This window comes from Leiobunum rupestre, chromosome 3 (assembly GCF_980474605.1).
Source record: "Leiobunum rupestre chromosome 3, qqLeiRupe1.1.hap1, whole genome shotgun sequence".
Classification (NCBI taxonomy): Eukaryota; Metazoa; Arthropoda; class Arachnida; order Opiliones; family Sclerosomatidae; genus Leiobunum; species Leiobunum rupestre.
In genome coordinates, this window is record NC_143386.1 from 23,472,388 (window position 1) to 23,544,476 (window position 72,089).

The 72,089-nt window shown below is 36.6% G+C and overlaps 3 protein-coding genes across 3 annotated transcripts; all 3 read left to right on the forward strand.

Moving 5' to 3' along the window:
* Positions 1-34,881: 34,881 nt before the first annotated feature.
* LOC149949842 (uncharacterized) lies at positions 34,882-35,373 on the forward strand. Its single transcript, XM_090169522.1, has one exon. It carries the CDS (start codon positions 34,882-34,884, stop codon positions 35,371-35,373), a length of 492 nt encoding a protein of 163 aa, XP_090025648.1.
* Positions 35,374-36,108: 735 nt separating this feature from the next.
* LOC149949843 (uncharacterized) lies at positions 36,109-37,104 on the forward strand. Its single transcript, XM_090169523.1, has one exon. It carries the CDS (start codon positions 36,109-36,111, stop codon positions 37,102-37,104), a length of 996 nt encoding a protein of 331 aa, XP_090025649.1.
* A 2,277-nt stretch (positions 37,105-39,381) lies between these two features.
* On the forward strand, positions 39,382-42,484 carry LOC149949844 (uncharacterized). Its single transcript, XM_090169524.1, has 5 exons — positions 39,382-40,106; positions 40,351-40,816; positions 40,889-41,297; positions 41,355-42,068; positions 42,147-42,484. The coding sequence occupies exons 1-5, from the start codon at positions 39,382-39,384 to the stop codon at positions 42,482-42,484; spliced, it is 2,652 nt and encodes an 883-aa protein (XP_090025650.1).
* Positions 42,485-72,089: the final 29,605 nt, after the last annotated feature.

Genomic DNA, 72,089 nt, shown 5'->3' on the forward strand with positions numbered 1-72,089 from the left:
CAAGTCATCTTGCGACTGTTTAAAGCCGTTCTGTACTAATTTGCATAAGACTAGTTTATGTCCACATTAATATTAAATACCAATTGTAAATATATCTTATGTCGTTTTTTAGAAAAGTTCCAAATCTTTGAGGTTAATCTTGATATATCGTTTATTGCTTAACTAAGAGCGAAGCTGCAATTGTTAATTTTTATTGAGATAAGATATATTTACCATAATTAACTTTTTAAATTTCTTAATTGAAGGTCGCATAGTACACCAATAAATTTATCAGGTCGGAGGGAGACTTCAATTTACGGATACAAATAATTGTTTTAAGAGATAATTTCTAACGTAGCTTAAGCATGATTTCTAACAAGGTCTACGCAATTTAATTAATAGGCTTAAGTACAAAATCTCTAAAATAATCACTCAAATAATCTAATGGGAGAGGGAAAATGATCGTTAATAATCAGTTTTTGTACTTAAAAAAACTCGTATATTCTTTTTAATTTTTAAGAAATTCGCCTTATTAAATGTCTAAAATTTGTGGGACTTTCGAAAACAACCAACTGTATTTAACGTTTTTGAGGGTAGGTTTTCATTAAAAAATTGCAGGAAGACCGGAATTTGAATTAAATTACAATGAAAAAGGCAAAACCGGGTTCAAAGTAGAGCTCGGTGTTCGGATAAAAATTAACCACTTATTTTATTTTTATCCATAACCTACAATTATTCGAAAATATAAATTATTTTTGAAGTTAAATCTTTGTTTAAACAATTAACTCCAATATTTACGATTAATCGAAATTTTGTCCGTTAATTTATCTGTTACGCAGAGCTCTAGTCCAAAGTGGTCTAGACACGGAAACTACCCGTGTTTGCATCACTGATGGACACAATCGCTGTCAAAGGCGTATCTTTCGTGTGGCATACAATATTTACACATCTTTTATTTACACATCATATATTTAGGTTTTGCTACCTTTCTAAGATTAACATTAATGCTAAAAAAGGTAAAAATTCAATTAATCATTCTGCTCCAAGGTCCAAGGGGTTTGATATTTAAGTTTTCAAATTCATTTCGGGACTTGTGATTTTCTTTAAGTTTCACACGAATAATTGTTTGTTTTTAATTCTAAATTACCTTTCTTCATAAATGTTTCAATTTTAGTATTTATGGGACACAGCGAAAAACTATCCTGAATGGGCGAGACACACTTGCATTTTAATGGAAAAATGCAACAGAACGTAAGAAAATTTTGAAATGAATCATGTAAATATCTATTATTTAAATATCTGAAATCTTTCTTATTCTTCGGATCATTTATGCCTATCTACCGAAGTGCCGCGTTTTTTTAAGATCCTTCAGGTATCACTTGTATATACATCTTTACACAAAAACTTAAACAGAGATTTATAGAGAAGTCTGACACAAATTTGCGTTGAATAACACGGAGTGTAAATACCTTCTAAAAAACGTTTTCCTAACTGAACCATATCGGTATATATAGGTATGATATCGTTACGATTTAAAATAAGCCGCATTCACACTACGCACTTTGGAAAAGTTTTGAAACGGTTTCGAAAGATCAAATTCAACATTTCCGTAGTCAACTGTATTAATAGGCATAAGATAAATACATTCGACACCCAAATTTTACAATTTGATATTTCGAAACCGTTTTAAACCGTTTCCAAAGTGTCTAGTGTGAACGCGGCTATAGTGAAAAGGTGATTTAAGCTACTAAGAGACACAGTAAAAAATTAATATCTCTGTTTGATGATATGTACTGGTACCTAACGGCATTGCATTGATCATTGTACTCACAAAAAATTATCGAAATGTCTCCCATTGTCGTGTGGGCCATTTCTGATGTGTCTTCGAAAGATTCACGAGCACGACGTATAATTCCTGGCGTGTTTCGGATTGTGTTGTACATTTCAATTATGCGTTGACGTAGGTCTTCAACGTCTCGAACTTCAGTCTTGTAAACCAAGTACTCGATATGGCCCCAAAAGATAGAAATCAGAGAGGTTAAAATCAGCATTTCTGGCTAGCCATGCAACAGTTCCACCTCGACCTATCCACCTCTGAGGGAACACGGCGTAAAGATGAGCTCTAACTCGAAGGCTAAAATGAGGGCTTGCTCAGTTGTGCATAAACCACATTCGTTGTCTTACTGCTAGCGTTTCATTTTAAAGTAGCTCTGGTAAAGTGTCTTGTAGAAAGGTTAAGTAGAAAATACGGTTCAATTAAATAGTCGCCAACAATTGCGCACCAGCCGTTGAAACTTTACTGCACTTCAGGTAACCTAATGGTAGTAGCGTGTGTATTTTCTTGCTGGCACTCATGACAATTATGTGAATTAAAGATTCCGTTACGGGAAATAGAAGCCTCGTCAGAAATTACGAGCGTAGTTAAACAATTGACTTCGTTAGTTTCCTCCTGAAACAATTGACAAAATTTTACTCATCTGGGATAAACGGCCTCATTTAAAGATTGATCCTTTTGTTAATGAAATGGGTGGTACTGGTGTCCTCGAAGGATTCGTCAGACAAGTACATGGTAGACTCACAATTAGTACCTGTTCTTCAACGTCGTCTGAACGTCTCGTTGTGCAGTATTAGGTCCCCTGGGTTGTATTTTCCCGTATTTTTTTAGCGTCGGTCAACCGCCGTGAACGTTTTTCGATTTGAAAGTTGGATTTGGTCGAGTCTTTACCTAAGATGCATATCGGCATATTCTTTATTTTTTAAATAGGCCATAGCATAGCAGGTTTAAGATAGGAAATGTTAATTTAATTATCGAGGCCCCTCAATTTATTGCAAATTCGAGCCTCGTACCCAAAAATCTATAAGCACATGTATTGTAAACTAAACATGTAGACTTAAAACATTTTTTTGTGAGTGACTATTTAATAAAACCATTATCCCAGCAAACACAAACACGTCCTATGGACATCCGATAGACGTCACACTCGGATCTTGCCTTCGTCCGTAGGACATCCCAAAATCCGGGGTTGACGTCGGTTGGACGTTAAAGGACGTCCAAATGTCCGGTTTGTCTATAGCCGTAGTACGTCCCGGGGACGAGTTTTCGGACGTCCAACGGCTATTACGGCGGTCGTCCCCTGGATGTCTTTCTATAAAACCTAGAGATGTCTTTAGGCCTTTAATTTGGTTCAATCATGGCTCAATAGGGATGAAAATAGGACGTTCATTGGATACCGTATTCTGAACAAATAATTTAAAAAGCCAAACTTGATATTAAAATTTTATTCAAAACATTAAAATACAAGATAATGGAAAAATCCAGCAACAAGTGTACAATTTGATTGTAATAACAAGAACTCTGAAAGTATTAGCAGTTAACATATAAATTACAAAACTTATATAGTTATTTAATTTTTATATAACAAAATAAATTTCGAACTAAACTATTAAAAAATTAAATAACCTTCCTTATACAAATGTAAAAATACAATAAAATTAATTTTTAAATCAGAAGCAAAATAAAACTAAGCCATTTAATACTATTCCTTAAAAAAATTAAGACTATAGAATGAAAAATGTACTCTAGAAATTACTGTTTCTCGAAGCTTAATTTTAATATCTATCCAAATCTTACTTTTGGAATTACAATTTAACTATATAAATTATCACAGTTTAAAATAAAGTTTTAGGCGAACCACTCAGTGAGAGTAATGAATAATAAACTTAAAAAGTTAAATTGAAACATGTACAGGTCCAAAATGAACTTTAAAAACAGCGAACCTTCCCTAACATTCGGAGACTTCAACGCAAATCTTACTTTTGGAATTCCAAATTCAATATATCAAATATAACAGTATGAAATAAAGCTTTAGGCGAACCGTTCAGTGAGAGTAATGAATAATAAACTTAAAAAGTTAAATTTAAACATGTACAGGTCCAAAATGAACTTTAAAAACAGCTAACCTTCCTTAACGTTTGGAGAATTCAACGCAAATCTTACTTTTGGAATTACAATTTAACTATATAAATTATCACAGTATAAAATAAAGCTTTAGGCGAACCACTCAGTGAGAGTAATGAATAATAAACTTAAAAAGTTAAATTGAAACATGTACAGGTCCAAAATGAACTTTAAAAACAGCGAACGTTCCCTAACATTCGGAGAATTCAATGCAAATCTTACTTTTGGAATTCCAAATCCAATATATAGAATATAACAAAATGAAATAAAGCCTTAGGCGAACCACTCAGTGAGAGTAATGAATAATAAACTTAAAAAGTTAAATTGAAACATGTACAGGTCCAAAATGAACTTTAAAAATAGCGAACCTTCCTTAACTTTCGGAGAGTTCAACGCAAATCTTACTTTTGGAATGAATAATAAACTTAAAAAGTTAAATTTAAACATGTACAGGTCCAAAATGAACTTTAAAAACAGCTAACCTTCCTTAACGTTTGGAGAATTCAACGCAAATCTTGCTTTTGGAATTACAATTTAACTATATAAATTATCACAGTATAAAATAAAGCTTTAGGCAAACCACTCAGTGAGAGTAATAAATAATAAACTTAAAAAGTTAAATTTAAACATGTACAGGTCCAAAATGAACTTTAAAAACAGCTAACCTTCCTTAACGTTTGGAGAATTCAACGCAAATCTTGCTTTTGGAATTACAATTTAACTATATAAATTATCACAGTATAAAATAAAGCTTTAGGCAAACCACTCAGTGAGAGTAATAAATAATAAACTTAAAAAGTTAAATTGAAACATGTACAGGTCCAAAATGAACTTTAAAAATAGCGAACCCTCCTTAACTTTCGGAGAATTCAACGCAAATCTTACATTTGGAATTCCAAATCCAATATATAAAATATAACAAAATTAAATAAAGCTTTAGGCGAACCGTTCAGTGAGAGTAATGAATAATAAACTTAAAAAGTTAAATTGAAACATGTACAGGTCCAAAATGAATAGACTTTGATCAAACATATTTTCTTCCTACCTCTGTAAAAGACACATTAAAAAAATCGAGTTAAAGTCATTAAAAAAAATCAAACAGTTTTTTAATAAAATACTTACTCGTATGATTTATTATCAGCAATACTAGAGATTACTATGTTATAATCTTTAACGTTTGTGTAGAACGTATTATGGACTTTATGGTGACCGATTCCAAACTATCGACTAATGGCGTCGTACAAACAGTGTTTCCACACGGGTGACTTTATTTTTCCCTTTTTTTTGAGCGGATAAATTAATTTTTCCCGTTTTCGAAAACCGTTTTCCCCGCAATTTTTCCCGCTAAATTTTAACCGACGGCACTTATGTTAAAATCGCGTGCTCCACAGAAATTATGATTTTTTCCCCAAATGTGGACTAAATGATGACGATTTTCATTCCATATTAAATTTAAGTTTAAGGAGGCGACAAATGGTATAATTCCCTTATCGGTTCCTTTTTTCAGTTTTAATAGATTTTAAACTACTATACAGCCGCTCTGTTACTACATTAGAATAAGGCAAGCACAAAAAGAATCTCACTAGATTTGGAAGCTGAGTGAACATTGGTTCATTGTATGAAAGTAGCCCAATTGGGCTGGAAAACCGACCAACTGGCAACCCTGCTTCGAAATGAATAAATGATATGGCCCGTAAGTTCGTAACGGCCAGGATACGGGTAACCAAGGAAGCAAGGATAGGATCTTTGGGGTAACCAAGGACAGTAGATACAGGGACGAGAAAGTGTATTGGCGGCCTCTGTTGGAATATATCAGCTTATACGACCAAACGCAAGGAGAGTTAGTTGTAAACAAAAAAAATGGCGGTCACCTAATTTTAGCGGTTCTTGACGAGGCTTAAGTGTTCAAAACAAATGGGCATTTTTTTATTTACGCTCGTAGTTTTTATTTTTAATTTAACATCAAAATGGTAAAAACTAACTATAATAATACTGTCCATGGTGAACCACGTCTTAACAATGGCCGCGGTTTGTTTACATCTAACTCCCTGTGAATATGAAGTCGTTTAAAAACGAATTTTTTTCCTGCTTTCTCGTCCCTGTATCTACTGTCCTTGGGGTAACGACCCAGCCGGGCCGTAGCAGACAATTCTAATGAGAACAAGAGCTGATTCGAGCATAGACGAAGAACGGGTAAATTGGAGTACGCAGTGAACAACCTTGCGCAGTGAATCTAGCGAGTTCAGAAAAGGTCTAGAAATAAGTACTATAAACAAAAAGGTCTAGAAATAAGTACGATAAACAAAAAGGCCTAGAAATAAGCATGCACTATATAGTTTTCACTATCGTTAACTTTTCCCGCAAAATTTCCCGTTCTGAGTGATTTTCCCCGCTTTATTCCCTTTTTCCCGATTTCGAATATTTTGCAGCGCTCTTAGTCAGTTTTCCCCGAAAACGGGATTTATTCCCGCAATGTGGAAACACTGCGTGCAAAAGAAACTACAAACTGGGCTACCAGATATTTTAAAAGGACTTTAGCTCGGCCAACTTAGATCAGCTTTTTCGCAGTAATTGGCTGTGATTGTAGAAATAATTCATCAAATGAAAATAATGAAAATAAAAATTAAGAAAATAATAATATAAAAAATATAAAAATTAAGAACAGATAAAATTAATTAAATAATTAAGTAGTTTTGATTTAACACGTAATTTCATTAATTGACGTTAAATAAACTCGTAAATTTAAATAATAATATTCTTAATAAAATTAATATTTTGTGGTTCATTAATCATTATCAGCTCAAATACAAATACAGGTGAAAAAAATTAAAATTAATTGCTGATAAACGCACCTCTAGATAGCATTGATGGACGAAACATTTCGGACGAATAGTGGAGATCCATGCGACGTCGATTGGGCTGAATATCGGATGTCGCGAAATTGGTTCTACGAGGACTAAAATGGGACGTCCGTTATTCGTCCCGTAGGATGAATTTTGGACGGGACCAAGCTGGGCTCTATGGACCATGCTGGGACGTCCCAGGGACGATTTGTGTTTGCTGGGTAATTACACCAGCCAACTACATTCAGTGTACTAGCATTCGGAAAACAAAACAGGGAGGTGAGCTAGATACGGTTCGAAACGCCTCACAAGGTATTTAATTTGTACTTAATTATGGCCTTAGAAGAATAAAAAAACGAAATTCAATAATTTCCTTGTTTTAATAGGCGAAGTCACATTTTTTATCGAAAAAGATAAGAAACTAATGCTATGTGAAAAGAAACAATTTGGTCCCAGGAATAATAGAAACTGCACATTTGCGCGTTTTTAGATGTTTTAGAGGCCAATTACTTGGATACGGTTGAATTTAGAAAAACGTTTCTCGGGACCTTTTTACACTCCTTTTTATCGAAACAATATGCCATTTTTTGTGACCGTTTTCTTTGAGACACCATGTATAAATTGAGAATTGTATAGAGAAGAAAAACTTCATTACAATAATAATAGTTAATAAATAGTTATAATAAGTTTTGAATTTAAAAAATAATGGATGTGATTTTTTGAAATGAAATACTAAAATAACGATTTTAAAATTATCAAACAGTCATATCAAAAATCAAGCCAGACATTCCAACAGAAAACTGATTTCGCCCCACATATGTTAAATTGACAAACATGATTATAATTAACATCGAGGGTGCTATACATGTAAGCAGTCCCTTGCAATTTAAGGTAAAATAATTCACAAATTATTGCGTGGTGGTCGCCATACAGCATACATCTTTGACGTTTGGGCTTCCGTTGAAATCCAACGATAGGATATTTAAAGCACAAGTCAAATTTCAGATTTCCGAGGAAAGTCAGAGCTCCTACCCGGTACTGATGAGCACGAAAATGGAGCAACCGCTTCTTTGTTGGAATCTATGGCTGATACTTTGTCTAGAGATAAATTGATTATTAATAAAATTTCCTATCCTTACTTCAAAAAGAATTGTTTATATTTTAACCATTTATTTTATTTTATCATTTTCAATTCCCAAAAATATTTTAACGCTTAGCCCAGTCACTTTTATAATTTCACAACATTTTGGTTTATATGATTTGTTAGGTACATGCAGCTTGCGCCAAAACAGAGGTTAGAGAAAAGATAGGTTCAGACGCGATCCAGCAAAATTCCCATTTATTTATGCTAAGTAAGTTTATAGGGTGTTGCTTAAAACTTATCAGGTTTGATTTATGGGTTTTGTTGTATAACAGGTGCCTCGAAGTAGCAATTGAATTCCTACAACTTGATCTTTAGTTTGGAATATCAAGTGTGCATTTATTAACTACAGCTTTTAATATCGTGCAGCTGATTTAATTTTACTTTGTTATCCCTACCATTGGCGGGTAGACTAAAATATAAAACAAATTTCGTTTCCAAATAAAAATTAAACTCTGATTTAAAAAATAATGTTTCAACGCAAATCGTAGTCTCATGCTTTTTCCACCAGAAAGCGCAAGGAGGACAGTTTTCCATTAAAAAAGTTTAAAAGGAGGATTCTAGATAAAATAAGTGATAATAAACGCAATTTCAAAAACATTTTAATATTAGAGCTGGTTTTAGATTGACGCCATACTAGGATGTGATACGATGTTTTTCTCAATTTTGTGTTATTGAAAGGCTGGAAAACTACCTTTGCTACAGAGTGATTTTTCTTTCCAAGATTCGACACAATACCTCATGAGTTTGTCGAAGGAATATTGGAAACGATATATATTTTTGCTGTTAAAACATTAGCTACACAGACCGAATTTCAAAAATTTATTTAGAAACATTTTGTTAAGGTTGATTTGAGGAGAAAGGTAGTTCGTAAAGTTCTCTCCCAAAAGCAAACTTGACGTATGATACATAGGAAACCTGCAATTGGTCGCAAAATTCGAAAACATAAGGTAGTTAAAATACAACGAAAACAGGTTGTGGTCTCATTAACGTTGTAAGACTGAGTATAAATATCGTGTCCTTAGACCATCACTAAATAAATATTTTCTTAAAACTGTCTTCAACATAAGGTAGGCTAAAGAAATGTCTATAACCTTTCTAGAAATCGGACAATTTGTGGATGTCTTTATACTTCTCCATGAAGGTTTTATAGTGTAAGACGGCAGTTCCGTAGATGCTCTTTCACAAGGGTCTTAGGCAAACAATTGGTTTATGACACCAATAGAGCCCTGTAAGGGAATAGAATTCGGACATGGACTTTCAACGCAAATGTCTTGCTGACATATTTTTTCAGTTAGGATCCCTTTACTTTTTGGCTCGTAACCTTAAATTTTAAAGAAAATAACTTCCAGAGCTTCAATTTGTTTGGGTTTGACGAGCAAATAGGACTTGAACTGGATAGAAGAACTGGAATTTCAAATGGGAAAGGGCCCAAACTAAAATTTACATTGAACTTTTGAAATTACGCTATAATATGATATCTAAATTAAAGGATTCGGCTTTGCACTCCACAGTTCGTACGGTGTCGTCCCTTTGATGAGAGTTGAACTGGACGATTTAGAATATACGTCATCGTGTTGACAGCTTAAACCCACAGCTTTGGATGTAGATTGAGTTTCGAATACAGCATCGGTTGAACAGACTCCATGATTGTTCGATTCTCACGTTCAGCTACTCCATTTTGCTCAGGAGTGTATGACATTGAGGTTCGATGCTTCAGGCAAATTCTTTGCGTTGCTTTTCGGGGAAATTCATTATTGACGTACTCAGTGCCGTTATCCGTGATAAGTTCGCGTACGGTTTGCTCATAGTTCTTCGCCAAGAAATATGTTATACGAATGCCGGAGTAATCATCCTTGAATAGAACATAGTAAAGCTTTCCCTTCATTGATGGTTTCAGGGATGGCCCCCAGAGTCCTGAATGAATTCGTTCTTCTGGCGTCTTGGTCTTATCCAACCGAGTGCCAAAGCTGTGACGAGTCAGTCTCTTGATTGATAATCTCGTAACCGAGTTTCTTCAGAGTAGCCGTTACATGTCCTTTATCTTGATGACCCAATCTTTCGTATTAGACTTGGAGGTCCACTTTTTTCTCATTCCTTGGATCAGTAGCAACTTGGAGCAACAAACACCACACCCCACACAAGTGGAACGCTACTCATCAAAATTCGCGGATTTTCTAGTGTACATTTTTCATTGGCTAGACGCTTTAGCGCCTGCTGCCGTCGGAATTGGAAAATTCGGAAATTGTCTTCCCCCCGCCCGTAAAACGTTCAGCGTAAAGGCTCGTGACGCTCGTCCCATGAAATTCGTACACAACCCTCCGTTAGCGTGTTTAAAGGCTAACTGCGTTCTCCTTGTGTTTGTTGCTCCTAGGTGGCAAGAGATGTGGAACACGATGGCTGCTTCAGCTCCACAGTCATATCCCCCCGGAACATTGACTCAACTTTCCCAGTAAGACGTAAATACTTTTTTCCCTTGATTTTCTCATATAGGCCTCAGTCACAATTTCCAGGTTGGTATTTCGTTTCAAGGCCCTTTTTAGAGAAAACACATTGCATACAAAACCGCTGATGTGCCAAACGTTGTGGATTATCTCGGGACGAACGAACTTTCCGACGTTAAAACTTACCCGAAAGACATCCTCGCCGTCGGCTGTCATCAATCTTTGAAGAGTGGCTGGGCTGTCATACCTCCTAAACTAAATGAACTACGTAGCGTCATTGTTGATGTGCTGCCTATCTCTAAAGTCGAAATACCAGACAGTGTCTGGCGTAGTTTGAGCAAACAGGCCATTTGCGGCAAAAATACCATCGGCGTTGTCGGAGCAAAGTGTTGCTTCGGTTTTCTCCAGTTTTTAGATTTCCGGATGGTTTTTCCCTCCTGTGGAGTCCGTCCAGAGATGATAAAACTTCTTGCATTTGAATTACCTCGGACGATTTCCACTTCAGTTATTGCCAGTGCTATTGACATTTCTTAACCATATCGTCGAGCTAGAAGACCAGATGACTCTTCATTACGTATTGAACGGCCAATCAGTAGATGCTCCAACTCAGCGACAGTCTGTTTTTCCTCGGGCAATGTGTGCCAGAGCATCCCAAACTCTCGGTATTCGTCTTGAGGTAATGTCTCAAAAATGCAGTTGATCAGGAAACGGTCATGGAAAGAAACTGTCGACAGAATGTCTGACCATAGGGAACGCAAGAGTTCATCCCACATTTTCCTTGGTGTTTCATGTTCTGGACTTTCAGGGATAACGCTGACCAGATGACAGTACCGGCTGTACTGAACGAAACTTGGTATTTCTCTAGGGCTGCAGGACAGGACGTCACGGTCTCATCGGTTCGTACTGGTACCGTGAGAATGCTGTAAACGCTTCGTATCGTCAAGACGTCACAGACTTGCCGTTGCCAGCTTCGCCAATTCTCTGGATCAGATAGCTTCTCAATTTCAGGGCGTGGAAGACTATCCATAGTTAAAGGAATCAGAATGCTTAGTAAGTTAGTATAGTTGACAATCATATATAGTAGCGTGGCGCAGTGGAAGCGTGCTTGGCCCAAAACCTGTTCAAGTTTCATAGCAGCAGCGCTTCGCAGAGATGAATAAGAACTAGTGTAAACGATAAACTGGTTTAATTTATTAAAATAAAAAGAGCAAGTTACATGTTGGAAAGCTTATTAATTAGTGACACTCTGATACGCAGTTTAAAGGGTTTTTACATTTAAACCCGAGCGGGATAAATTAAAAATCAAATAAAAAAATATAGCGGAGGGATTAAAGTAAAACCTTTCTGTGGTTTTTTTCTCTCCGAGCAAACTATGTCACCTAGGAGGGGCTTTACAATTACCGTGTTTGTAGGTCTGTGGGTCTGTCTGTAAGCGCAAGCAAAGGGTAATCATTGCGTACGCAGTTTCTTGAAATCACCGCGTTCGCAGTTTCTTGGAATACGGGAAAAGGTTTTTCCAAAATCCCCTCTTTTCGTCATCGGGCGTAGTATAACGATTCGCTAGTGTCTTTGTTTTCTTTTGCGATTTGTGATTGTACGTGAAGAATCTTCGACGTTTGGGACGGACCGAGTGCTGAGGGTTACGGTAAACGTCTCAACGTCCAAATGGTGAGGTTTCCACCAAATGGCGGGGTTTCCACCAAATGTTCACGATATGCGTCATAGTATCATTTGGCGCATCGGGCGGGTTTCAAACCCGAGCCCTTCTGCATGACAGGCGAATGTTCTACTACATGTTACGGTTCCTTGAAAATTATAAGCTCAGCTTAAGTGGAAGAGTATAAAAATAGTTTTTAAAGTCTTACATTTTTTTGCGTATGAAATTTTAAAGGTCAAATCTTGTTTTAGCGCAGTCAGCAGATATAAGAAAGCTAAAGGGTAGAACCCGTGGGTGGTCCACTTATTTATATTTTTGTCTATCGGTACTTTTGAACCGTTAAGGGTAATTTATGAATACAATTTCAAGTGGTATACAACACGCTTTTTTGTTTTGCTTACTTTACTCATAAGTTCGTAATTTATTATACGTGTTTTCTTATCGGCTTTAAATGTGTGTACATTTTCATTAATGTGGTTACATTGGTTTTATATTTTTATATGCGCTGTTGTTTAGCCTTCACTATTCAGTTAAGGTTATTTTTGTGTGCGTTATAAGCCGGGAATTGTTAACGGTTCGGTGTTTTTGGTTTCTTCTATTACAATTTTCATTACCGTGGGTATATGGATTGATATTTTCTGGATTTCTAAGTATTTTAATTACCTTTTTGTTTGATTGGGTTATTATTATATCTTTTTTACTGCATATTTTTGTTAATACTATGTTTATTACTGTGGGTATTTAGATTGACGTTGTCTTGATTATTAAGTATTTTAATTAACTTGCTTCTTAGTTGGGTTATTATTATATACTTTTCTACACTGCAAATTTGAGGTACATTTGGAGAACTTATCGAGAACACTTATGTGCTCCCATGTGATCTTGTAATGTGTCTATGTGAACTCACAATGTTCTTAAAAATAATTATGTGTTCGTCTTGTAAACCATGGTGTTAATTAAGTGTTCAAGTGTTCTAAAATTGTAGAATTAAAATTTTCAGAACATTTTACATTTCAAGAACGTTTGGTTCGCATATCAAGAACACTATTCTTTCAAAGTGATCTTGAGATGTCTCTAGTTTTTCAAATTACACAGGCAAAACGTGTTAGGGTTTTGAACACATTTTAATGTTCAATCAGATAATATTTCACAGTAATTTACACTTGGCTAAAATTCAACTTAATATCAAAAGATAACTTTGTGAATACATATTTAACTCAGCTACTTTTAAGGGTTTTTAGTAGGAATTAGGTACCACCAAAAATTGAGGTATAGGCGAGTGAAAATTCTTTTCCCAGGGTTATATCTTTGCAGCTACATGTTTTTAGTATAAATTAGGTCGCACTCAGAATTCTGAGGTACACACTCTAAAAAAAAGTGAGGTCATATATTTGATCCAAAATCTAGGTCCTTATTGTTCCAGTCCAACAATTTGGGAAAAAAAGAGGAAAGATTACCCAATTTGTTTCAAATAACAACCCCCCCCCCCAGGGTCAAACAGAAGTTACCCAAGGCACAGCAAATTAACCCAAAAAGACCCACCAAAATAATCTAATACAGCTGCCAGAGGATTACATAAAAGTATAGAAAGTCTGGTTTGTAGTGATCTGGTACTGCAACGAGCTGTATGAGATTATTTTGGTGTTTCGCACTTTGAATAGTTGAGAAATAACACCTGGTGGCAGTACTTGCCCATTTCAAACCAAATTGGTTTTTTTCCTATACTTTTTGTTATCCACTGGCAGCAGTATTAGATTATTTTGGTCGCTCACAGCCTCACACTGAGTAGTTGAGAAATAGCACCTGGAGGAAGTATTTGACCATTACAAGCCAGAATTGTTCTTTGTTCTAAACTTTTTGTTACCCACTGGCAGCAGTATTAGAATATTTTGGTCACTGGCACTTTGAATAGTTGAGAAATAACACCTGGTGGCAGTACTTGACCATTACAAACCAGAATTGTTTTTTTCCTATACTTTTTGATATCCACTGGCAGCTGTATTAGATTATTTTGGTCACTGGCACTTTGAATAGTTGAGAAATAGTACCTGGTGGCAGTACTTGACCATTACAAACCAGAATTGGTTTTTTCCTATACTATTTGTTATCCACTGGCAGCTGATGTATTAGATTATTTTGGTCACTGGCACTTTGAATAGTTAAGAAATAACACCTGGTAGCAGTACTTGACCATTACCAACCAGAATTGTTTTTTCCTATACTTTTTGTTTTCCAGCTGTATTAGATTATTTTGATGTTTCGCACTTTGATTAGTTGAGAAATAACACCTGGTGGCAGTACTTGACCATTACAATCCAAATTGTTTTTTCATATACTATTTGTTATCCATTTGCAACTGTATTAGATTATTTTGGTCACTGGCACTTTGAATAGTTGAGAGATAGTACTCGGTGGCAGTACTTGACCATTACAAACCAGACTTGTGTTTTTTCTCATACTTTTTGTTATAAACTGGCAGCAGTATTAGATTATTTTGGTGTTTCGCACTTTAATTAGTTGAGAAATAATACCTGGTGGCACTACTGGACCATTATAAAACCAAATTGTTTTTTCCTATACTTTTTGTTATCCACTGGCAGCAGTATTAGATTATATTGGTGTTTCGCACTTTGAATAGTTGAGAAATAGTACCTGGTGGTAGTACTTGACCATTACAAACCAGATTGGTGTTTGTCTCATACTTTTTGTTAGCCACTGGCAGCAGTATTAGATTATATTGGTGTTTCACACTTTGAATAGTTGAGAAATAGTACCTGGTGGTAGTACTTGACCATTACAAACCAGATTTGTGTTTTTTCTCATACTTTTTGTTAGCCACTGGCAGCAGTACTAGATTATTTTGGTATTTCTTACTTTGAATAGTTGAGAAATAATACCTGGTGGTAGTACTTGACCATTACAAACCAGATTTGGGTTTTTTCTCATACTTTTGTTATCCACTGGCAGCAGTATTAGATTATTTTGGTATTTCATACTTTGAATAGTTGAGAAATAATACCTGGTGGTAGTACTTGACCATTACAAACCAGAGTTGGGTTTTTTCTCATACTTTTGTTATCAACTGGCAGCAGTATTAGATTATTTTGGTATTTCGCACTTTGAATAGTTGAGAAATAGTACCTGGTGGCAGTACTTACCTTTATTTATATTTCAAATTAAAATAGGTTTTTATTTAAACGAATGAAATTAACATTTTCTTAAATTTATCTCTATTTCAAATTAAAATAGGTTTTTTTTATTTAAACAAATAAAATTAAAATTTCATTAATTTAATTTTTATTTTTATTTGTAATTAAATGTAAATAAAATTCCTTTAAATTGATTTTTATTTTATTTGTAATTAAATGTAAATACAATTCCATTAAATTGATTTTTATTTTATTTGTTATTAAATGTAAATGCAATTCCATTAAATTGATTTATTTTATTTGTAATTAAATGTAAATAAAATTCCATTAAATTGATTTTTATATTTCCTTGTGCATTTTAAGTACACTTCCAAAAACAACATCTGTAGAACATTTTAAATGCTCTTAAATTGGCGAATTTAAGAGCACTATACACTTTAAGAACATATTAAGTTCACTTTAATAGCACACTTTTAGATCATAAGAACATTTTTAGTTCATATAATGTGAACGTTGTAAGAACGTTGAAAAGTGCTAAGAACATGATTAGAGCACTTGTAGGACACTATGTATGTGTTCTCCAAACATTCCTGAAGTGTATGTGATCTTAAATCGACACCGTTCTAGGTGATCTTAATGTGTTTTTATTGTGTTCTTTAAATGTACCTCAAATTTGCAGGGTATTGGTCATTTTTCTTGTTTGTTTATAATGTGGGGGATAATTCATATCTATGATTTTTTATTTGAATTGATTTTTATCGGCTTCGTTGGGTTGTCGTCATGAGCCCACGCAGTTCTTTTATTGGTGCTTTCACTTATAGTTTTGGTTTTCGCTTTAACTTTTGTTTTCCATATAAATTTGATTGTTTAAGACCTATAATACAATGGGTTGGTTTTTCCCTATAAAATAATGATCTCGGTTTTATCTCTCAATGCTCAGGGTATCGGGACCCCATCTCGAACACGGCTGCCCGCCTTTTGGCTCGCGACTTGGCTCCCCATATCCTCTGTCTGCAAGAAACCAATATCCATGATAAGTTTCTACAGTCTCCTCTTTGGTTTGATTGGTCCTTAAAATTTATTCACCTAACATGCCCGACCCCTTCCGGATCGGGTGCCTCGATTGTTTTTTCTCCCTTTTTATTTTCGCGTATCGTTCTCAGAGACACGCACGCTTCTAACGGCATTTATGTGAAATTGGCCCTCCCTTCTCAATGCTTCGTACACATTTTTAACATCTACGTTCCCGCTCGCCATGACCCAGACGGCCTAGCGTTATTTTCTTGGGTTTCGACCCATTTAGCGACCATTCCCGGCTCAGACCAGATTGTCTTAGCCGGCGATTTTAATTGCACTCTCGACCCCTCTATTGATCGTACCGGTTGCGTAGAACGCCGTATAGCGTTAGCTCACTCCCTTCAAAACAACGTCTCGTCCTTTAACCTTCGTGACGGTTTCCGTATTTTTGCACCCTTCACCCGCGAATTTACCTGGAATTCTAAAGATGCCTCGTCTCGGTATCACGGCCGTCTTGACCGTATATATTTCGATACCCTTACCACCCCTCGGTCCGTCCGTCACGTCCCGTGTGGATTTTCGGACCACGACGCGGTTTTTCCTCAATTCCATACCATCGCTCAAGTTGGCAAACCTCGCCCCGCATATTGGAAACTAAATGTTTCATCTCTCGAAGACGAGGCTTTTATCGCAGACACGCGTTCTTTCATTGTTGAGCTCATCCATTTGCTCAAGGCCAGTCCCGAACCACACGCTTACTGCGCTTGGTGGTTCTCCACTTTTAAACCCAAATTCTGCGTCTTTGCCAAAGAATATTGGACTGCCCGTATTGCAACAGAGCGAAGTCGTTTTCGCTCTCTCGAAAATGAACTCGCTCTTTTAGCCGACTCAAATCCCACGCGTACGGCCGTTTTACGTCGTGAGCTCGCTGATCTTGTCGATCGCCGCGCGCGCTCAGCACTTCTTAACTCAAGGGTTAAATTTATCCGTCACGTCGATACGCCATCGAAATATTTCTTCAGCTGGTGTTCCCGTTCCACGCAATCCACTACGATCGACTCCCTCTACGACGCTAACGGTGTAGTCGTGACTTCCCCACCGGCCTTACGCGACACAATTGTCTCTTTTTACACGAACCTATACAGTTCCAATGATCAGGCATTCAACAACGCACCTCCCGACCTAATCCACGAATTTTTAGATGATTTACCACACCTATCTGAAACTTCGTTCGACTCTCTCGGCCAAAATCTATCTATGGGCGAAATTACCCATTCCCTGAGTGTCTTGTCACATGGTCACGCTCCTGGCATGGATGGAATCCCGACGGAATTTTATTCCAAATTTTGGAACCTTATCGGCCCCGTTATATTTCAAGTTTATCGTGAACTTCTCAGTAATCCAGCCGCTCGTCGCTACGCGCCCCAATTTACATCCTCGGTCTTGTGTTTAATTCCGAAAACGGGAGACCCACACTCCTTGTCTAATAAACGCCCTATATCGTTGCCTAATTCCGATTATAAAATTATCTCAAAGTGTTTTTCCATCCGCCTGGGTCAGATCCTTCCCGACGTCATTTCTCCTTCACAGTCATGTTCGATTCCCCGTCGCCGCATCTCCGACAACATCCACGTCATTCGTGACGTTATCGATTTAGCCATCGCCAACGGCGAACCGCTGGCTTTGGTCAACATCGATCAAGAAAAGGCATTCGATCGTGTCGACCACGCCTATCTTAGTCACGTCCTTTCTTATTATATTTGGATCCCCGAGTCCACATTAGAGTTAATGACTGCCTCACTACCGCTGTACCTTTCGGACGTGGCATACGTCAGGGATGCCCCCTGTCGAGTCTTTTATACGTTATCGCTCTAGAACCACTTCTCCGTCTTTTGGATAAACGCCTTTCTCGCCCGCTTTCTCCCAAACCCTATCATGTCTTGACTAATTCCACATTTGCCGACGACCTGACCGCCATCATCAGGTCAAATCCCGAATTTATCATTCTCCGTGAATGTCTCGATGTTTATTCCCGAATTTCAGGCGCGCACCAAGTCCGTTGGCTTGTGGTGCGGCTCGTGGATCGGGCGGAACGATTCCCCGCTAGCTCTAAATTTCAACTCGGACGGCTGTCGTTTTCTCGGCGTTTTTCTAGGTAATAATGCCGCTTTCTCGAACCGTAATTGGTCTGATCTTGAGGAAAGGCTCGCGCGCGTTCTAGCGCGATGGCGCCCATTAAAATATCACTGTTCTCTTTTCGGTCGCGTTCTTATTGCCAATAGCCTCGCCGCGTCCATACTTTGGCACCGTCTTCAGGTCCTCGAGCCGCCCAATTCTTTCATTCGACGTTGCCAGCGCCTCTTAAACGATTTCCTCTCTCTCTCTCTTTCTCTCTCTTTCTCTCTCTTTCTCTCTCTCTTTCTCTCTCTCTCTCTCTCTCTCTCTTTCTCTCTCTCTCTCTCTCTCTCTCTTTCTTTCTCTTTCTCTTTCTCTCTTTCTCTCTTTCTCTCTTTCTCTCTTTCTCTCTTTCTCTCTTTCTCTCTTTCTCTCTTTCTCTCTTTCTCTCTTTCTCTCTTTCTCTCTTTCTCTCTTTCTCTCTCTCTCTCTCTCTATTTCTGCTTAATAAAAAATCAGTGCATATATTTCTACAGATTTTAAGTTTAAATAAAATAAATGGCTATTAATAGTACAAATTAAGTGAAGAAATATTTTATCATCAATTATCGTCAAGGGATTTGTTGTTCTATCTTACACACGTTTTAAATTTCAACTAGTACGTTCTTCAATTTATATTACAAAAAAAACCATTTAATTTGATGAAGAAGGCGAAAAAATCTACAAATGGAGTACTACGCCTTAAAAAGGTCCTCTATACATTACCAAAAACCTTAGTCAAGAAAGTCTTTTAATATAATATACATAATACAAGAAGTGTTTGAAAGCTGGCTTACTCTATAGGTTTATTTATTGACGGCTTCAGTTGAGCCTCGTTTTCTTTGGTTTTACTTGAAGAGGATACCGATAAAATTAAGTGAAGGATGCTTTTAGTTTGCAATCACCATGTGACGCTGACTTAGGCTTAAAGAGGTGCCAAGTTTATTAATAATATTACTACTGTTGAAATTTTTCCAAAGCATTTATCCAGAGATTTGGTTGTTTCTTTACTTTTATTACATTGTAACTCATATTATTTTTTTGTATAGTCAATTTAACATGGTCATTTATTTTCCGCTTAGGTTACGATTATCGTCTAAACGTTCAAATTACAGGGTTTCTCCATATAAAGCTGCGGAATATGTAACTTTCAACTGTCTTAAGGTCAAAGCAAAGGCCCGGTATTTTCCAAGCATGCTAAATAAAATTTTAATTTTTTTATTTCTAAGATTCAGAAAAGCTGGTTAAAATTTCTTAGTTTTTAAAATTTATGTTTTCACCGAAAGGCGTAAGACAGAAGGATTTAATTAGCAGTATGTAGAGCCTCCTTTTGAGCTTACGAAAAAAAACTGCTTTCACTGAGATATAACGTCATGGACATAATAAACCGTTTGCGGAGACATTTCTTAATTAAGTTATAAGCATAACACTACTCAGTTTAACAAAGAATAATTTGTTTTAATCACACAGTCAAAAAGTCAAAATAATAAATACAGGAATGGTTCAATTATTCCTCCTTCGGCTGATCTCGGCCCGAGTTGGCCATCTACGATTATTCTCTGGAGAAATTCATCAAAAGTGATAACCGGCGTTCGTTTGACGTGATTGAAGACTAAACCCTATATTAAGAAGTCGCGCAGGTTAAATTCTAGCTATTTTCCAGGCGTTCAGATATTCCACAACATTACATTGTTGATGTGCCGAAGCACCGTCATGCTGCAATTAAAGTCGTTGAACAAATTATTAATAACTTAATTTTGAAATGACTGCAAAAGCTCTTAATAGTTACTGATTAATCTCTTGCAAAACCCTTTTAATTTTATGGTCGGTTGAAAAAAATTGCTTTAAAAATATTATTTTACAAGGGGTCTGATCTCGTTAAAATCTGTGATTTCTTTATTTTAAGGTCTACGATGGTATTATGTTGAGAACTGATATTACTTTCGAAAAACATAAGACCGCTCAGTTTTCTTCTGTGCTATGCAGCGAGAGCTTACTATTGGTGTCCTTCAACCCAAGAGAAATTGCACATAATCTCGCTGTGGAACTTTTTCAAACTGAAACTCAAGTAAAATATTCTTTAAAATTTGTGATATTACAACAAATATAAAGCCCCGTCTTATTTCAACAACGGAAAATTGATAAAATATTGATTCAACCAAAAACGGACATTGGAGTACCAAATCTGGTGAACAAATAGCAATGCTTTTTTCAAATAGCCTGACGCTTTGAAAGAACTAATCTATCCGATGGCTAAAATGAACAGTTTTATATCGCTACCGCTATTAACGTTTCAAAGCTGTGCGATTTACCAAATGAAAGAAAATTAAGCGTTTTGTACGTTATGTGTTTTGCTAAATGTTAATTTTTTGGACTTTTTTTTAATCTACAAATCTGACTTTCGCTTACGTAATGTGAAACTTTAAATTAGTAATTTTTCACATAATTTCCTTTATGCTTTGTTTAAAGGTATAAAACATCGTTTGATTGATTTTGATGTTATAGTTAATAACAATTTGATAGTTGTAACCTGAAAGAAATGTTTTATTTTTAGCTGGAATGTGTAATATTTAAATTGGTTTTGTTTTTTTCCTAGAAATAATAGTGGAAAAATAACAAAACGTTTCATTTTTGGGATTTTCAAGTTGAATAGATATTTCAATATTCTCGAAATTTTAACAAATTTGTTTTAGTGGCACCAACACGTTTGTAAATTGTTCTTAAAATGCAGAAATAAAATCAAGTAACTGTTTTAATAATCAACTGTTTACAATAAATTTTTAATACAGTAAATATCTTATTTGTAGGTTAAGATAGCGTTAATGGACGAGATTTCTTTTGCAGGCCAAGTTTGATTCTTCCTGCTCTACTGCCCTTTTTTCCCTATCTCATCTTTTTTACACCAACCTGCTAATTTCTGATTTTACTGGCCTGGTGATTCTGAATAACTTTGAAACGGGCTAGATTGAAAATTTTTTTCCCATAGCGATAAAAGGAAGGTTGAATGTTAAATTAAGGTTTTTCGTTGCGCTACGTTAAACGAAAAGTGAAATATACAGGGTGTTACGGATAAGAGTACCGAAACTTTCTATATGCATTCTATGGGTCTCTTTGAGTAAAAATTGTCTAACAAACATGGGTCTTAAAGTGCTTCTTTTCAGAGATATCGGCTCCCAAAAAACTACCCAAAAAATCCGGATACAGCCTTAAATCTGGCAAACAATATCCTTCCTTGAACCAAAGTTTTTCATTAAACTATCAATTGTTTTTATCCGTGAGGCGAGAAACTTTAATAATAAGTGGCAAAAGTTCATTAATGTACTTTTAGAAGTAAAATGAGTTTGAAGACAAATACAAGCCATTTTAATTTATTGATACGATTTTAATTATTAAATTTAAAGATACAAATTGAGTATGAGAAACTTCCAAGAGCGTGTCTTCGACTGTCAGAGCTCCTCTTTTTGTGAACACCCCTTCACTCGCGCACAACACTCACGAGACCCTATATTTTACAAAGAAGGCTAAGCTTAGATAAGTCTCTCGAACGGAAAAATACCACCACGTCTGAAAATATACCAACGATATTTACTCGTATAAAGAGTAAGGGCTTACATAATATAGCTTATGCTGTGTTTCAAAATGCTACAGGCACAGCCACTCACCGGGGTTTTAATAAAAGGGGAACGAACCAGAGAGAGTGGAGTGCAACACCGGGCCCTTCCCAAAATAATCCCTTTCGGTGATATAGGCCAAACAACAACAAATGGAGCCCTAAGTATTTCCAATGAAATAGCTAAAGAGAATATGTACGTACCAAAATATCATCCTAAAACGATTTGAAACACCTTAAAGTAAAGCTATTACAGAAAGGAATGTCAAATGAATGACGAATATTTAGTTTCACATTACGAAAGAAAAATGTTAAATTTTTAGGTTTTAAAAAACAACGTTTAAGATTTCAGACGCCAAACGGTAAAATTTGTCAAAATTTAGTATAAAGAGAAAACGTTAAGCACGCGCAAATTCCTTTCATTTGATATATTGAACTGATCTGTAGCTAAAATATCGGCTGTGATACAAGTCTGTACATATTGGCATTATCAGCCATCTTGAAATCGCCACCATCTTGGATAACTGTATGATAGAAAGTTCCATTACACGGATTGGTTCTTTCTAAGCACCGAGCTATCCATAAATAACATTGAATTTTGGTCACCAGAGTTGCTACTCGAGTGTGTATCAGGCTCATAAACTAAATAAATTATTTCGAAGGTTATGGCGCTAGCCGTTGTTGCTCTGTTTCTCGTCTCCATCGTGCTCAGTCTGGATTTCTTTATATACAGCAAACGATTTAAAAGCAGGTCTCTTAATCAAATAAGTAAACGTAAATTATTTATAAAACGAGAACAAGATTTATTAAAATGCACGACGGACTTTGCTGCGCAATTATTTCTGAATCTTTTACTTAAAGGTAGGTTTCAAATAAATATTATTTTTTTTACATCTAAGACGCGTTTTTTATTACCTTGTATTGTTCTTTAACAACTTCAACGAAATATAATTTTTAATTACAAGGAATCACGCAATTTATCAATTTGACGACATGTCAGGATTTCTGCTATTGCCGAGTGCAATACGTTTTAGTTAAGAAAAATATTTAACATGTTATTGAGTCTAAATTGGTCATTACGATACATTGAACAATAAATGTATTTTTTTATCAAGAGTGCGTCTTTGTTCATAGAAGAATCCCGCCAATTGTTAATTCATTATATTAAAAAGGTAAAAGGTTAATATACGGGCGTTCTAATTACAAATAAAGTATACTTTCGGGAAAATAAAACGGCACTCTCAATTTTGCTTCCTGAAAGACTGTTTATGAGTTTCAATACGCAACACCATCAGAAGTTTAGTTTCAAACATAGCCGATAAAACCGCATTGTTGATATTGGTACTGATCATTATAAGCCAAAATACTTTATCCATCAAATAGTATCCATACAACTAAATTGACCGAGACAAAACACCATCAAGTGGAAGTAATACGCTTAATTCATATTCACCCACTTAAGGCCCGTTTTCATGAGAGCGATTTGCGATAAAAAATCCAGCGATTGGCGAGATATATGTTTAAAAACCGCGCGAGAAAATGTCTTTACGTTTTCATGGTAGCGATATTGCGAAGCGAGTAGAGAGAAACCTCTGAGCGAGGGCGATTTTCGGAAAATCGCTCTCTTCTAACCGTAGTAGCAGAGATACTGACAATATAGAGATATGAAACTCCCGATGCATCGCTGCGACCCCTTTTTTTTCGTCAACGTCGGCGCCATCTATCAGCCGGGAGAAAGCTTTTTCTTCCCGTGTTTATTTGTAGTAGGTTTAAGTTTTGAATGAAATTCCATGAATCATATGTGCAGCTTTAATAAATAAATACGATTGCATAGAGGATTTTCAATATAATTTATTAAGATAAAAAGTAAGTTTTTAATTAATTATATTTAATTATTTTAAGAAAGTTCATTTATTAACTATTTTTTATGAACAAGCATATTTTAGACCTTTGTTACTTGATTCAGGGCCATAGGTTAAATTAATGATCATTAATCCAAGGGTATTTCTGGGATAAATAATTGGAATATTATTAATCACAGTATATGTTATCAAAATGGTTAACGAATAAAATGTTTGGTAAGTTTTTGTTAATGTTGAACCTTAAGTATTTTGCGATCTAGATGTTTCTGGGCTTTGTCATACTTGTGGTTTAAATTATGTTTTTCCAATGTACTACGAATGGAAAGTTGTAAAAAAAAATTGATTATTACTTTCAAGTAATCAACACATGGAACATGCTGATGCATCTCATCTTTTGAAATAAACCAAGATTGATCGATTGTTCTTGAAATAATTCTGGTAATCCTCTCTTTGACTTTATTCATTTGTATTACCATTGGGAAAAATTTATCAAACTTGTCCTTGATCTCAGATACGTAGCTCTGGAATCTTTCAGTTGGTATTGTCAAGCCACTGAATGTTGATGTATCACGAGACTTAAATGATGCTAATATATTTGACTGGTTGAGTGTTTGTTTTTGTATGATTCACAATTGTGGTTTTTATTACAACGTGATAAGACATATCCAGAAATGTAAGATAGTGTGTTTTGTTTTCCAGTGAACTTTTACAAATTTGAAAATCTTCCTCCAAACATGCCCTGGGATAATAATTATTTGCTGATGGAAGACTTTCATCATAATCATCTGGAATTATTATATGGGTCTTATATAAGTCAATGTTAAGAAGGAATTTGTCTCGATATTAGGTTTAGTAGCCTGCTGAATTTCAATTGTAGGGATTCCCACTGATAAAGAAAATAATGTTAAAATTTAATAGAGTTGTTTCGAATGAAACTTTTTACAATCCTGTTCTGTAGATATAGTTTCGCTGGAACTTGCTGCAACTGAAACACAGGTCCTTTTTGTAGGTCAATTGTTGCGCTTTTCAGGGGCGTAGGAACGTTCTAGAAGTTGGAGGGGGCAAAGTGAAACCAAAAGGGGTTTGAAGAATGGTTTTGAATTTTTAATGGAGTGTAGCTTTTCCGAATGCATTTGTACATTTTTCTACTATATACATTGGCGGGAAAAGACTGCAATTTAAACACAGTTGAGGTTCTATAAGCTTTATATGCTTTTAAAATGATAATTTTAGCCTTGCGAAGATTTCAACTGACAAACAAGTTGGAGGGGGCAATAACATTAGTTGCCCCTCCCAGTAAAATTCTAGGGAGGGGCATTGCCCCCCTTGCCCCCCCCCCTGGTTCCTACGCTCTTCCACCATTTCTACAGACCGTTTACTAGATTCTATTTGAAAATTGAGTTTTAACTTATGACCCCGTTACCAATATATAAATTTCATCGTATCAGTTGTTTTATGATAGTCCTTGATATCATTTTCTACTAAGTTCTCCGGAACCTTTACGTTTGAGCAACTAGCTAAATTATCATTCCCTTGGGAAATATGTTTCATTTAAATTAACAATACTTAAAACTAAAATTTTACTTGTTGGCTTAAATTAATTTCAAAATATTGTTGGAATAGCGTTTGATGTCAGTCAGTTTTTGGTTTTACTATTCATAAAACAAGAATCCTCAAAATGTAGGGCGCATATTTTATTATGATTTAAATGTATCGCATCTTTCAAATAAAGATAGCTCTGAGAAATGGCTGATAATGTCGGAAGAAGCTAAGTTTATTGAAAAACCACATTTTAAAGATAGGCCTAACAAAAGCTATTAATTAATTTTCCCCCCGGTCTTTCTCTTTTGGAAACTTAAACAAGGAGATCCTTTGCTTTTCTTTGGAACTGTTACAAAATTTTACAGAAAAATTACTTCCAGGCATATTTCTTTATTGATACAAACCCTCAAGATGATAATTTCTAAGACAAAACGCGTATATACATTTTTGCGTCTGAAATCCGCTGTTTGGGATTTCGAAAAATCCGCTTTCTCCCGGCCGTTAGGCGTCACTCCGCTCAGGTTTTTTTTTAAATTCCGGGGGTCGCTTTTCAGGCGGAGTTTCATATCTCTATATTGTCAGTATCTCTGGTAGTAGACTTTTTCGCGTCTCGCTAGGCGATTTTGGCGAAACGTTGTTGACGTGATTTATAACGTGATAGGCTTCAGCCAATGAAAGCTCACCAATATGAATCGAAAGGTTTTGCGTCGCGTAACCGCGTTGTACAAACGATATATTATTTGCGTTGTATTTAATTAGATTCCGCAGTTTTTGTCTCGGTTTTTTTATATCGTGTTTTCTTCAATATGGAAAGTACAGCTTATATTAAACAAACAAAACCATTATCAAAGAAGAAACTATTAAAAGAGATAAAAGCTGGAGTAAAACGCGTAGAAATTGAAAAAAAGGAAAAATTAATTGAAATGGTTAAAAACTTCACGGAGATATGGGACAAAAGGAGTGAAAATTATAGAAATAGAGACATGAAACAATTAGCTTGGGAGGATATTTCAAAAAAAATGGATGAAACAGGTAATTAAAATGAAATTTCTATATTAATTTGCGGTAAATTGTAGTGATAATTAAAAAAATTATTCATTATAGTTGATGAAGTTAAAAAGATATGGAAGAATCTAGTGGAACAATTCAGAACTCACTACGACAATGTTACAATCACAAAAAGTGGACAAGAGTTTGACGAAGAGGCATTTTCTTCAGTAAAATGGCATTTTTTTAAAATAATGTTGTTTTTAAAAGATGTTGTTTCTCGTCGAGAGTGAGTAACCATTAAAAATTAAACCCAAAACTTTGGATTTTAAATAACATTTTGTTATTGTTTATAGAACTTCTTCAAACTATATTTCTGAAACATTTGATGATAATGAGGTTATAAATATGTGTGAAGCTGATAATGATGAATCCAAATTGAACTGTTCTCAAGTAATTAAAATTTTAAATTTAGAGATATCCTATATTGTTTTATTTTTTCTATAGGGATATGTTTTAATTTTTATTTCAAAAACCATATTCTTATAGAAAAATTTAAAACAATATAACTCTCATAAATTTAACGTCAAATTATAAAATGAAAATATACTTGTTTTTTTTATTAAAGTGGTTAGCCCTTTGATTTATTATTTGATATTAAATCTATTAGTTATATTATTTTAATCTTTCTATAGAGATGTTTCTAATTTATCTATAGAGATGTTTCTAATTTATCTATAGAGATGTTTCTAATTTATCTATAGAGATGTTTCTAATTTATCTATAGAGATGTTTCTAATTTATCTATAGAGATGTTTCTAATTTATCTATAGAGATGTTTCTAATTTATCTATAGAGATGTTTCTAATTTATCTATTTAAGATTTTTGCAATTGGAGATGAGGAATTCACGCTTAATGAACCTGATTTGTTAAAGAGTGAACCTAATGAAAAATTAAAGGAAGTTGCTTCTACTTCAAAAGTAAACAATCCGGCATCAAAGCCAGCAAAAAATAAGAAAAACAAGAAAGCTGATTTTCAGGACCTTTTATTAAATCAAATGTCAAAACTGGACACGTAAGAAGTTGCTAAAGAACTAACTGTGTTATAAATCTTGATTTATTATATTTTCAGAGAAATAATTTCACTAAGAAATGAGCCCCCTCCACAACCATCTGGTTTTCTGATGTATGTGACAGAACTATTGGAAAGTGTCCCACGAGCAAAGAAAATGAAATGTCAAAATGACATTATTCAGCTAATTAATAATTATATGGAAGATTGAAAAATTGATAAATTTAAAAGAATGACCATATTTTTTTTAAAAAGAACGTCCTTAAATTTAAAAACCAGTTCCTAAATTTTGTTTAAAAAGTTCCTCAATGTTTTGAAAAGTATGTTTCTTAGTATTTAAAAAGATCGTTTCTAATTTTTTTAGGAATACGGTATAAACGTATAATTTCTAAAAAAAATTAAAAATATTTTTTTAAAAGACCTAAAATGTTAAAAACAAATCTAAAATGATTCTGTCCAATGTTTTTAAGACCAATTTTATTAAAACTCAGTAAAAAATCAATTTAAATGTATTATTAGAATAAAAATTACATGTCATCAATAATTTCTGGGGATTTTTTGACGCCTGGTAAACTCCACTGCCACCAAACTTCACCTTCTTTAGATGAGAAGTATTTTGTAAAGGCATTTCTTACATTAGCAGCTTCAATCGTAAAATTTCGTCCATAACCACAAGCACCTTGATTGAACAAACCCGTATTTGGATCTTCCCGCAGTACGGTTTCAAACTCACCAGGAAGTAAATTTCCATTAGGGTCTACAGAATCGGAAAAGCCAGGGGGACAGTATACTTTATTTGTAGTTTTAGATTCTTCGGTCATCAGGTAATTGTGTAGCACAACACACGCTTTAATCACACTGTCCACATTTTTTGGTTTCATCAGAATCGGTTTACGAAAAACTCTCCACCTAGCTGCCATAATTCCAAAGGCATTTTCACTGCAACGTCTAAAAAATGTGTATTAATATGATTTTAGTAAATTCAACTTTCATGTACTATTTCAAGGTAAAATATCCCAGTGATTGGTCTATCTGGTAGGCTCTAGCCTAACTATAATTTTGGGGGTGGCCCCAAATCACTGGTTTAAACCCTGGTTTACGTTAAAAAATAGTTTAAATAAGTTTTTTATAAAACCGGTTTTATGTAATAATAAAAAAATGCTAAAAATCAGTATGGTTGGTTTTTTCGATTAATCTGGTATAATCAGTATTTACGATGCGAAACGGTTAATTAGTAAAATCACCATATCGATAACTGATACCGATATCATATCGGTTTGGACCCAACACTAGTTTAAAATAAAAGTTTTTTATACAACCCTGCCCCAAATTGTTCATTATTATTATTATTCACATTATTAAAACAGATTTTGAGAACCGCTTGGTGACCCATTCCTTATAAGTTACAGTCAACCTTGAAATCTCCTAATTAGTTTAAAACTGGTATCATTCGTACCTGGCACGACTCAGTTTATAATTGAAAACTCTTCTTTCTGAATCAAGGTTATTTCCAGGGAAAGGCCGCATAAAATTGGGTAACAACTGGAATGCCTCATCACCAAGTAGAACATATGGTAATTTAATCATAGATTCAGGTAAATACGATGGTTGTGGAAAATTAATTGTGCCATTCTGTACTTCTTGTCCAAATGGTGAGAACTTGAATATTCCCCCATCAGAATGAGAACCATAACCCCCAACGTCAACAACTATAAATCGATATTTTGCATCGACAGTTGCCATCAAAACAATAGAATTAAATCCCTAAATAAAAATATAAGGGGTGAACATTTAAAAGCAGATTATATTGGATTTTGCTATGACAATGAAAACAGCAAGTACCTTGTAGTTGTGGAACTGAGTTCCACTTTTTGCTGGTTGCTGGATCATCACGTGCTTACCATCTACTGCACCGCAACATAATGGATAATTCCAGACTTTTTCGAACTCCGAGGAAACACTCTTCCAAGTATATTCGTTTGGCATCTAAATTAATTTAAAACTTAACTTTTCCTTGCATTATATTTGAAAGGAAATTTGGATAATACAGGGATATATTTAGGTTGCAAACATTCCCATAGAGCCTTTGTTGTTTCTTTTATTATGTTGTGAGCTGTTGGTTTTCCCACTCTAAATGAAAATGCCAGAGACCATAAACAATTTCCAGTCACCAGATATCTAACAAAAATATTTCATTATTGCCAAATTAATTTTATCGTAACTAACAATCTTTATATTTACCGCAATGTGAGAGCCAGTCTCAAGCCAGGTGGCATAGGTTCACGAATAACCTTTTGTTTTCTTATTTTGGGACCAACAATGGATAACAAATGGTCAAACTCTTCTGGGGACATTCTTGTGTATGTTTTGAACATACAGGGATCATGTTGTCTCATATTTTGAAGCTTAAAATGAAGCAAACATATAAATTTAAAATAGGTTATTATAAGCCTATGTTCATTTGTAGAAAAATTAAAGTTACCAGTGTTTCATAATCTCCTTCCGTGGCTCTATTTTCCCAGATAGGGTTTTTCCACCAGCGTTTTGGAGTATATTTCCTCTTATTTTTCGCGTTCATGAAGATTATAATTTGCATAAATAAAAGCTTTTTTTTTAACAACAACAGTTTCAACAAATTCTTCTTTCGGTTAAAGACCACCATTTTAAAAGACGAATTCGCTAACCGAAGGTAAAATCGCTTCAAAATAACGCTATAATGAAAACTTAAAACTCGCGCGATTTTTTGGGTTTGGCGAATTGCGATCACAAAAAAATAGCTCGCGAAATCGCTCGAATTTTATTTCGCTCTCGCTTTCAATATTCGCGCGAAAAATCGCCGTCATGAAAACGGGCCTTTAGTCGTGAAAAATTTCGGTTATCGGCCGTGGTAGCGTTGGGGTAGCGAGGACTCTAGCCTTTTACCCGCGTAAAGGCGCATTATTCTCGGTTTTTCTACTGGGGTGGTAAAAAATTGTGAGCTCTCGTTTTTGAAAAGTATTACAAAATGAGCGAGCAGATTGTAGTCCTCGGTCACCTTATCTTTTCAAAAAGAAAGCCTAACTGAGCAAGCTCGAGCCGAGCGCCGAATATATTTCTTGGTCGTTGATAGCTTGCGTCGCGGTGAGCGAGATCACCCGTAGCGACGATCTATTCTTTTCACCGTGAAAGGGGCTACGTTTTGCAGAGAGATAAACCCTCTAGCGACGGTTTCATTCGTTCACAATAAAGCGCTCAAAGCCCGTTGAGAGAGAGAGCGACGGGCTACTTTTCTTACCTTGCAAATTGCCGCGTCTAGTTCACTAGAAAGCGCTCACGGACCGTTGAGAGGGATCCCCGTAGCGACGGGTTAGTTTGCTCACAGTGCGATAATAATTTTCTGCGGTGGTGGCGTTTAGCGGCGGCGCAGGGCTCTATTGTATATAACAAAGCTAAGCACGATTGCACTGCTTCAAGTTCGCCTTACAGTTGGACTTCATCTATCTCATAATATTTCAAAGCGTAATTGTAGTCTCATTGTTTTCTTAGTCATTTTAAATAAAAGAGACTAAATTAAGGAGATTAATTAGATTACATTTCAGGGGACGCTCTGTGGGTTTTAGGTTTAACCTCCCCCTCCTGGTCAGCCCTAGCTCCAATTTAAATATGTCCTTGATGGGAAATTCGAAATAAATGACATTTTCCTGGTAAATTCCATAACGTCGTAAATATAGTTTATTGCCGAGCCAAAAATTTAAATATCGTCGTTTGTAGAAAAAACAAACAAACAAAACTCTTTTTATTGCTAGAGTAACACTAATTACCTTGTGAATTTACATGTTTGATCACATGGAATTTTCAATAATACATCAAAACTATCCTCTTTTCGACACAGATAATAATTATATACACTTTATATACACGGTGAAGTTTATAGAGTTACTAGTATCTAAAGTAAATGAAAATTTAAACGGGACAAAAGTCAAGAAGTAGGTTTAGGGGTTTTTTCACTAAAAAAGTAAGTTTATTATGAGCATTCAAGTTAAATGAGTTAAATAAGTTGTTCGGTTTCCTCTGTCTTTTGCTAGAAGTTGGCTGCCTGCCGGGAGTAGTGGCGTACTCCTGTAATCCCAAGCGTCTGGGAGGCAGAGTTTGTGGATGGCTGTTTGAGGAAGACCACCAATCCCCCAACGGGTGGTCGGAATACTTCCGCCACGAGTGTCCCCACGTATCCCCCCGTTGGCTTGGCCTTTGCACATATCTCGCCCTGATTATTCAAATGGACGAGAGGACTGAATTGTCCCACACGTCACAATCGACTAAAAAAAAGGTGGATGCCTGTAAAGCACATGTAGCTTGAAGCTAGGCAATATACAGTGAAAGACAGAGAAAACCTTAAATTCTATTTCCATTTATTTAATTCTAGACTTTTTCAAAAAATTTGAACTCTCTATACGTAATTAGTTGAGCTACATGCTCTAGGGATATGCAACTCCGCCGATATCGCATGATGGCAACAGCAATGAAGATTTTCCTTTCGACATTGGCGGAGGAAGCAAGAATCGATAAAACTTTCTTGGCCAAACTAGCTTAAATTGGGAACCGCTTTTCACTTATTCTCAAGTAATCTAATATGCCTACGTCGTCCTATTCACATATTTTATCTTCCAAGTAGGTTCTAAGTTCCGTTTCGTATTTTGAAATACAATTATCAGTAGGATCACTTAATTGGCGCCATTAATAACGGATACCGAACGGACGCCTTTTTTTCGTAACCCTTTCTTGGTTGTTCTTCTTGTCTACTTGTGGCATTCTTTTTAAAAATTCCAAAATGGTGTCTGTTGCTGCTTTTAAACTTGGAGTGTGAAATTCGATGTCTTCGGTGTCATCATTGTCGTCGTCTGCCAACTCAGTTAAGTTAGGTTCCGAAGCCAATTTCGAGACGGGTTTGCTGAAGATTTCTGTAAAGCACCCCAATAATTACATAATTTACGGTTTAACTGAATATGTTGCGAGCTGAAATACACCTTATAAAACAGTTGTTTTTTGTCACCGATCTAATAGAGCGGTGACGACATCCTCCTTGTCTTGAATTTCTCCGCTGAACCGTGAAGCCAATTTTGTCAGCAATGTTGTTTTAAAATCCTTTAGCGTGAGTGTATCAACGGTCTTGATCTCCATATAGGCTGTCATAAGTTGACCAATGACCAAAGGGCTCTTGGACCATTTGTTTGGAAGACCTCAGTGGACACCTTTTTACGACTACGTGAACTTTGTAAATATAGCATTTTTACTTCCAACTTGTTATCTGAACTTATTTTTTACCGTTTCAATTTTACTATAAATACGCAATGTATCTATGAAAAGCTGGTGTGTTCGAGTAATGACTTTCGTGTTCTGTAGCGTTTCTAAAATCGTCATGTAATAAATTGTATATAGAAATTTTAATTAAGTGTTAAGAAGTTTATTTCCGTGTGTGATCAGTCTGGTATGCGCTACACTTTTGGTCCGTCGAGCCAGATCTCAGTACATCAGTGAGCATCTACAACTCATCTGGGAGAACTGGTCGTCTAATCCTTGCGTGTGGAACAGTCTGATTTATACGGAAGTCATTCAAACTTCATCTTGGCGTTGTTAACCATGGATGTACTACCCAACAAACGTTGTGCCATCAAGGGGCAGCTAACAAGACTAGAAACGATCCGCACCAGTCATGCAATTCAACCACTAACCGATCTTGCTGTCGCGTCGTACCGAGATAAGGCCGACAAGGTCCTGAACGAATTGGAAGACCTACAAGCAGTCATAGTAGAACGATGTACAGCAGCCGACTTCGATATACATGAAACGGAGTACAACGGACTAATCGCAAGAGCAGAAGACCTTAGCCTGTTTTTCAATGGTCTACTCCTTCAATGTAGAAGGGTAGCTCCGCCACCAGCTATAGCGAAGACAACGGCTGATATCAAACTCCCAAAGATGGAACTTCCGACTTTCAGTGGTAACTATACCGACTGGTTCACGTTTCATGATTTGTTTACTGCCACGGTGCACAATTCACCGCTGTCTAGAGCACAGAAGCTACAGTATCTAAAGTCGTCTCTTCGTGGAGATGCCGCATTACTTATTCAATCGATCCTCATTACGAGCGTTACGAGTCCTCAATGAGCCGGTCAACCACTGGGATGCAATTCCTCTCCACATTGTCAAGGATAAATTGGATCCAGAGACCAGGAAGCAGTGGGAACTTTCACTCACCACCACTACCCGACCTGCATTCCAGGAGCTAACAACATTCATTGAGCAGCGAGCACGGGCACTACTGGCGTCATCGGCAGCCAATTCAACCAGAGCGAAAATTATTGCTGCTTTTCATCCAAGGAGAAGCACAGTTGCACACCATGGCGCAGTCCAAGACTCTTGTACCGTTTGTGGTGGAGCCCATTCCGTCTACAAATGTGAATCACAGCAAAAATCTACAATCGAGAACCGTTGGAAAGTCATAAAGGAACGCTCATTATGCTAAAACTGCCTGCGGAGCGACCCCCAGGTTTCAAAGTGCAGATCTGAAAGCTGTCGCAAGTGCTCAGCTAAGCACAATACGCTTCTGCAACGAGACTCTCAGTCAATGGAGTCGGCGACGGGTTCGAGTTGAGTTAACTGCTTGGTATCTTGAGACACTGTTCCAGTAGTCTTGGCCACCGCAGTCATTCAGGTTGAGTTATCAGGTGGTCAACTTCAATCAATTCGAGCCCTTCTCGATTCTGGTTCACACGCCAGCTTCATCACTGAGAAATGCCGTAAAACACTACAACTTAAACGACGACGTCTCAATGTCACAATAGGAGGAATTGGAGGTGTGGGCGTTGGAACTTCCCGTGGGATCGTTCAACTCTGTATCAGATCAATCGACGGGAGCCCTTCAATTAAGGTCGATGCACTAGTCCTTAACACTGTCACTGCAGATTTACCGAACTTTCCTATCAACGCCGAGTGCTGGAATCACATTAAAAAAATCAAGCTAGCAGACTCAACATTCCAACAGCCTGGACCTATTGACGTACTGTTGGGCGCTGACATGTATTTACATATTGCCCGATATGGTATCTGTAAGGGACGACCAGGTACCGCCGGAGCATTTAATACAGTATTCGGTTGGGTGATCTGCGACCCAACGGGAGTGACGAATTCAATTACACAAGCTCCAGTAATCCAAATACATGCGTGTACCATCGAAGAGCAACTTGAAAGGGTCTGGTCATTAGAAGAGATCTCTTCAAAACGAGAATTAACCGCCGCTGAACTTCGGTGCGAAGCAAGCTACTCCAAATTTACCACTCGCACCAAAGAAGACAGATACGTCGTTCGCCTACCGTTAAAAGGTCCTGAAGAATTTGGTTTTTCCAGAAGATAGGCGGTTCGAAGGTTCCTGAAACAAGAAAAGCGACTGCAATTCAATCCTGATTTATACGAACAATATCGTACCTTCATGAAAGAGTACATCGAACTTGGTGACATGTCTCTGATCTCCGAAAACGAAAGTGCAGCTCAAAAGGGGTATTACCTTCCACATCACGCCATTCTCAAGGAAAGCAGTACGACTACAAAATTGAGAGTTGTCTTTGACGCATCGGCCAAAACAACTAACGGCTCATCGCTGAACGATATTCTGCTTGTCGGTGCGAAGATCCAGGATGACCTCATCTGGCTCTTAATACGTTTCAGATTCCATGCTGTAGTCATGACCGCCGATATTGAGAAAATGTACCGACAAATCCTGGTTCATTCAGACGATACGCATCTACAACGAATCGTATGGCGCTCGTATCCTTCGGAGAAGCTACGAGACTTCAAACTACTGACCGTCACCTATGGATTTGCCACTGCACCTTTCCTGGCCACTCGTACCTTAACGCAGTGGGCATCAGACGTTCAGCACAAGTATCCTAACGCATCACGAGCACAAAAAGACGATTTTTAGGTCGATGATCTGTTAATAGGGGCCGAAGACACAAAACGGGCGCTTCAGCTACAATCCGAACTTCTGCAAGCATCCTCCGAAGGCGGATTTCAACTATGAAAATGGGCATTGAATGACCACAAACTACTCACATCATTACCAGTAGGACTGCGTGAAATCCACGGTCCGTTGACCCTCGACAATACAGAGTGTATCAAAACTCAGGGTATCCTATGGACACCGGCGACAGATTCCTTTTAATTCGCAGTTACGGTAACAACCGACTATTCATCATTTACTAAACGAAGTATCCTATCCCAGGTTGCCAAGATTTTGGACCCAATGGGACTCTTGGCACCCGTAATCGTGAAGACCCAAATCCTACTCCAAGATTTATGGAGGCACAAGCTCGGCTGGGACGATGAACTTCCTGCCAGCGTTACCTCGAAGTGGAAGAGCTTTGAGACCGATCTTACTGACAACAAGCGCATAACCATTCAACGTCATACCTCACAACGACAGGTCACTGAGATCACTCTTCAAGCCTACGCCGCTGCCGTATACCTACAAACTAAGAACCTAGACGGTGAAGTTCAATCTCATCTCATAACAGCCAAGACAAAGGTAGCTCCTCTTAAGCAAATTTCGCTACCGAATCTCGAGCTTTGCGGCGCTGTCCTTCTCATCCGTCTCATCTAGATAGTACAAGATGCGTTGAAGAACCGTATCCAAAAGCTCCATTTCTGGACCAATTCAATGACTGTATTGGGATGGTTGTCTTCGCCTCCACAGCGTGGAGGACATTCATCGCAAACCGTGTTTCTGAAATCCAGGGTTCCGTCCAGTGCGTTCAATGGCATCACGTTAAAGGCGAATATAATCCCGCCGACTCCCGAGATTGAGTGGGCTCTACAAAGTTGGATTGGGATCGTCCAACGACAAGACTTCGCTGAGGAAATTCACGCCCTCAAGACCAATCAACCTATCTCTCCAAGAAGTAAATTCTTGTCGCTGAACCCATTTCTCGACTCAGATGGTATACTTAAAGTTGGAGGTCGTATTCGACACGCTAACATCAACACCAACCGTATCCATCCAAGGATCCTACCACGACGAAGTAAGTTGACCGATTTGATCCTCATTTACGAACATCTAAAGCATCTTCATGCGGGGCCTCAACTTCCAATGGCGGTTATTCAACGACGCTTCTGGGTTATCGGTCTTAGAGATGCCGTACGTTTTCAAATCAGACGCTGCGTACCATGCATTCGTCAGAAGGCGACCACACTTCAACAACAAATGGCTGACCTTCCAGCCGCTCGTGTCAATCCAGCCTTAGCCTTTCTTCGATGTGGGGTGGACTACGCCGGGCCGTTTACCTTAAAGGCCATGAAACTACGTGGACAACGGACCTTCAAGGCGTATATCGCACTTTTCGTCTGTTTTGTCACCCGAGCCATCCATTTGGAAATGGTCAGTGATATGACCACCGCTGCCTTCATCGCAGCACTAAAACTATTAACAGCACGAAGGGGAAGGAGCTCTGATATGTACAGTGACTGGGGTTCTAACTTCCAAGGCGCCAGCAGAGAGCTTCGAGATTCTCTGAAGTTTGCAACAACGCAGTCCAACCGCTTTCAGTCGCTCGTTGGTCCTCCGAGGAAGGAATCCGTTGGAATTTTAACCCTCCCGCAGCACCTAACTTCGGATGTCTTTGGGAGGCAGGTGTCAAATCCACCAAATTCCATTTGACGCGATTCGTTGGTCTTAACGCACTAACGTTCGAAGAGATGAACACAGTCTTGTGCCAAGTTGAAGCATGCCTGAACTATCGTCCATTATCAGCACTCTCAACAGATCCTGATAGCTTAGTAGCTCTCACTCCCGGACATTTTCTCATCGGCGACGCCCTGACGGCGATCCCAGAGCCTGATCTTACGTACCCAAGACAAATCGCTTAACGAGATGGCAGCTCGGCCAACAACTCGTGCAACACTTCTGGCGCAAATGGCACTACCAATACCTGACGAGGCTGCAAGAACATCCCAAATGGCTGTCCATCAAGCGTAATCTCAAGGTTGATGACCTGATCCTTATCAAAGAAGACGACCTTCCGCCTACAAAATGGAGACTCGGCCGCATCCAAGAAGTCCATCCTGGAGCTGATGAGTGCGTTCGGGTAGTCCCGACCGCATACTACAACGACCGGTCTTAAAGATATGCCTATTACCATTAGACGTATGAACTATATTTTCTATAATTCAAAATGGTATTTTAAGGACACCGGAATGTTTACGACTACGTGAATTTTGTAAATATAGCATTTTTTACTTCCAACTTGTTATCTGAACTTATTTTTTACCGTTTCCATTTTACTATAAATACGCAATGTATCTATGAAAAAGGGAGTGTGTTCGAGTAATGACTTTCGAGTTCTGTACCGTTTCTAAATCGTCATGTAAAAAATTGTATATATCAATTTTAATTAAGTGTTAAGAAGTTTATTTCCGTGTGTGATCAGTCTGGTATACGCTACACCACCTGCAACGACCTCAAAAGAGGAAATATCTCTAAATACTGCATAGTGCCTCGTGGAAGGGATCTCTATAGATTGTTTACATTTCTTGCCTTCTCTAGCTTCCAAAATACTTTCTCGTAACGCTTTCAGCATTCCATCCTATAAACAATATGACAAAATATTATAACGACAACTTATCGTCGCCGGAGAGCAAACGGCACGTGCAAGTCAATACTAGTTTTCACATCAGAAAAGCGTTATTATTCGCTTAAACGGCTGTACATAGGTTTTAGATTATTTCGTCTTTCACTGGAAGTTGCCGGTTTGCATAGCACGTGCTTTGCGTCTAGCCAACTAAAAAAAAATCCACTTTGGTAAGCATTATACCTCCGCCAACGCTCCATGGCCAAATACACTGAGTTCCATTGAACACCGCCGTTGCTTTTAACATCTTTTTTTTCGGGCGATCGGCTTTTGAAAGCTTCCGTCCATTTGGGTGACCTTTGTAAAAAGATCACCTAATCGCTTACGCAATCTACCATTTCCTTCACGATTGGGCAGCTTTTAATCGACGAATTCACTACTAGTTGTATTGAATGCGCCACACAACGCTTTCTAATCTACAAAGGATTGACATCCAAATCCAAAATGTCTTCGACTATTTGATCATGCGCTGTTCGCGCTACTACCATAGATATAAGAAATGTATATAAAGGTCTAGATAAATTTCGGGGCGTCTAAGCCTAACATAAAATACGGAATTGACACCTAGCAGACACCGAGGAAGGCACGTGACCAAGAGCGCGAGCTCTCTTAGCATTTTAGTACTAAGTGCTTGACCTTTCCGCAGGCGGAAGTCTTTAGACACCATCTGTTGGTGACTTTTAGTATAATTTTTAAGCAGGAGACAATGGCTCTCGCGACGATAGCACGAGCTTTCTTACCGATAGATAGCGCGTTATAATTATAGCCTGCAGAAATTACGCGTTTCTGCTAGCTGTCGCCTTCGTATTCACTCCCTTTGAAATATTTTATCTTGACCTTTATATACGTTTCCTATATCTGTGGCTACTACGGCCAACACATTCGTCGAAATTCCGCGAGCAAGGATTTTCCCCCTATAAAATGTACTATAATGTGTAGGAGGTCAGCGCCACGCTCGGTGGTTATATTGTCTTGAATGTAAAAACTATACTAAAAATAATAATCCGCTAGGGGCGCTGACATCATACACATATTTTGCTCATAGGTTAACACAGAAACGTCAACGAATGAGATGGCCGCTGTAGCGCGAGAGAAATGTTATGTTACATAGTTCATATATGTAATTAAATCTTTAAATATAAATGTATTTCAATAATTAGAAAACAAAGTATAAAACATAACAATGGCGACGGAGATGGGATAGTATAAAACAAGTATATTAGAAAGCAAAATAATCCGATGAAACCTTAAGCCTTAGTCAACAGGCGTAATATAAAAACTTTAAAGTAACTTGTAATTTAGAAAGTATGACAACCAAACAACATCATTTTGATGAATTTGATCCGACAACGGAGCCATGGACCCTTTATCAGGAAAGATTGTATCAGCATTTTTTGGCATGTATAATAAAAGATTTGGAAGATCCCGCAAGAAACGCAGAAGTTCAAGTGATGAAGCGTGCCATATTGGTATCAGTTCTGGGCAAAAACACCTATGCCTTGCTACGTAACCTTGTAGCACCTGATAAACCTAGTGAAAAATCATATACTCATCTAGTAGAAGCCCTTGCAAATCATTTTAGCCCAAAACCCAGACAAATAATACAGATATCAAAATTTTACAAAAGGGACCAAAAGCAAGGAGAAAGCGTTGCTCAATATTTGGCGGCGTTACGACAGATGTCTGAACATTGCAACTTTGGGGCATTTTTGGAAGATGCATCGCGAGATAAGTTTATATGTGGCATTAATGATGATAAAATTCCACATAGATTATTCGAGGAAGAATTTACTTTAGATAGAGCAGTAACCTTAGCACAGGCGCTAGAGTCAGCTATGAAAGACGCTACAGTTATTAAAGGGCCTATTGACAATTCAACAATACACAAGTTAGCCGTTACTCACCGTTCGCATAAACCTACCTATAGTAATCAAGAGCAAATAAAGAATCAATCTGGCCAGGGGTGCAACAATTTTAAACCTTGTATTCGTTGCTTAGTCACAAGTCATGAAGAATGGAAGTGCCCATTCAAGTCTGAAATATGTTACAAATGTAACAAAGTTGAACACACAAAAGGAGCATGCACAGATGGAAAATGGATACACCGTGGAAATTATTTTCCCCGGGGTAGTTTTAGTCAAAGGAAATTTTCATCAGCATAGAAATTATTTTCCCTGCAGCTATGCTAATAAGCAAAATACCTTTTCTCAACGTGGCAACTTAAACCAGCACAACAATTTTAGTCAACGTCGTAATACTGGAAATACCTTTTATAGAGGACATTCTCATCACATTTCTAATGATAGTCCGAGCGATGATTCCAGTTATCAGAGTGAGTTCGAAAATTATCAGGATGAATACGAACATTTTAATCAATTTCAAACTTGTCAAATCACTGAAAATATGTTACCACCACAATCGGGAATTTCACAAGAACCTACAGATGACCTTAAATATGGTTTGTTTCACATTAATGCCGCAATCCAAGATACACACGGCAAACCACCGAAGCCCATTATCATTCAGTGTGTAATTAATGATACGCCAGTTGACATGGAATTAGATACTGGATCAGGACATTCCATGATATCACTAACCCAAATGAAATCCATACGTAACATTTCGCAATTGCAACCTCTAGCTGATGGTTTATCATCATTCACCGGACATCCAGTGGAAATATTAGGACAAACTATAGTAAAAGTGAAATTCAACAAGCAGACCTCAAACTTGCCACTACTCGTATTTAAAGGACCTGGCCCTAACCTATGTGGTCGGGCATGGATTTTCTCTAATTTGCATATTCTCCAACAGATAAGTCCCACACCAAATATATTCAATGTATCTATAACGAACAAACCTGCCGCAAACATTGAAGCCATTTTACATAAACATGATACCATATTCAGTCCAGGACCCGGATGCCTTAAAGACGTCAAGGTGCATTTATATGTGAAACGAGACGCTCAACCTCGTTTTTTCAAACAACGGCCTATACCATATGCTATGAAAGACCTAGTCGAAAATGAATTATCAAGATTAGAGGCAAATACTATCATGACTACCGTCCCACATTCTGAATACGCCGCACCCATAGTCCCCGTTATGAAACCTGCCGGGCGCGTGAGACTTTGTGGTGATTACAAGTTGACGGCAAACAAGGTTATCAACGTAGAGAAATATCCTTTGCCTAGGGCAGAAGACATTTTTGCAAAATTAGCAGGCAGTGTAATATTTTCAATACTAGATTTAAGATAAGCCTACAGTCAATTAAGTTTAGATGATGAATCCAAGAAATTGACAGTTATAAACACCACTAAAGGTCTATATGAGTTTAACCGCTTGCCGTATGGTATTTCATCCGCATCTGCAATTTTCCAAAGGCAAATGGAAACGTTATTTCGTGATCAAAGACATATTTCTAAATTTCAAGATGACATTTTATTGGGAGGTACTTCTACTGAAGACCTTTTGAACATTGTGGATGAAGTTCTTTCTACTTTAAAAGAAGCTGGACTCAAATTAAACAAGGAGAAATGCCAATTTTTAAAGACAGAAATAGAGTTTTTGGGTCACCGTTTGGACTCTAAAGGTTTACGCCCTCAAGTAGGAAAACTCAAAGCAATAGAAGACGTCCCATCTCCTACTTCAATTGAGCAGTTACGATCCTTTTTAGGCTTGCTTAATTATTATACCAAGTTCCTACCAAATAATGCAACCCTATTGGAGCCACTTTATTCTCTGTTAATCAAATCACAGCCATGGATATGGAACCCTGTACACGAAGAAACCTTTCAGAAAGCAAAAAGATCTATCAGCGAGGCTAGTTTATTAGTCCATTTTGACCAATCAAAACCAGTCGTGTTGGCTTGTGACGCCTCACCTGTAGGCATAGGAGCCGTTATTTCGCACGTTATCAATGGTCAAGAGTACCCTATAGCGTTTGCCTCGAGAACTTTAAGCCAAGCGGAAAGAAATTATCCACAAATAGAACGTGAAGCCTTATCATTGATATAAGGAGTAATGAAGTATAAATAATACTTATTGGGACGCAAATTCACTTTGATAACAGATCATCAACCTTTGGTGACGATTTTTTCTGAGAACAAACCTATACCGCCCGTTACAGCTGCACGATTGCAGAGGTGGGCACTTATGTTATCTGCTTACGATTATACCATCAAACATAAGAAAGGATCTCTTCACTACAATGCTGACCCATTGAGTAGACTGCCCTTGCCTACACAAATGAATGAACCACCATTGCCTAGCGACCATGTATTTTTGATCAATACTGTAAACCAGGGCCCAGTTACCATGTCACAAATACAGAATGCAACCTCATCAGACCCGATCCTAACTCAAGTTATTCGACACTTACGTCATGGTTGGCCACACAGTAAAATATGACATGGCTTTACAGCGATTTTACTATCGTCGTCATGAACTATCAATTCTTCAAGACACCTTATTGGTGGGAAACAAAGTGGTAATACCGACGTCCCTAAGACCAATATTTTTATCTGAACTTCATGGAACACACCAAGGTATTGTTGCCATGAAAGCAACCGCTCGACAATCGATTTGGTGGCCCGGCATCGACAGTGATATTACTACGGTTTCCCAACAGTGTTCCATTTGCAATAACCATGCCGTTATGCCGCCTAAACAATTTTCCGCGTGGCCAAAACCTTCCGGACCGTGGCACCGTGTCCATATCGATTTTGCTGGCCCGGTTGAAGGCAAATATCTCCTGGTGATAGTAGACGCTTATTCCAAATGGATCGAAGTAGCAATTACAACAAACACAACAACCGCGGTAGTTATCGACGTCCTACGAGGTCACATGGCACGATATGGAATTATGCCAACGTTGGTATCAGATAATGGTGCGTGTTTTACGAGCCACGCCTTTGAAAAATTCACGAAAGATAATGGAATAACACATTTGACCACAGCGCCGTACCACCCGCAGTCGAATGGCCAAGCCGAGAGGTCGGTGCGCATTGTAAAAACTACTCTTCGTAAAATCAGCGGTGAACCTTCAGAAGAATTGGATATATTGGCAAGAGGTTTAGAAAAATTTAAGAACGACCCATTGCCACTACGCATGTCTCGTATACTTATTAACTACCGTAGAACTCCTAATTCAACTGGTTATTCTCCTGCGAAATTAATGCTTGGACGAAAAATAAGGACAAAATTGGATCTATGCAATCCGAGACTCACCTCACTTAAAACACACCAAAGTTCACACGCGGTTTCCTTCCAAACGGGGTGATAATGTATACGCAAATAACTTTGGACCAAATAATTCGTGGTTTCAAGGTCAAATTATTAAACAAGAAGGGAATATGACGTTTTGGTTCAAACCCCGGAAGGAACAGTGAGACGCCATTTAAACCAATCACGTAAACGTATAGAGACAAATATACCACATGAACATGCATCGTTACCACCAAATACAGAAGTTCATATCAGTGCCGTCTTTCCCATTGGGCCCGTTGGGCCCTGGCCCAGGGCCCCGAGTTCAAGAGGGGCCCCTCAGGCCTAATACAAAACCATTCAATATTAAAAATTTATCTTTTAAATTGATATTTAACTCAGACGTTTTATTACGAGGGGCGGACAATGTCGCCGCATTTTTAGTCTAAGCTGATTTCTACCCTCGATAATTTGTTTTCCATCACCAACAGTTTTTCGGACACAGTCTTTTTATATATTGGAGTGCCATAGTGGTTTGAATGGGCACTTCAATAAAACCTCTTCAAGGAAATTGCCAAGAAGTAATATATCCGAGAGCCAGGATCTGAAAGATACTGTTTATTTGGTGCTTGTTGAAATAATGAAATCTTTTCACCTGTAAACAGCATATCGGGTTTTTCCTAAGCCCTAATATGTATACAAAAAGCTAGCTGGCTTAGGCTGGCTAAAAGGAAACACTTGTTGCATACCATACAGGTGAAAAGTTTCCATTATTTCAACAAGCACTATATAAACAATATCTTTCGGGTCCAGGCTCTCGGAAAACATTACTTCTTGGCGATTTCCTTGAAGATGTTTTATTGAAGGGCCTATTAGCTGTTCAACTGAAAGTTTTCTCTAAGTAATTTTAATAGCATTATCGAACCGATTTGTGTGGTCGTGGGATTTCAAGAATTGGTTTTTATAATCTTCCAAAAGAATTTAAAACCTTAAGTCTTCACCCTATTTTTGTATTTCACTCAGACGTTTTATGACGACGGGCGGACAACGTTGCCGTATTTTTAGTCCAAGCTGATTTCTACCCTCGATAATTTGTTTTCCATCACTAACAGTTTTTCGGACACAGCCTATTTTTATATATTAGTAGGCCGAAATGATATGAATTAGCTGTTCAACTGAAACGTTTCTCTAAGTAAGTTTAATAGCATTATGGACAGGGTGGGAAATAAGGATTTTTTTGAAAGTGGAGCAGTGACCCACCTGGCGTAGAATATATTAACTGGGCCACGACCAGTGAACGTGTTTTAACTCTTAACCGTTTTTAATAGCTTGAATTCTAGGGCTGTGCGAGTACTCGAACATAATCGATTACTCGGCATTTTTTGAAGTCTAGTACTCGAACTGGACCTCAAATAAGTAATTGGAAAATACTCGTCGACTATCGAGTACCAAAAATTGCATAGTCGGGTACCTGATAACACGATTAAGCTGCTGTAAGTTCAAAGATGGTTTTTGCAACTTATTGGGGTGAAAATAATAAACGGTACCTACAAGACGTAGAAACAACAACTACCTAGAATGAACTTGGGGATAGATCACGGTTTCTAATACGTACTGCGCCTGCGCGGTTTTTCTTCAATATATATTATTGAGTTTTAGTTTCGGATGTCGGCTGGCGTTAGAACTTAGGAGTCTTAACTTCCTAGGCAATATACGGACAGACGGTACATTAATAATTTAAAAAAATATATATTGTTATTTTACTTTTAATTACTATAATTAGGCTAGTCGGCTAGTATACTAGTCTTTTATATCCCACTTCAATATTACTCGACTCGAATACTCTATGAAAAACATGTTGTACTAGATACCCGACTCGAATGCCTAAAACCACTACTCGCACAGCCCTAGTTAATTCGAATTGGAATGTACTAACATGCCGCAGCCGCCGTTACACAGACCTTCAAATCCAAAGACTAATAATATAACATTTGGACCTACCAATTTCAAAATATTTACCTCGGATTTATTAAGTGGTCCAGTGAACCACTAACCCCCTCCGATTTAATGAATAAACTGGTCCGGGCAATTTTTAAACTGGTCATTTGCCCACTGCGACCGCCTTATTTCCCACTCTGATTATGGAACCGATTTGTGTGGTCGTGGGATTTCGAGAGTTTGTTTTTATAAACTTCCAAAAGAATGTAATAACCATTGAGTTGTCAGTATTATTCCCAATTCAATGGTAATAACTTAAGTCAGTAACGTCTGCTATCACACACAAATATTTTTACATAGTTTGAGCACTATGGAATAATTGTTTTTCTCCGATGCGTTTATGAATGGTAATTAATTTTTAAATATAAAAGTTTATAAGAATTATTTTTGTTTTTAACTTTTCTACAGTCATTTATTTCAATTCCTAGGTGCTTGGCCGACTTTTTTGCTTGTTAGGCCTATGCCATAGTTTCAGTCTCATTGTCTGCCGCCTGCGTTTAATTAAACTGTATTTCATATAATGGGGTCTAGGGCTAGCTATAGGTAAGCTCGATGTTGGAAAATTTGCTGTAAATTATTAGCCGGTGGGAAAATTCGGAGTACAGAAAATTTTCTATAACGAAAATTCGGCACCAAGTTAGAAGTGATATTGGGAATATCTTAAACACATTTGCCCCTTCTCTGGAGCTTAGGCTGATTAATTTGAAAACTTCTGTTACATCTTTAAAGAAGTAAAATCAGATAAAGTGACCGAGATAAATATTACTAAACATATTTTTATTGTAAAAAATTATAGATAAGTTGTTTTAGAAGATGTTGTTTTATTTTATAGAGTATATAATATACGAATATATTTTATTCGTAGCTTTGGCTATGGCCGCCATTTTGTGCGGGATTTTTTCTCTATGGGAAAAAGCATAGGTGACGTTATGCCACGTGATACTAAAATCACTGTATACACCGAACGTTCCTAGAGGCGAATATTTTAGGAAAGTTCTAGATTTAGGGGGTGCAGTTTAGAAGGTGAATTTAGCGACCCCCACCACTTTTTACTATTCAACGGGGAGGGCTGGCGCTATTCCTAAAAATTAAGGGGGTACATTAAACCCCCACCCCATTTTTACGCCACTCGAGGGGGCCCCCAAAATTAAAAGTGCCAGGGGCCCAACAGTATGTAAAGACGGCCCTGGTTCATATACCACCAGTAACCAGGCGTTATCATAGTTTATATCACTCTCCAGTGCCAACAACGCCAACTGGCAGATCGTCAATGCCACTTATACGACCAACAAGACAATCTTCACCTGTGACTCCTGATAATTCTCAAAAAATCTTACCAGCGCAAAATATAAACGGAACACCTCAACACAGCAAGCAAATGCCTGAAATTACAACTCGCACATCTAAAGACAACGCACATTCAAATGCAAATACTTAACCGCGAAGATCGAACCGTGCGCGAAGACCACCATTAAAATTTATACCTAAGATTTAGCATTTGAACATTTTAAAAAGGAAGGTAGTGTTATATAAAGTGTATATAATATTATGTAGTTCATATAATAACATGTAGGTGGTACCATGGTGCAGAGACACTTATGGGTAAATATCAAAAATATATCTGGCAACCAGGCATCTCTCGGTCTGGGCGGCTGGTAGACTAAACGTCCTCCTATTGTTAACAATTAATGTTATGTAACATAGTTCATATATGTAATTACATCTTTAAATTTAAATGTATTTCAATAATTAGAAAACAAAGTATAAAACATAAAAATCGGCCCAGGGATTTTTCTCAAACACTTTACCTTCTAGAAATGTGAAATTTTCAGTATGTACTCTCTCGGTGGAGATCGTTGTTATTTGTGAATTTCAGAAAAATCTTAAAATATTTCATGGTTTTAGAACTTGTAGTTTTTGAACGCTAGGTGGCAGACGAAAAGTTTCAATGAGTAAGTTGTAGAGCTAACTCGAAAACCTTTAATGGAGTTGGTATGTTCAAAATCGTTCATTTTGTCACTGAAATAATAAGTCATGAAAAATAACAAGTTGATACTTCCGAAATGTTTTTACGCCTCAGGTTATTGTAATGATTGTCTGTGAAAAAGAACATATTTTGAGCCAAATCATTGTTTTACCTCTGCAAATTAATTATAAGTGTCCAACTAAAATCAATAAATTGTATTCTCACGCCAATCACGGACTGGCGTTGCCTTAAACACCAAATATCCATTGTGAGATGGATATCCTTCGGTTTTAAGGTACTTAGCAAAGTCTGAAGAAACGTAACGTTAGTTCCAAATTGTTTTAAGCCTCATTCTGACTACCCAACTTAAGTCAGCTGACTAAATCAGGGGGATAAGTCTGCATGTCTTATTTTGCATTCACACTATCCAACTGTCACGGTCACACTATCCAACTGTCACGTTCACACTATCCAACTGTCACGTTCACACTATCCAACTGTCACGTTCACACTATCCAACTGTCAATTTCACACTATCCAACTATCACGTTTACATTACCCGCCTTAATCGTCCGACAATAATCTTTCAAATTGTCAGCTGACTAAAGTTGGATAGTGTGGATGGGGCTCTAGTAAGGGACAAAGGTAATTGAGTTTGTAAAATTACATACTTTCATTTTAGGCAGCAGTGTCTTTTGTAACCGTTTTCACTATTCCCCTCACTAAATACCGAGGGGACGGAACTTACAAATCGGGGTCTGCAAAGGCAAACGCCGACCTAAGCCCTTTCCCTTCAACAACAGTAACCCATTCATTGCTACCATGTTAATTAGCCATTTTTTAAATATCTAATTTAAATATTTGTCTCCCGTTTTCCCCAATTTCGCCTTTTTTTGGGTACAAGACGGAAGTACGAAACGAGACAATTCGAAACACGCCAGGCATTTTTGGCAGAGTTTATTCGACGGACCCATGCATGTTTTCGGGTGTGTGGTGGTCATTTTGAACAATTCCTGAAATTGTTGTTAATTGTATCTTTAAATCTTATTAATGTTATTAGTTAAGTCATTTAAATTAGGTTGGTATAACTTAAATCATTATATAACAAAACATCCCTCTAACAGTTCACTAATCAATTTTTTGCCATTGTTAATAAGTTGATCGTTTCATTAATAAAAAACAAATGCTTATTTAATGAAAACAATATATTTCAAGGAATAATATCGTTCTTAATAACGATTTTATTTGCTTAAGATGGTAATTATTTGGGGCTCATGTCTCTGAAACGAATCACTGTAGAACCCATTTGACATTTTCTACTCATCTGGCCTCAAAGAACACGCCCTAGAGTTCACAACATCCGTATCCGAAACACCCTGGAGATATGATTCGAATAAACACAATTACTAAGTTTTATGAATAGATACGGTATAAAGAAACACATTGAAACTCTGGCTAATTGATAATTAAATAGTAGCTAAAAAGAAAAATAAACTGATCTATTTAGTCTACAGAACAGCCGATTGGTTACTTAGCGATCTTTCTTCGTTTTTATTTTAAATCGTGTAGATAAATAATTTCATAATTCAAATAATCTAAATTGGAATGATTTAAAATAACGAGATTGAGATAAAGAACGAGGTCTCACTTTCCTTACAAAAACCAAGTAAAAAAAGGAATTCTCAATAAACCGTTGCGAAGAAACAATAACCTCACATTGATGATTTCCAGGCAAAACGGAGAAACCAATTTTGGAAAACGGAATGGAAATGATTTTTTCTCCAATCATATCTTTTCCAACATATACTTTGTATCTCTCCCCTTAAAAAACTTATGGCTGTATATTGGCTGCAGTTGGGCTTTTATATGACTGCTGGTCTGCAATGAACTGCATTGTAGTACAGTCTAATTACAGTCCAAAACCTAAACTGCAAAGTAGATGGAATTGTCTGGAATTACAGTTGATATTTAAAAAAAAAAAAGATTGAGACTGTAATCGAGCTACAATTACAGATATTTAACTGCAATAACACAAAGTCTGTAATATGACTGTAATTCGGCTTAAAAAAAAGTTAAAAATTGCTATAATGAATTCAGCAACTTGACTGGAAATAGCCTACAAATGTAGTCTTAATATGAACTGTAAAATGACTGCAAGTTGGCTGCAAAATCAGTTCTTATATTATTAATAGATTTTGATGGCTAACAAACGACTGTAATGAAGCTGCATTTGCAGATCATCATACTGCAACAATTAAATTGTATATTCCATTTTTTATTTCCTAAAAGTCATATTTGCAAACAATATTGACAATAATAGAGCCTGAACGGATCGTTGTTTTCAAAAGTCCAATCCGTCCATGATCACTCGGTTCGAATTCAATCCGTCCGTGAACTGTTTATGTCGGAGACGATCCGTATACGTTGCATCCGTAAGTAACTCAATCCGAACTGTCCGATCAGACAATCAAAATAATCCAATCTGTAAAAAATCCAATCCGTAGGATTACGGATGAATGTATCGGAATAATTGGAAGGAGTGGTCGGTTACGGATTTTCCCCTCTTAAAACTTGTCGGATGGGATTTGGATTGGATGAATCCGATACTGAACGGATTTGGGTGGTCCGTTCAACTCCGTTGACTTCGGATCCAATCCGTCCGTAGTCTGTACACTTCGGATTCAATTCGTTCGTAGATCGGTTTCTTCGGATCCAATCTGAACCGTCCAATCCGTAAATTCAAATTATCCAATCTGTTAAAAAATATAATCCGTAGGATTACGGATGAATATAACCGACAAATTGGATGAATTGGTCAGTTACGGATTACAATTTTACGGTTGGGATTTGGTTGAATGAAACTGAGACTGTCACTGATCGGATTTGGGTTTTAAAAAATCTAATCCATCCGTGAACAATGGCTACGAATTGGAGAGTTTCGCATTTTACTTATCCTTCCACATATTGAATTTTCTAAAACGGATTGAAGTGTCAACAAATTAAGCGGCTACGGATTCGAGGTGTTACAGAGTAAGGTTTATCTGTGAATACGTTGACGATGAGATAAATGTTTAAATCTAATATATTACAGGGATTGTCTAATTTGTTGAATTTCTGGACGTCTGGATCGCTGAATTTTGAAGGATTCCTCCTACATAGAAGCTACTATCTTATATATCATCTGGACAAAATTGACTAATTTGCTGAAGTGCTGAATTTCTGGACAGGAAAATTTTACTTTATTTTCAAACCGTCTAGACCAAATTGACTAATTTGCTGAAGTTCTGAATTTCTGGACCGAAAATATTTACTTTATTTTCGAATAGATTCTTTAAGTTTGAAGCCGTCTGGACCAAATTGACTAATTTGCTGACGTGCTGAATTTCAGCACTTCAGCAAACTAGTCAATTTTGTCCAGATGGTTTGAAAATTATGTAAAATTTTCGGGTCCAGAAATTCAGCACTTCAGCAAATAAGTCAATTTTGTCCAGACGGTTTCAAAATTAAAGAAACTATTCGAAAATAAAGTAACATTTCCCCGTCCAGAAATTCAGCACTTCAGCAAATTAGTCAATTTGGTCCAGACGGTTTGAAAAGAAAGTAAAATTTTCGGGTCCAGAAATTCAGCACTTCAGCAAATTAGTCAATTTGGTCCAGACGGTTTGAAAATTAAAGAAAATAAAGTAAAATTTTCCGGTCCAAAAATTCAGCACTTCAGCAAGTTAGTCAATTTTGTCCAGACGGTTTATAAGATAGTAGCTTCTATGTAGGAGGAATTCTTGAAAATTCAGCGGTCCAGACCTCCTGAAATTCAACAAATTAGTCAATCCCTATATTACATTAAATACAAATTATGATTGTACGATTTTCCTTTTTAGTTTAACACACATTATGCACACCCAATATCCCCATTTTGCACCCATAGGGTTTGGAAGGAATTAACAACTTTAAAGGGGTAACTTTACCTTAGCCACAATACTTTGTACTTTTCACATTAACATGTTAACCAATCAAAGGAACAAATTACGCACAATTATGCACCACAGTCTTTAACAATAGTTAATGGTAACATTTAGTTGTAAAAAATTTGCTTTTCCTTTTGCATTCATAGAGGGTCAGGATTACCTCAGTTTTATGCTAGCTAATTGAAATACTTGGGTTTGGTTTTTCCCACTTATGGCTGTTCACAAATTACGTAACTCAAAAAAATAAAATTTTTGAACTCCCCCTTTCCCTCGCAACTAACGACGTAAGAGTAATTGTTGGTTAGTTACAGGAGCTATTAGTTTAAAAAATAATTATAATTGAAGTTAATATTCGATCTGTGAAATTAAAGCGGCTAAATACGCATTAAGCTTTAAAATAACGTTAATCAAAATTGAACATCAAATTCCCGGAAGTTGCTTCAGATTATTAGTTCAAGGTGCCACTACCGAGTAAAGATATTTCGTAGTTTTTTTGGCATCACCGTGAAGAAAGGATGTACTTAAATATTTTATTATAGTGGTATTTTGTTTCTCATCGCAATGGCCATCACAAATTTAGCAAATAGGCAAAAAAACAATCGAAAATTCGATCTTAAAAAAGCTCTACTTTCTAACAGTAAAAGGAAACCTTTGTTAATTATTATTATAGTTCACTTACTTTTACAAATTACGACAAACGGTAATCAACTAAATAATTAATGACTTTTAACAAAACTCTCCTATTCGAGGCATCATGGTTCATTATTAATCAAACTACAACGTAACTGCAACGTCGCTTACTGGGAATGTTACCACGGTTGACAGACAATTGCCTGATAACCTCACTGAGTCGCTATAACCCGAAAAAAGACATAAATGGCGACGATGCAACTTGATAAAAAGTAACAACATTTCGCGCTCCCCTCTGAGCCTCTCACGGCCAAAACAATTATAATCAGCTAGGCTCATACCCAAGGCACCACCTTAGGGCCAAGTCCTCAAGCGACTTTTAAAGCCTTTAATTCAGGTGGCCGGGTTACAATGCGTAGGAGGGTGGTGCCGAGCCCTTCATGCCAAGCGAGCTAACAGCTCCCTACACTCACTATTACCGTTAACCTCTACAGGTTTTTATAGAAGGGGAAACCGAAGAGCTCGGGGGAAAACCCCTTTAACAAGCGGGGAGAGAACTTGGAGTTGTTCCGAGTTTTCATCCAGTGCCACATACTGGGATCGAACCAGGCTCCTTTTGTTGCAAGTCGAAAGTGCTAACCACTCCACCGGCCCACAAATATATCGCGTTAAATAATACCTCGCTTCAAAAACATTTCCGTAATTTAAAAGAGGTTAAAATACCTTTATTTTCAATTTTGGAATTTGTATTTAAAATTAAAAGTATCCCCCTCCCGTTTTAGTTTAATGGCGCTGGAAACAATTACCCCTTTTGACCCCTTTATTCAAACCTGACATGGAGTGTGCAAATTAACATTTTTAATAGAAATAAAACCTATTTGTACGTTAAGCCCCGCTCACACTATATAAGTAATTTGGACACTTATCCGTATGCATCATGTATCTTATTGCACTCAAGAAAACTGTAAAGTGTGATCAGAAAAAAATTGTAACTTTTGTATCAATTTTTCAAATTTTGGTTAACCAATTTTGGGTCACATGTTTTTACAACCCAAAATTGAGTTACAAAATTCGCGGAAAAATTAATTATGACGTCACTATCGTAACGATGCGTCAGTAAGTCGCGCGATGCCATATTTTTCGCGCGAAAGCAGCGTTTCTTCGAGTGAGTGAATGTTGATTTCATTCTTTTTACCTTTTCAATTATACGGTGAAGATAATTAGTTTAACGACTTTATTGTGCAGCATCTTCATAATAAATATTTAGGGTAAAAGTCATCCATGAACAGGTCCATTCAAGGTTATTTCCCCAATAAGCCTAAACATGCATGCTTCAAATTGTTAGGCTTAAGTGTTGCCAGAATAACAAAAAGTAGTAATAATAATAAATAGACCATTGCACAATTGCAAAAGCAGATTGCGTTCTATAATATATGTTTAAGTAAACTATTACATATACCAAATGCGCCTAGATCTTGGAATTAGATGTATGGTCTTCTTAAAATTATTGAATATGATAATCTATCATAACCAAATTAACTTAAAAATCATAGATGAAATATATTATCCAACCATTGGGAAAAATTTAATTTTTGTAAGCTCAATAGCGAACGGGGCTGAATATCTGATGGTTTTGAAGAAAGTTGGAAGTACGCTGTAAAGTACACTATATCGAACAAAAAACACTACTTGGTAAATACAAAAATATTTAATACAATATTTCTTTGTTTATGACCTCTTTGCGATAAACTGCCCAAGTGGTCAAACACAAAGAGATTTATATCCAATCTAATTACTCATAGAAGTGAAGAGAAGCACATTGTGAAAAAACGTAATTAAAAGAGACTTAAACAGTTTGAAATTCACAATATATTTATTTATAACATCCAACGTTTCGGAGGAACTCTTCCACCTTCTTCAGGGATTTTTGCAAGTCTGACGATATAATGGTAAAACTTCTAACTATTAAGCGCACAAATGTTTTTCGTCCCAAAGTTTTACCATTATATCGTCAGACTGGTAAAAATCCCTGAAGAGTTAGTAATATATTTATAAATAAAAATATTGTGAATTTAAAACCGTTGAAGTCTCTTTAATTTATTTACTCATACATATCAAAATTCTTATCTATTAAACCTGATACTTTGTATATATAAATTAATTTTCAAATTTAATAGGTCTCTTAGAATATGAAGTTTAGTAAAAAAATTCACTTTCACTTAGCCAAATTTGCAGTCATTGGGTTAATTAAAATATATTACTAACTCCAACTCATTTTACCAGTTGTACCTTTTAAGTGGGAACATTCAAAGATGTAATTTCTACTACATAGCTTAATAGAAAATTAATCTGATTGAAATATTTCAGTTGGTTAATGGCCTCTTTGCGATGAAACTGCCCGAATCACGAAACACAGTTTATGGGTAATTCCCACGCTAACACTTTTATAATTTTTTAAAAATCAAATCAGTACCATAGTATTGTACTGAATTGATTTTTAAAAAATTTATAAAAGTTTTAGTGTCAGAAATATCCATAAAAGTGCTAGTCTGTGAAAGTTTCATAAATGTTTCGTAAATCCTGTTGATTTAACAAGGGATGAAGATCAAAAACCTCCTTTTTAAGAGCAAGATTCGACTAATTATTTTATAAATAGCCACAATGAGTCTGAAATAGGTCAGAAATAGAGGTATGATATAGAAATTATTTTTCAAAAACATTTATAAAAGTGTTATTGTGGCAAATATCCATAAAAGTACCAAAACCTCAGTTACTTTTACAAGGGAAAGTAACTAAAAATCCTCATTTTTAAGAGCAGGATTTAACTAGTGATTTTACTAATAGTAAAAATCAGTTTGAAATTGGTCAGAAATATAGGTATGATATAGAAATTATTTTTCAAAAACATTTATAGAAGTGCTAGTCTGTGAAAGTTTCATAAATGTTTCGTAAAACCCGTTGATTTAACAAGGGATAAAGACCAAAAACCTCCTTTTTATAAGCAGGATTTGTCTAATTATTTTATAAATACCCACAATGAGGTATGGTACTGAAACTATTTTAAAATTTTTTTATAAAAGTGTTAGTGTGGACAATATCCATAAAAGTACCAAAACCTCTGTTACTTTCACAAGGGTAAGAAATCAAAAATTGTCATTTTTAAGAGCAGGATTTAACTAATAATTTATTTAATAGCCACAATGAGTCTGAGATAGGTCAGAAATAGAGGTATGGTTTCAGTCTCATTGTTGCTATTTATAAAATAATTAGTTAAATCCTGCTCTTAAATATGAGGATTTTTGGTCTTCATCCCTTGTTATACAACGGGTGATACGAAACATTTATGAAACTTTCACAGACTAGCACTTCTATAAATGTTTTTGAAAAATCATTTTTTATCATACCTATATTTCTGACCTATTTCAAACTTATTTTTACTATTTGTAAAATTATTAGTTAAATCCTGCTCTTAAAAAAGTAACTGCGGTTTTGGTACTTTTATGGTTATTGCCCCCACTAACACTTTTATAATTGTTTTTTTTAAATCAATTCAGTACCATAGCTCTATTTCTGACCTATTTCAGACTCATTGTTGCTATTTATAGAATAATTAGTTAAATCCTGCTCTTAAAAATGAGAATTTTTGGTTACTTTCCCTTGTAAAAGTAACTGAGGTTTTGGTACTTTTATGGATATTTCCCACACTAACACTTTTATAAATGTTTTTGAAAAATAATTTCTATATCATACCTCTATTTCTGACCTAATTCAGCCTCATTGTTGCTATTTATAAAATAATTAGTCAAATCTTGCTCTCAAAAATTAGGATTTTTGGTTTCTTTCCTTTGTAAAAGTAACTGAGGTTTTGGTACTTGTTGCCCATTGTGAACATCAGTTTATTTATGAGATTTAACTTTTAAGTTAGAGAGCTGCAGAGCAGCGAAAATACCATACCGTTTCCGCTCCGTTTTGTTTCCCGTTATGGTACATATATCCGTTTCCGGTCCGCTTTCTCGTCCGTTGTTTCCGTCCGTTTCCGGTCCGTTTAGTTTCTCGCCTATTATTTCCGTCCGTTTCTGGTCCGTTTAGTTTCTCGCCTATTATTTCCGTCCGTTTCCGGTCTGTTTTGTTTCTCGTCCGTTATTTCCCTCCGTTTCCGGTCCGCTTTGTTTTTCGTCCGTTATTTCCGTCCGTTTCAGCTCCGGTTTATTTCTAGCCCATTATTTCCGTCCGTTTCCGCTCCGTTTCATTTATCGTCAATTTTTTCCGTCCGTTTCCGCTCCGTTTCATTTATCGTCAATATTTTCCATCCGTTTCCGCTCCGTGTGTTTCTCCGATATTATTTCCGTTCGTGTTCCGCTCAGTTTCATTAATCGTCTATATTACTTAATATTTATGCTCAGTTTCCGCTCCCGTTTTATATTTTGCCTTCCCTCAGTATACACTCTTTTTAGGAACGTTTACTGGGCGCCGCCATTATCGTACAGACAGCCAACGAGCCAGCCCTCTACCGCAGAAATTTCATCCACCCAAAACCGGTTTTCTCATCACCCTCCCCGTAGACTGTAAGGTAATGGCGGTCGATTGGGAAGGCGCGTTTAAGAGTCTATAGTCTTGAAAAATACAGAAATTTACAGAAACAATTATTATTTCTATTGAATTGAATGTAAATCTAAAACTTTACCACAAGCCGGGTCACCTCGCCAAATTAATCCCCCTTTTCGCTAAACGGCCTTTGTACCTTTTGCGATTCTGCGCATTGATGTACGCAACATAGTCGTAGAGAAAAAGGCTTCAGTTGCAGTTATTTTTCCCACGAGCCGGTGAAGAAGGGGGATTCTTATCTCACTGTCTGGAAAAGTGGGAGACCCAATCAGCAGCCCAAGAGAGAAATGAAAACAGTGTCCATGCTTCAATATACGACGTTTTTTTTTCGGAAATTTGCTCCGATTCCGTTCCGTTACAATGATTTTTCGGAAATTTACTCCAATGATTCCGATCCCGTTCCGTTACAACAATTTTTCAGAAATTTGCTCCGATTCCGTTCCGTTACAACGATTTTTCGGAAATTTACTACGATCCCGTTCCGTTACAGATATTTTTTCGGAAATTTGCTCCGATCCCGTTCCGTTACAACAAATTTTCGGAAATTTGCTCCGATTCCATTCCGTTCCTCTACTTTCTTATAAATTAGCTCCGATTCCGTTCCAGCGCCGCGGAACGGAACGGAGTCCGCGGAAACGGAATAATTTCCGCTCCGTTGCAGCTCTCTATTTTAAGTAATTAAATTAACGAAAATTAAAAATTTGTGAGACTGAATTTTCGTGAATCTAAGATGTATTCAGCCAAAATGTGTAATAATTATATTTTTCACATAAGTTGAACAACTTGTTAAAATTTTTGTAATTATAGTTTCATTTTTTTAATCCTAATTTCACTGAACTTTTAAATCTAGTCTTTCATTGTTATTTTTTAAGATAATATACTTTTATATAGCGAGGCTGAACTTTTTATAATTTGTGAAGCAAAAAGCAGTTTTAAGTCATTTTTTTTTATAATACCCAAGGCACCACCTTAGGCCTAAGTCATCAAGCGACTTTGAAGCCATTAATTCAGGTGGCCGGGTTACAATGCGTAGGAGGGTGGGGGCAAGCCCTGCATGCCACGCGATCGAGCCAACAGCTCCCTACACTTACTATTACCGTTAACCTCGACATATGGTTTGTATGTTTTTAAAGTTTTGTAATAAACAATTTTTAATTTGTTTTACCACAGTTTAATATTAGTATTTTGCTGACAGTTGTGGTAAAATACAGGTATCTTAAAAATTTGTAACATAATAGTTCTGTTGAGTTAAAATTTTAACTTAAAAAACCCAAGGAGCAATATAATTTTTAAAATACAATAATGTCATAATTTAACTATTTACAAAAACATTTTGAAAATAAAAAATTTTCCTAAGTTTGGTATTTTTTGATTGTATTCACAAAGGGTAGATGAACGGGCTGGGTTATACCCGCTTAGGCTAGAAAGGATTCTTTTAGGTGAATCAGAGATAGTTTTGATTCTTTTACTAAGAATGTTACAAAGTTTCGGTATATATAAACTAAATGAATGTATTTTTAAGCTAAATGTCAGTATTATGACTATTTTATATATAGTCTGGAAACCAACTATTTTTGTGTCCCTTTGTAACCCAAATATGGATTCCTTCAGAGTTTTGTTTTGTAAGGCAACCAAAATTGGGCTGTTATTGATGGGATATTAACCCAGTTATGGATTAAAATTTAAAAAAGACCTCAAATAGGACTATTATTGTAACCAATAATGGGTGGTTTGGGTAAATAAAAGCCGAAAATGGGTTACTATTGCAACTAAAAATGGGGTGTTTCAGTTTCAAAAAGAGCCCAAATTGGGTTATTATTGCAACCAAAAATGGGGTGTTTCAGATATTAACACAGTTTTGGGTTACGAAAAATAACCCAGTTTATGTTATTCTTGTAACCCAACTGTGGGTTAAAACGTAACAACCCAACTTTGGGTTGCAAGTTCTAACCATTTCTGGGTTGAAATTTAAATAACCCAAAAAAGGGTAGGGTAAATACTGACCCAGCTTTGGGTTACAAAAATAACCCATTTTGGGTCGATTTTAACCCAACTGTTTTAAGAGTGTACGCAAAAATATCAAAGGTCGCGATGTTTTCCCTTGAAAAACAGGATCACATCGACATTTCTAAGTGAAGTAACTTGTGGGTTAAAGTAATAAAACGTCAGGTTCAATGTTCTAGTATAATTTAATGATCTTTATGTTTCCCGGTACATATTTATACCTAGTCAAAAAAACTAGTTTTAGGGAAGTGCGATATAAGAGAAAAAACATGAAATGCAAATATGCATATTTTATAAAAAGTAAATAAATAAACATTGTATCAATATCCTCCCCAAAGAAAGAATACTGAATTGTCAATGTTAATATGTTAAACGACCGGGAGCTCGTTTGGTCCTTGTAGATATTCTTGTCTGTAGCTGGCTCGGATCGATGGTCGGTGTTGATAAACTACTCGACACCTTATGGTCTTTCGGTGGTTCCGACGTCCATTGCGCTGGTTCTGGAAAGTCTGCTCTCTGTGTGGCTACTACGTCTCGGAATTGGAAATTTGGCAGAGAAAGTTGTCGGCGATGCCGCGTCTGGTTGACATGCCTTCTAATGACTCCTGCGTCCGTAGATACCGATAGCATTGTATTGCCAATAGGTCCCAGGATTGATGCTTGATACCATTTCGGTCCTCTACCATAATTTCTTATCCAGACGGGATCGTCTTTGTTGAAAGACGAATCCAATGGTCGCTGAGACTTTGAATTGTTCACGTCGTCATCTCTAGGTAGCGGACGCAGACGGTCTATACGTATGGATCTTTTCAGGAACATCTCGGCTGGAGAAAACCCCTCGCCGTTAGGAATGCGACGATGAGCTAGTAGAATATTCGCCAGCCGTCTCGGCAAAGATCCTTCCGTGACTTTCTGGAGACCTCGCTTGATTGTACCAACTGATTTTTCGGCGTGGCCATTTGAAGACGGATGGTAAGGCGCTATCGTCAAATGTTTCACACCGTTCTTCTGCATGAAAGAAACGAACTCATCGCTCGTAAAAGTGGTTCCATTGTCACTCACGAGACATTCTGGAAATCCATAACGAGAATAGTTCAATGGTACGCTTTGACGTCGACAGTTTGGTTGGAAATGCTTCAATCCAATTGGAATATGTATCTAAAAATACGAATATCATAGTGTTATCATACGACACCAAAGTAAATGCGGCTCCAGAATCTATTTCCATTTTACGATTTACTCCCTGTACCTTCAACTCTTGCATGAACGGTTCTGGTGCTGGTTCCGGTGATGGTATATAGAAAACACTGTACTCGTCTTCTACCTGAGGAATTTCTCGCTTCCGAGATGTCGTACCATCCATATCGGTCGCTGTTTCGATAACGACCTTGACGATCTCGAGGAATAACCGGTTGGCCGTTTTTACTAGCAGACAGACATACCCTCGCCAAATGACCAACTTTTTGACAGTATGAACATACGGTACTTTTGTGGGTACACGTATTGGCTTTGTGACTTGGATGACCGCATCTATAGCATTTGGCATCTGTTCCAGCATGTTGTGGCTGGCTTTGAGCAATTCTTGGGTTATGACGCCTTCTTGCTCGCTTCGAATCAACCATCTTATGGATACTCTGCTCCGTTGTCGAATTTGCTGAAATAGGTAGTTTTGAGTCCGAGGTAGGCAGTTTTGAATTCATTTCGTGCATGTTCTTGGTAGTGGACTCCATTCTTGAAGCAATTGAAACGGCTTGTTGTAATGTTAAAGTAGCAGGCTCGGTAAGTAATCTGGCTTGTATAGTTTCATCTTGGATACCACTGACCAAACGATCTCTTAACGCATCATCCAGGTTTGCTCCGAAATTACAGTGTTCAGCTAAGCGCTTAAGTTGTGCCATGTAAGTAGAAATTGACTCTCCAGGCTGACGATTACGTCTATTGAAATTATGACGCTCCACAATGGCAGATGGTGGTGGGCAAAAATGACTGCTAAGTGCGGCTTGAAGTTACGTCAGCGTCTGGTTAGCTGTAGTTGATGGACTGATCAGATTTCGTAGTAATGCATATGTAGTAGGACCCAGTAATGAGAGAAAGGTAGCTTTCTTCTTGGCGGCTTCATCAATCCCGTTAGCGGTAAAGTAGTATTCCATGCGCTCCGAATAAATGGTCCAAGACTCTGCGCTTTCGTCAAATTGCTCGAAACGACCAGTAAGTAGAGCATAGCGCCGAACCAATTTTCAACGGCGGCGGCGGGAACGATAATTAGTTCGGCGGCGGCGTGGCGCGCCGATTTTCAGAAAATAATCGGCGGCGGCGGCGCCTAAGGGTAAAACTGCCCCCCCCCCCTCAGAAATAGCGCCCGCCTTTTAATAGACCGCAAGAACTTAAATTGTTAAACACATTTAAAAATTACATGTTTAATAGAATGTATTTTATTAAAATAGGAACCACTTGTTTCCAAAACAAAGAAGAGGTAACTTTGGTTACATACTATCAGATGTAACTTATTTAGTCATAAGTGTGCCTGAAAGAATTTTTTCATAATGATACCTTGTTGCAAGGATATGACGTTTTTGACGTCACTTCCCAGTCGATGACGGTTTTATCGTCATCAAAACTAGTGCTCGCGTAGGGGGGAAGGAAGTTAAAACCAGTTTTACGCGACGTTAGTGCTGTATTTTCTTTGGTGGCTGTCAAAGACTATATAAAGTTACGCGTAGCTTTATATAGTCTTTGGTGGCTGTGAAACAAGGTCTCATTTAAATTTTTAATACAGATATGTTAAACAGAGGCACACTAATGAGTAACTATGTCACATATGATACTATTAAACTAAAACATTTACGCTAGTAATAACAATACTGTACTAATTTACTACCATTTCACTTGTATTATTATCTATACACTCTTTTTAGAAACTTTTGCTGGGCGCCGCCATTATCGTACAGACAACCAACGAGCCAGCCCTCTACCCGAGGGGTAAGACAGTCTCAGATAATCTGTACACCGAGTTCGTACATTTTGCACTGTTAAAGGTACATATTTTCAAGAGTTCGCGAGTTCCATTTAGCACTGTCAAAGGTACGGCAGTGTACACCGAGTTCGCAGAGTGTCTTACCCCTCGCCTCTACCGCATAAATTTCCTCCCCCCAAATCCGGTTTTTCCCCGCGCATTTAAGTCTATTATCACAAATTATTTTACCTTTGTATCAAAGGAATTTTTAAAATGTAATAGAATAGTTATTGCTGAATGCAGCCAATGCAGCTGATACGTTTCTGTACTTATTACTAAATACGAGGCGAGGCAACTCCAAAGCCGTTTTCATTTCTCTCTCTCCTATCCCAGCTATCTGCTGCAGAAAATCTTGGTGCGCGCGGTGCAGTGGTGCCAGATCTTTTGGAAATTATTAATTATTTTTAATTTTATAACGCTAGTACGGTGCACCCAACAGCCTAGGAATCGTAGCACTACCAAAAGAAAAATCTATGTAGTTTAGATCTCAAAACGTAATTATTATACTTTAAGAATGGAAATTAATTCGGCGGCGAAATGAAAATGTTTCGGCGGCGGCGGCGGCGGCGTTATCTAAATAATCGGCGGCGGCGGCGTTTGATCGGCGGCGCTATCCTCTACCAGTAAGTGCCATCTTGCAATTAGGACACTTGAGAAGGACTAAGCGAACGCGACTTTTAGCAATAGGTTAAAAAGTAAATACCGACTCACGCAGATGATCCGGTTCCCGTCGCCATTGAAGTAACTTGTGGGTTAAAGTAATAAAACGTCAGGTTCAATGTTCTAGTATAATTTAATGATCTTTATGTTTCACGGTACATATTTATACCTAGTCAAAAAAACTAGTTTTATGGAAGTGCGATATAAGAGAAAAAACATGAAATGCAAATATGCATATTTTATAAAAAGTAAATAAATGAACATTGTATCACTAAGCTAAGATGAGTCAAATACCAATATGTTTGCATCCGGAGTTAACGGACCACGGACGGATTGAATTTGGAAAACCCGAATCTGTTCAGTATCGGATTCATCGAATCTAAATCCAATCCGTTACTTTTTAAGAGGTGAAAAACCGCAACCGACCACTCCGTCAAATTATTCGGATACATTCATCCGTAATACTACGGATTGGATTTTTTCACAAACTGTATTATATTAATTGTCAGATCGGAGGTTCAGATTAAATATATTACGGTTTGAACGCTTACGGATTATACCCGAAGAGAAAAGGCAGCGAACGGATTGGATCCGAAGTGTACGGATCACGGACGGATTGGGTTTGGAAAATCTAAATCCGTTTAGAAAAAGATTAATCCAAGCAAAATCAAATCCCTTAAATTTTAAGATGTAAAAATTCACAACCGATCAATTTGTCAATAGCTACGGATTACTTAACCGTAACCGTGCGGATTGGACGGATCATAAAAGCTCATTTTAAAATGAAATAATAATCAAATTGCGGTATTAGCCTAGCTGATTATTACTATAACTATTAAATATGCAATAGTAAAAATAAAAAAAATGCGAGATCATCTTCAGAAATATAGCTTTATTTTATTTTTCATTTTCAACGGAATTAACAAGGTTGCATATGAAATATTTGTTTTTACTCTGTAAAGTAATGGAAAAAAATGGAGCAATTAGACATGTTACTGGTATTAATCGGTGAGTTGGATAGTCAATAATTTTTAATTCTTTAATATGAAAGGAGAACATGCCTAGTAGTTCATCTATTTGAAATTGCGATAGGTCAGTATATAGTTTACAATTCTTTTATATATACATAGCAATCTGCATTGCAATTATAGCATTCGTTTTCATGGACATCGCAACGTTTACTATTTTTAACAAAATACATTATTTGTCCATAAAATGTTCTATTATCAAAAATAATTTTAGCCGTTGATGAATCATAATTCATTTCGAAATGTTTATTGTTACTATTAAAAATGAATCGATTAAACTTCAGTTTTTTAAAAGTTCTTACAATTCCAATTTCATCTGTTGTATTTTCTAGAGTTACTCCTAAATCTAATGGAATTCTTGTAACCTTCTTATATGTACCGAGAGCCCAAATACCTTCAGATATATTTTCTAATTTTTTTATTTTTTTTCATGGTGGATCATTTTCTGACAAAAACCTTGTACGTCAGATTCTTCTTTCAACATTTCGAACATACTAGGCTGATTTAAAATATTTGATAAAACAGAACTAATTTGTAATTCGGGATGCTGAGTTCCATGCACCATTTTAATGAGTTTATCATTGAGGACTTCAAAACTATAATTCGAAGTAACCCAAGTTGGCCCTAGGTGATATACAAGGTTCTTACAAGCGGCACTATAAGGTTGGCTTTTGTAAGAGGGGCGCGAAGGTAAATTTCTAAAGTCGCGCGGGATGGGGGAAGATAGCTATGATTCCCCTAGTCTGGGGACGGGGCTGGCGAGAAATAAAGAAACAAGATGCCGCAACAGAGGCAGAGGTTAAAGTAACTGCGCAGGCGCGAGTACATAAAGACAAATCCCATTTTCCACGTTTCCACCTTGAGATTTTAGTAGCCCAATTTGGCTATATGTAGGCCATATAGTGGATTTTATTTCCAATTCTCTAAGTATTTCATTTATAAAACAACGTCAGCTTTTAGTTGTATTTTTAGGAAGCGTAATAGAACCTTATAATTGTTTTTAAACATTTTTTTAAATAGAGCTAAGGGAAATAATTTTTATTTGTTTTTTTCGTTGGGCGGTATTTAACAAAAGTTACTGCCGGCCAGCCGTCTTAAGGTTTCATTCTGCAATTTAATTTCCTACAAACAGAATGGCATTTTCCAAATGTACCTAATTAATTTTAGGTAAAGTTGTAAATTACAATAAGTTTCAACCACTTTTTACTTTTTAAATATATTTGCTTATAGGTTTTTTCATCATTTTCTTTTGAATGGCAACTGCCTTAATTGCTTTGTTAGTACTGGTACACAAATCTCTAGGCCTTTGCTTTGAATTAAGCAGTTTATAATTGGTTAAGCTTTTTGAACATTAAATGACGGTAAAATATAATTTTTCAATTATATAAACATGCATGCCCCATTGCTTAATTATTTGGTTAAATGTTTACTAATTTTTCTATAGCTATGCCCCCAAAAAATGTGCTGTATTTGATTGTCGGAATTATTTCAAATCAAATACAGAAATATCATCTCATAGATTCCCTTCTGAGGAAAATTTAAGGGCAATATGGTTAGCAAGATGTGAATTGTGCAATGTTAAGAAAAATATAAATCCAAAATATGGTAGGGTATGCTCTGAACATTTTTCGCCAGAAGATTTTGAAAGAGATCTCAGAGCCGAGCTATTTAATGAAAAAACCAAGAAGAGGTTAAAAATTAATGCCATTCCAACGTTAAAACTTCCATCAATTGAAGTAAATGAAACTGTAAGTGAGTCAAGCGATATTAGCGTATCAAACACCCCAAAAACTTCGAACAGTCAATGCCAAGTGCCAATAACCTCTGATAAGGATTCCCCCAAATTCCAAAAATTTTCCCAAGCTATGGTAGACTTTCCCGCAACCCCCAAATCATTGCTAAGCTTCCAAAACTACCCAGTAAGGTCCGAAACTGTGATAAGCTTGCCAATCACCCCTGTAAGCTTCCAAAACTCCTCTGAAATGCCCTAAACTGTGGTAAGCTTGCCAGCCATGCCTGAATCCTTTCTAAGCTTTAAAAATTCCCCAGAAATGCCCGAAGCTGTGATAAGTTTGGCTAGCATTCCCCAAGGGTTGATTAATTTTAAAAAATCCCCCGAAACAGTGATACGATTTGAAGAAGCCCTTGAATCTGTGATAACTTTACCAAAAGATATTCAAAATAAAAATTATTTTAGTACCCCCAAGTCCAAACGTGTTGGTTTTAAAACTAAGATGAAATTATGTAAATGCGATTTGCAAGAGGAAAATGAAAAAAATTCCAAACTGGAATATCAAATCAAAAGAAAAAAGGAAATAGTCAGTAAAATTTGTTTACAGCTGTTAAAAAGAGTAAAAAAATAAAGAGTTTTAGGTATAAAATAGCAGCTGCAGAAATACTGAATAGAAAACTCAAAAAAGATGTGAAACGCTTGAAGAAAGAAAACACGAAACTTTCAAAGCTTAACTGTGAATATCAGAGTATTTTATCTAAGTGTTTCACCCCTATTCAAATTAAAAGATTAAAAGGTAAAAAGAAATTGGAATGGGGGGATGAGGACCTCGCTAATGCTTTTGCATTACGATATTTAAGTAAAAGGGCCTATACATATTTCAGGGAAAAACGAAACTACCCTTTACCACACATATCTACTCTTAAACGAAATGCTGCCAAATTAGACTTTAGTCAGGGGCTTCTAATTGATGTATTAAAAATAATGAAAGCTAATGCCCAAAATATGTCCGAACTGGATAGATTAGTTTCTTTAACATTTGATGAGGTAAAAGTGAGACCCCTGCTAGAATACGAATTGAAAAATGATCAAATAATAGGTGAACATCAGTAGTTGAAGGTAATAATGGCACGCGGGTTATTTAGTAACTGGAAACAGCCAATTTACTTAGGGTTTGACAAAAGCATGACAAAAGAAATACTTTTTTTAGCCATAAATGAACTACACCAGTCTGGTTTTAAAGTTGTAGCTTGTGTTAGCGACATGGGGGCTACCAATCAGGGTTTGTGGAGATCATTAGGTGTTTCAATAAACAGAACCTTTATAGAAAATCCAGTAAACGCTGATTTAAAAATATTTTTCTTTGCTGACACTCTTCATCTCCTAAAATTAACTAGAAATTGGTTTTTAGATTATGGTTTCAAGCTTGATGGGTGTGTCATAAATAAGGATACAATTTTAGAAATATTTAAAAAGGATGCGGCTGAGCTTAAGTCACTTCACAAGCTTACAAAACTTCATTTGGAGTGTCAGAAGACTCAAAGGCAAAATGTTCGACTAGCCGTCGAATTATTGTCCCATAGTGTTGCAACTGCAGTCAGGAGAACGAACTCTGCCAGTGAAACTGCTGATTTTTTGGATTTAACTAACCAATGGTTTGATTGTATGAACAGTTATGTTCGCATCGATAAAACGGTCCCAAAATGTGGCTTCGGTGTCCATTTACATGATCAAGTCAAAATATTAAAAGATATGACTAGATTTATGGAATCTATGACTGTGGTTGGCAAAAAATCTATTCAGCAATTTCAAAAAGGCGTGATTATAACATCTGAATCAATGTTAGGGTTACATTTTTTCTTGAAGGATAACTTCAATATAAAATATATTCTAACTCACAGAGTCAACCAAGATTGCTTGGAGAATTTTTTCTCCCAAATTAGAACTCGTGGGGGCTTGGATGATCATCCAACCCCTATCAATGCTATCTATAGAATTAGAATGATTATACTTGGGAAAAACCCTGGGGTTGTGAAGTCGAATACTAACTCAGTATGCCAAGCAGATGATGAGTACTTCATCACAAATGTTTTAAAACAGGGTGAAATATCCATCGACGCCACTGAAATTGAAGACCCAAGTCATGAGTTTAGACAAATTAGTGTTACCAAATGATGAAATTGACAATATCTCAACGAGGTTTAGTTTCAGATGTCCTACAAATTCCCCATTGAAAAAATTTCAAAAGTAGCTCATAATAGGCCACCTCTAGTAATATATATATCAAATATATTTATGTAGTGATAATATTTAATTACATGTTGAAAATAATAATAATAAAAATTTGCAATAACGCGAGAAAGTACTCGAGACCTTTTACATGTGATTTTATAGTGCCGCTTGTAATAACCTTGGCTACCAGCTGATTTTTTAGAACACGTGACAATGAAAGACTGACAACGATCAAGACCAACGTAGCTACCCCGTAAATCGTTCGCTTGAAAATCGGACCAGTCATTGGCCCGAAAGAGAGCTAAGTTTTTCTCTCCGTTTCGACTTTCTCTCCGAAATGCTGTTCCAGAGATGCGCCCCCGTTGGGTGATATACATCATCAGATAAATTTTACCCCCTTTACCGATACAAATCCGGAACAAGTTTTCTTGACACGTAGCCATCTCGCGGCGGCTTTTGGCGAATTTAATATTTTTCCAACGGTTTGTTTTAACATATTTGATTCCCTTTTTTTCATATTGTTTTTAAGCCATTTATGTATATCACCTAATTTTTCGTTAAATTGTTTATAGGCTTTCAAATTGTAAACAAGTTTTCAATAGATATGCCTTGGCCTACAAAAATAATAATATCATCAATCGCGATTGCACCCCTCTGTAATTTTTCCGCCGTGTATCGGTAAAATCGAGACTTCCGGTCGTTGACCATTCTGGCCACCAGGGTACGTCTGGAGCAAATATTGTACCCCAGAGAACTATCCCTGTAAGGTTATTTAATCCATGGTGGCACTAATTTCATCTTTGAATTTTGTTAGCGAAAATGCTTGAGCATTGTGTTTGGTATCGAACCATAGACCACATAATTTCTTAAACACTCCGAGATGAACAGTATGCATAATATCGATAGCAGTAGTGTTAATAATATCTGGGCACTTTAATGCCAAAAATTGTTTTATTGTCATTCATAGCTTTACGTCCATCTAAAATAGTCTCATTATGGTTCCGTCGTGGTCCCTTAAGACCTCCAGCTGTGGTGCGATATGTTTCACCACGTTGCTTACACTTTGTACCGCCATGGGAACCATAAAATTCGTGCATTTTTTAAATGCAACACTTTGCAGGCAAATCACGTGTACCGGCCAACCACATACCTCTAACAAATAATGGGTTAGGCTCATTAGGAATATTGAAATTAATCCCTTCATTCAAATCCATAAAAGATTTGTGAAAATGTTTAATGTTATAATTCATATTTGGATTTCCTCTTCCAAACCAAATGCCCGCAATTACCATGTTTTGAGGCACAAAACGCTTATTGTGAGGTAGCTCGTTTATTCGCAAGTATAATGGCCAAATCGAAAAGTTAGATGAATTAAAAAGGGATACCCCATCTGCATTCCCATAAAGGAAATATTTGGTTTTTTAGAAAGAAACCCCTTACTACTCATAAAATTTGCATATATGGCTCCATCGTATATGTCTTCTATGTTTTGATCATTTTTTATCTATTAAATCGATATTTGTACCTTAGAAATTTAGAATTCGAAAAAAATTTCCTAAACATATATAAAGTTTGTTTAAGTGAGTTTGGTTTGAGGCAGTGGAGATTAATTAAAACAAGTAAATCATTTAAAGCCGCACCAGTTAATGAGTGTCGCATGGAAAATAATCTATCTATCTATCTATATATATATAAAATCTGATGTTATATATATATATATATATAATAATATATAATATAATCGGACAATTATCTTGGGCGTGCATAGAAGGTAACAAACCAATTATATATATATATATATATATATATATATATATATATATATATATATATATATATATATATATATATATATATATATATAATTGGTTTGTTACCTTCTATGCACGCCCAAGATAATTGTCCGATTCGCACGAAATTTGGCCTGTGGCATTGTGGCCCCTGCCGTCAGGTTTTAGGGTCGTCTTGAGATTTCTAACATTCGTAGTTTTTGACCACGGGGCCAATAACCGGTGACCGCAAGACCCAAACCCCTGACCTCGCGCTGTAATCATTTATGGTTGCCCCTGGAAAGGTGCCGTGAATCCTGCAACCTACATACACCTATACAACCAATATTTTTCTGCCTCAGTCAATTTAGCGGATGCGCTGGAGGGGGGGGGGGGTGTTATGACTCAATCTTCGCGGGGTTTTATTTCTAGCAGGGGCCCGGCCGAAGGACGGAAATGTGATGTTTGTATATATATGCCGGGGCCGTATTTATTCCACGCATACCCATAATACCAACCGATATGCCATTTGATTTTAAGCGCCTGCAATTTCCAATCAATCTTAGCTTCGCAATGACCATTAATAAAGCGCAAGGACAGTCACTTAAAACTGCGGGAACCCCATGCTTTATGTGGTGTGGTCAAGAGTTGGAGCTGCAAATAACCTGTACATACTTACTCCAAACGTTGAAACTAAAAATATTGTGTACAAAAACGCTTTATCATAATTACATCTTACGCTAATCAAAGAAATCAAATATAAGTTAATATTACAAGATATGATATTCTGCACTATTAAACGTTTGCAATTTAAAAAATTCCTATTTACTATTTAAAAATAATTTAATTTGCATATTTAAAGTAAAGGGCATTTTGTTCCCGTTTTCTAAACCCGAATTTACTCATTTAATTTGCATATTTAAAGTAAAGTGCATTTTGTTCCCGTTTTCTAAACCCGAATTTACTCAACTAGCTGAAAGCACGGCCGGAGGCCGGGCTTCTCAGCTAGTAGAATATAAAACATACATTCACTTAATGTGTTAAACGGTAGCTCTTCTTGGTTTAAATTATCATCATCATCAACCTTCCGGATCACTTATGGAATTACCTTCAATGTTAAACAAATTCAACAAAGTGTAATGAAATAAAAAAATACAAGTACTAGCTTACCACTTTCATAACTAAAATCATCAGATGATTACTAAGTACCATGCTCAACGTGGACATTGAGATTCAACTCATTATTTAGATTGAGGTTTTCATCATTGCGGCTCTCCTCAATTTGGTTTAGAGCATTTTGGTTTTTTTTTATTTGTTTTTCATTGTTGGTTTTCTCATCATTATACATTCTTTCACCATTAGAGGAACTATCACTTGAAGTAGCTGTTTCCTCGTTCTCGGATGAGCACTCTGACTCGGTTGACAAATCGTTATTTTGAGTTTCATTTAGCCGCAAGCGCTTTCTTAATCTATGTTTAGTTGCATGTGGCTTATGTCGAAGTACATTTTACTTTCTGAGATTTAACATTTCCAATGTGTTCCATAACTATAAAACCTAACCCGTCAACCTTATATACTTATATCAATGTAAAAATCTCAACTCTGAAAACGTTTAAAAACTAAAATGCAATTACTTCTTGAAAATGTTATTATTATGTAACATTCAGTAGAACATTTAGCAGAATGCCAAATATGTATGCTTGCAGTCAGTCTTGGAAATAAAGACCTTTTTAAAACTAGTCCCCAGAATAAGTGATCGGGCAGTAGCATCTGATTAGGAAAGAACGGAACGATATTCTAACGTGTCAAGTTTTGCCGAGTTGCCATAATTACGATAATGAATAGAAAAATCATACCAAATCAGCGATCGTTAGTTTATTAAGTTTTTTCATAATTCTCCTGAAAGAAGGTATGAGTATTTTTGTCATAACCAATAATTTACAAAAGATATAAATATACTTTTCGAAATGCGTTCCTATAAAACTATTAATTTTTAAGTGTATTTTTTTCTGAATTTCCACACAATGATTAACTTAAAAATAATTTTAAATTTTTATTTTCAAAAAAAAGTATATTTTATGTCCTATTAATTTTAGGTTTCTGTTCTAACGAATTATACTCCGCGCCCGTGGAGTATATTTACAGCTCATCATTTTCCCCCATTTCCACCTCTGCTGCCCGTATATTGGCAATTTACCGGTTTAGTCGTGGAAGACGTAAGCTCAGCTTGAGAGACTTTTAGGGCATTTTTGGGTCGCGCTGAAACCTCAACCACTGGTCGTATTTTAATTCTGTAAACGGATTTAAAATCAGCGTGTTTCACTTCATAGGCCCGTCTTTTCACGATTTATAATTTAATCAATAACGCCGAGAAAATATAAGTTTTTGAAGTTACGAAATTACGGTTTCGAGGCATCCCTTTTCTCACCTAAGTTTCAGATTGGTGCGCATGCGCAACGGGAACGGGTGGAAATCGGAAAAAAGTTGCCAACTTGCCGACACGGCTTCGTTTTAATGGCGGTTTTAATGCCGCGTGCCCGCGTCAATTTTAATTTTCATATTCTAAAATGTTTAAACATGATTTAAAACGAACAAATCTTCGAAGATAAAAGATAAATAATATAGTTGGCTTTCATTTCAACCTAAGTTTTGTCACTTTGCGGTATTAGGTAATTCTAAATCGAATTAAATAAAAGTTAGGTTAAAATTTTGGGCCTTTTGTATTATCACTGCCATAATTTAGGACCCCGACTTTTCCGAATTTCGCCTGGAATTCGGTAACAGCTTCATGGCGTATAGTCAATGTAAAAGCACCGTGATATCGAATATACGGTACGCATTATCTTTGGTTGAACTAATCTATCAGTATTTTTTTAATGTTTAATTTTTTGACAGCTGTTAAGTTTGACAACTAATAATTTCCGAGCTTTAAAATTTGAAATGCTAAGGAACCAAAAGAAAAAGGCAAAACGACGGGCTGAGTATTTTCTCAGCAAATGTAACAATTTTTAAGTGGTTGAACTAATATAATTATTTTTCTATGAAGGCCTTAGTTTGGCACATTTATTAGAGACACTACAAACATTTAATTTTTAATTTTAGAAAGCTCTTAAGTTTTAAAAATATTTTAAAATTGAGATGTAATTCTGGTAAAGCACCACTTCTCATAAATGGGCATATATTATAACAAAAACAGTTCTTCGAACTG

Excerpts from the sequence above, each read along its gene's own strand:
- LOC149949843 (XM_090169523.1), top strand. The coding sequence starts at position 36,109 with ATGACTGTATTGGGATGGTTGTCTTCGCCTCCACAGCGTGGAGGACAT.
- LOC149949842 (XM_090169522.1), top strand. The coding sequence starts at position 34,882 with ATGAAAGAGTACATCGAACTTGGTGACATGTCTCTGATCTCCGAAAAC.
- LOC149949844 (XM_090169524.1), top strand. The coding sequence starts at position 39,382 with ATGACAACCAAACAACATCATTTTGATGAATTTGATCCGACAACGGAG. Across the intron at positions 40,107-40,350 it reads GAATGGAAGTGCCCATTCAA|AGGACATTCTCATCACATTT; the intron begins GTCTGAAATATG and ends TACCTTTTATAG. Across the intron at positions 41,298-41,354 it reads CATTTTTGCAAAATTAGCAG|ATGATGAATCCAAGAAATTG; the intron begins GCAGTGTAATAT and ends AATTAAGTTTAG.